General features: G+C 40.9%; 1 protein-coding gene across 1 annotated transcript; it reads right to left on the reverse strand.

Annotated features, from left to right (window-relative positions):
- Window positions 1–21,062: 21,062 nt before the first annotated feature.
- LOC308300812 (uncharacterized protein) lies at window positions 21,063–46,787 on the reverse strand (the record flags this gene model as incomplete). Its single annotated transcript, XM_080744711.1, has 5 exons — window positions 46,719–46,787; window positions 42,124–42,225; window positions 23,969–24,277; window positions 21,243–21,372; window positions 21,063–21,123 (listed from the first exon to the last, which is right to left on the reverse strand). The coding sequence occupies exons 2-5, from the start codon at window positions 42,191–42,193 to the stop codon at window positions 21,063–21,065; spliced, it is 570 nt and encodes a 189-aa protein (XP_080600837.1). The 5' UTR covers window positions 42,194–42,225; window positions 46,719–46,787.
- Between the last annotated feature and the right edge of the window lie 3,971 nt (window positions 46,788–50,758).

A 50,758-nucleotide genomic window follows, 5' to 3' on the forward strand; every position in this document is an offset into this window, starting at 1 on the left:
AACTTCGGTTCCTTTCTACTCCTACATACTTAGTGAGAAAATGAAAATAAAAACATCAATGTGTTCAGCTTACTGTGGCGCAGTGTGCTATTACTTTTTACAGCAATCGGCCAAATGGTGGCGCTGTAGGAAGCCTTCGAAAGTGCAAACTTTGAACAGGTATAGCTCATGCTGTGTTATACATACAGCCATGAAACCTGTATACACTTATGCGTCTCCTCATGCCGAACAACTTTTACCCTCTAACTTTTGACCTCTGACCTTTAGGTCTCCCACAATTTGGAATAATATGAAAAACAGTAAAAATCTATCTCCTCCTGGGTTTCTTTCGTTACGCGCACGAAACTTTTTTCACATGAACTTTGGACCAATACGGTGAGATTGATCAACCAGATTTTTTTTAAAGTGAAATATAATTTTTTAATAATTCAATCAATATTGCGGTTTTATGCAAATTATTCTTCGGCCTCTAAATCATACATGCAAAGTTACACGTTCATGGCATTTGGCAAAGATGTAGAAGGTTAGTCAAAGTATCACTGAAACCAATTTTATTCCAATCAGCCAAAGGGGGGCGCTATACGAAGCGTTTGAAAATTCAAACTTCAAACGGGCATAAGTCATGACTCGTTTCGTTTGAAGACATGCAACTTGTTACACGCGTGCTTTGACTCAAGCGGAAGACATCTGTGTCGTTGTTAAGTAAGCTCCGCCCTTCAATTTTCCGCCATTTTAAGCAGTTTGTAAAACGCGCAAACCCGCTTTTATTCTGGAATCTTCGCGTCACGTGCACAAAACTTTTTTTACTTGAACTTTGGACCAATATCTAAAGATCTGTCAGATCGGATTTCTTCAAAATTGAAACATGCTTTTTTTTATAATTCAATGAATATTGCAGTTTTATGCAAATTATTCTTCTGCCTCTAAATCATACATGCAAAGTAACATGTTCATGGCATTTGGCAAAGATGTAGAGTGTTAGTCCAAATATAACTAAAACCAATCTTACTCCAATTGGCCAAAGGGGGGCGCTATATCATTTTGAGCAGTTTGTGAAACGCTTAAACCCGTTAGGATTTTTTTTCCGCAATTTGCATGAAACATTCTACACACAATCTAAGGACCTTTATCTAATATGCCTATGAAGTGCACACACAAAAAATATACAATAATAATTATAAATATAGCTGCAAGCAGCGATAAAGTGGCCAAGGCCAAAAACACCTCAAATCATGAACACAGCCTGCAATGTGCGTGAAATCTTGCAAGCACATTCCCAATAGGCCAAGGAACAGATACCACCCTTCTCACATTGGCCTGTTATAGCGCCACCAGTGGGTCAACTTTTGCACAACACATTTTTGGAACAAAATGGACCAATCTTTGACGTCAGTAACGTCAAAGAGAGCACTGCCTGCGATCTTGACATTTTGTACTTTTATAGCCATTGTTTTCTGGCTTGAAGCGAGCCCACAATTGTTTCGAAGGAACAATATTTTCTAGTTATTTCTATACTAAGCAGGCATATCAAGTATCAAAAAACTTCGGTTCCTTTCTACTCCTACATACTTAGTGAGAAAATGAAAATAAAAACATCAATGTGTTCAGTTTACAGTGGCGAAGTGTGCTATTATTTTCTATAGCAATCGGCCAAATGGTGGCGCTGTAGGAAGCCTTCGAAAGTGCGAACTTTGAACAGGTATAGCTCATGCTGTGTTTGAGGTACAGGCATGAAACCTGTATACACGTATGCGTCTCCTCATGCCGAACAACTTTTAGCCTCTGACCTTTGACCTCTGACCTTTAGGTCTCCCACAATTCGGAATTATATGAAAAACAGTAAAAATCTATCTCCTCCTGGTTTTTTTTCGTTACGTGCACGAAACATTTTTCACATGAACTTTGGACCAATACGGTCAGATTGATCAACCAGATTTTTTTTAAAGTGAAATATAATTTTTTAATAATTTAATCAATATTGCGGTTTTATGCAAATTATTCTTCGGCCTCTAAATCATACATGCAAAGTTACACGTTCATGGCATTTGGCAAAGATGTGGAGGGTTAGTCAAAGTATCACTGAAACCAATTTTATTCCAATCGGCCAAAGGGTGGCGCTATACGAAGCGTCTGAAAATTCAAACTTCAAACGGGCATAAGTCATGACTCGTTTCGTTTGAAGACATGCAACTTGTTACACGCGTGCTTTGACTCAAGCGGAAGACATATGTGTCGTTGTTAAGTAAGCTCCGCCCTTCAATTTTCCACCATTTTGAGCAGTTTGTAAAACGCGTAAACCCGCTTTTATTCTGGAATTTTCGCGTCACGTGCACAAAACCTTTTTTACGTGAACTTTGGACCGATATCTAAAGATCTGTCAGATCGGATTTCTTTAACATTGAAACATGCTTTTTTAAATAATTCAAACAATATTGCATTTTTATGCAAATTATTCTTCTGCCTCTAAAACATACATGCAAAGTCACATTTTCATGTCAAAATAGTGTAGAGGGTTAGTTCAAATATCACTGAAACCAATCTTACCCGAAATGGCCAAAGGGGGGCGTTATATAATTTTGAGCAGTTTGTAAAACGTTTAAACCCGTTTTTATTCTAGGATTTTTTTTGCAATTTGCATGAAACATTCTACACGCAATCTAAGGACCTTTATCTAACATGCCTATGAAGTGCACACAAAAAAATTATAAAATAATAATAATAAATATAGCTGCAAGCAGCGATAAAGTGGCCAAAGCCAAAAACACCTCAAATCATGAACACAGCCTGGGATGTGCGTGAAATCTTGCAAGCACATTCCCAATAGGTCAAGGAACAGATACCAACCTTCTCACATTGGCCTGTTATAGCGCCACCAGCGGGTCAACTTTTGCACAACACATTTTTGGAACAAAATGGACCAATCTTTGACGTCAGTAACGTCAAAGAGAGCACTGCCTGCGATCTTGACATTTTGTGCTTTTATAGCCATTGTTTTCTGGCTTGAAGCGAGCCCACAATTGTTTCGAAGGAACAATATTTTTCTAGTTAGTGTGGTTGCCCTAACAGGGCAACACACTATAGTTCTAGCGTAACTTTATTATTATTCTTTCAATGTAACCTTTTTTTCGGCGCGAATCTCCTCCCACAGTTTTTGCGCCACACACTCGCGCCATATGTCAAATCGACCGGCTTGATCAGGAATAGTGTGCTATTACTTTTCTAAGAGAAAAGTTGTATAGTTTAATTGATATTAATTTATTAGTGAATTAATTTTCCCCATTGACTTATAATGGGAATTGCAAAAACTCACATTAAATTTTTTTTTTCTCGCAAACCATAGGGGCTACAGTTTCAAAACTTGGAGAGGAGATGTAAGATGATATCAAGGATTAAATAAAAAATAATTTCGTCAGTTGGCCTCATGGTGGCGCTATAACAGTCCACTTTACGTTTCGGCCTGTAACTCTTGAACCGTAGGTCGGAAAATTAAAATTCCTTTTTCCCTGGATTCCTTGGGTCATGACGCATCTCCTCATATAGGCCACGCCCATTTGCGTCAGGATAGATTTTCCGCCATTTTGAATTTTCTTCAAAACACACTTTTTGCTCCTTTTCCTACATATTTTCTCCAAATGTCACAAAAATCGGTACACATGATCTATGGACCCATGCGATAAACATATTCAAAGGATATTTCGATAGTCCATACCGTTCTTCCGTAACAGGGTTCCAAAGTTAGCGGGAGGAGCCCGTTTCGTAAGAAGTAGCCATAAATCAGAAACGAAACATCCAGTCAACACCAAATTTTAACCACAAGTCACGGGTGGGATATTCAACAAATCCCCAAAAGCATTTCCAGTTCGACCCATAGGGGGCGGCAGGGCAGGCAACCACACTCGCAATTTCCCAAATTGCACATTTTCTAGTTTATTTCTATACTATACTAGAGCAAGTTCTCCTCAAAACTTTGGTTCCTTTCTACTCCTACATACCTAGTGAGAAAATGAAAATAAAAACATCAATGTGTTCAGTTTACAGTGGCGAAGTGTGCTATTATTTTTTATAGCAATCGGCCAAATGGTGGCGCTGTAGGAAGCCTTTGAAAGTGCGATCTTTGAACAGGTATAGCTCATGCTGTGTTATACATACAGCCATGAAACCTGTATACACTTATGCGTCTCCTCATGCCGAACAACTTTTACCCTCTAACTTTTGACCTCTGACCTTTAGGTCTCCCACAATTCGGAATTATATGAAAAACAGTAAAAATCTATCTCCTCCTGGGATTTTCGCGTCAAGTGCACAAAACTTTTTTCACATGAACTTTGGACCAATACGGTCAGATTGATCAACCAGATTTTTTTTAAAGTGAAATATAATTTTTTAATAATTCAATCAATATTGCGGTTTTATGCAAATTATTCTTCGGCCTCTAAATCATACATGCAAAGTTACACGTTCATGGCATTTGGCAAAGATGTGGAGGGTTAGTCAAAGTATCACTGAAACCAATTTTATTCCAATCGGCCAAAGGGGGGCGCTATACGAAGCATCTGAAAATTCAAACTTCAAACGGGCATAAGTCATGACTCGTTTCGTTTGAAGACATGCAACTTGTTACACGCGTGCTTTGACTCAAGCGGAAGACATCTGTGTCGTTGTTAAGTAAGCTCCGCCCTTCCATTTTCCGCCATTTTGAGCAGTTTGTAAAACGCGTAAACCCGCTTTTAACTTTGGACCAATATCTAAAGATCTGTCAGATCGGATTTTTTAAAAATTGAAACATGCTTTTTTAATAAATTCAATGAATATTGCAGTTTTATGCAAATTATTCTTCTGCCTCTGAATCCTGTATGCAAAGTAACATATTCATGGCATTTGGCAAAGATGTAGAGTGTTATTCCAAATATCACTAAAACCAATCTTACCCCAATTGGCCAAAGGGGGGCGCTATATCATTTTGAGCAGTTTGTGAAACGCTTAAACCCGATTTTTTTAGCAATTTTCATGAAACATTCTACACACAATCTAAGGACCTTTAGCTAATATGCCCATGAAGTGCACACACACAAAACAAAAAAATAATAATAATAAATATAGCTGCAAGCAGCGATAAAGTGGCCAAAGCCAAAAACACCTCAAATCATGAACACAGCCTGCAATGTGCGTGAAATCTTGCAAGCACATTCCCAATAGGTCAAGGAACAGATACCACCCTTCTTACATTGGCCTGTTATAGCGCCACCAGCGGGTCGACTTTTGCACAACACATTTTTGGAACAAAATGGACCAAACTTTGACGTCAGTAACGTCAAAGAGAGCACTGCCTGCCATCTTGACATTTTGTACTTTTATAGCCATTGTTTTCTGGCTTGAAGCGAGCCCACAATTGTTTCGAAGGAACAATATTTTCTAGTTGTTGTTTAAACTCCAAAAATATTAACTTGTACTGTATGCACATTTCTGATGTTTTTTGTTTTACCATAGGACATGACTAACATTGATTGATTAGAAGTTTGCATATAGTCAGGGACCCACCCCTAGGGGATGTGAGATGACCTGTGATTTTTTTCTCGCGATTTTCCCGGCAGAGCAGGCCTCTCATTCTGTGGACCTTAATGACCAAAATAATAGATAAAACAGAAATAAAAAGTACTGCAGAAAATCACACGTCCTACCCTATTCCTTGAGCTTTTGTGCTTGTGGGTCCCCGGCTAATAGGAAGAGGTACAGCTTCATGATGGTACAAGCATTTCTAATCTTTATCTTAGTCCAAGACAACGTCGTTTTAGTTAGTCAAGTTTAGTCTACAAAAACTGTTGACGTTTTAGTATAGTTTTAGGCAGGACAATTATTTCACCCATTCACATTTTTGACAGCAAATAATCTAAAATTATTTCACGTAGAATTTTTGCTCATCCTTTTGATAAAAGAAAAAAACTAAAAAAAACAATTAGACCTTTAGATGGTCTAATTTAAGTCTGTATACAAATGGAACCAACTGAACCCTAACAGGTCCATTTGGTTCAATTTGTACTCCTGTACAGTAAATCACCATTGATTTATTGTTCACACTGTCGGTTTGTAAGCTTCAAGGCTCAAAACCTTCACAAGACACCTCCGCCGATCTACACGCCCACAAAGCGTCGAGGATGCAACGCGCTGTGGGCTTGTAGATCAATGGTGTTGCTTCCCTGTGTCCAGTGCGTTGTACACCAAAGCATTAGGCAGGAATGCACTGCAACGAAAGAGGCTGAGAGAGCCGCAAGCGATACACAGCATTTAAGATTAAAGCAACGTCAAATGTACTGTGAACAACCAGCCGCGATCGCCCATTAGTTAACCGCGGGACGTGTCGTTGTGTTGAACGTGCACGTGAAACTACAGTGCTATGCTACTAGCCTGGGTAGCAGCCTGGGGGTTCCCCGCTCTCCATTCCGACATGTTGCCACTCCGACAGTGACTTCTTATTGTCGGAGTGACAACACTTCCATAGAGGTTAAGGTTAGGGTAAGAGATAGGGTTAGTGTCGGAATGGAGACATGTCGGAATGGAGATAGGTCGGAATGGAGAGATGCAGAGATGCACTCTGTGGATTGGCCCGAGTGGAAAACACTCGAGAAGCATACTGACAAACCAATCCACGGAACGCAACGGAACGCAACGCAGCGCAGCGGAGCAGGCCTCATCTCCCCCTTTGCTTAGTAGCCGTAAAGCTATTTGTAATGTTTCGGTCTGAATCCCTGTCTCTCCTTTCATTCATCTGTCAGTGTTTGTGTGCACCTGGTCTGCCCGCTGTGAAGTGGGTGTGTCTGACAGTGTGTGTGTGTGTGTGTGTGTGTGTGTGTGTGTGTGTGTGTGTGTGTGTGTGTGTGTGAGTGTGTGTGAGACACTATTGGTGGGTTTCGGGCTTTGGGGAACAGCGGAGGAGGAGAGGAGACGGAGATTCGAGTGTCCTACAATATCTGTAATATTATATTTTGTTCGTCTTAGTCTGTGAACTAAAATGACCATAGATTTTAGCCTAGTTATTATTTAGTGAACTACATTTGTGTCTCGTGAAATGCTTACTGATTTAGTCTCTTCTAGTCTAGTTTTCGTCCATTGAAAAATGGTCGTTGACAAACATATTTCGTCATAGTTTTCGTTAACGAAATTAACACTACTCTGGTTGAACTTGATCTGTGGCGCTGCCTCTGGTGTTGTAATTGTGGACATCCTTAAAATGTTTAAAGTATTTTGACGGGTATCTTAGTGGTGTAGTGTATCTTGTACACCAAGGCCCATTGCAAGTTGCTGTAATCTGTCATCTACTCTGAGCCACCCGACTCATAACTGGTGAGTAGCGGTGAGGTGAGTCTGATAGGAAAGGTTAAGCAGGACCCTAATATAACAACAGACAGACTGAATACCGGGCAAATCCAAGATGGCTGCATGCCCCTCTGAAACGGGGTACACCTTAAACTTCTTAATGCAACATCAGAGAATTATGAGTGATAGAAACCATTAGAAGAGTCAGGAACTTGTAAAGTGTAGAGCTAAAGATCAAAGTTTCCTTGTCTACTTCTTTTGTCAGTCCAGTAGTGTGTTCAATGGGCCTCAGACCACAAGTGATGTATATTGTTTATTTTATTAGTTTGTAAATCAGTTAATGGAGTAACTTATCATGAACGTCTGTCACAATGTGTACACTGAAAAGGTTTTGTTCTCCAGTGTTTCATGTGGATATGCTGGTGTGCCTTCAGCCTACTTGACACACTGAAACATTTGTTACACTGCTGACATCAATCAGGTTTTTCTCCAGTATGGACACGCTGGTGTCTATTCAGGTTAGAGGACTTACTGAAACTCTTGTCACAATGTTTACAGTGAAAAGGTTTTTCTCCAGTGTGGACACGCTGGTGGTCCCTCAGGTTAGATGACTGACTGAAACTCTTGTCACAATGTTTACAGTGAAAAGGTTTTTCTCCAGTGTGGACACGCTGGTGGTCCCTCAGGTTAGATGACACACTGAAACTCTTGTCACAATGTTCACATTGAAAAGGTTTTTCTCCAGTGTGGACACGCTGGTGGTCCCTCAGGTTAGATGACTGACTGAAACTCTTGTCACAATGTTTACAGTGAAAAGGTTTTTCTCCAGTGTGGACACGCTGGTGGTCCCTCAGGTTAGATGACACACTGAAACTCTTGTCACAATGTTCACAGTGAAAAGGTTTTTCTCCAGTGTGGACACGCTGGTGGTCCCTCAGGATAGATGACTGACTGAAACTCTTGTCACAATGTTCACAGTGAAAAGGTTTTTCTCCACTGTGGACACGCTGGTGTTTCTTCAGGTCAGATGACTGAATGAAACTCTTGTCACAATGTTTACAGTGAAAAGGTTTTTCACCAGTGTGAACACGCTGGTGGTAATTCAGGCTAGATGAAAAACTGAAACTCTTATCACAATATTTACAGTGGTAAGGTTTTTCTCCAGTGTCTCCTGAGAGATAAGGGGAGGGGGAGGAGAGAAGGGGAGAGGCAGGTTAATACTGATGAGTATAAAATGAGGAGCAACTAGTTCACTGTTAATATTTCAGATGTAATTGTATTTTTCATCAACCTCTGTTGTTCAAAATCCCACTAATACTACTTTCTTTTCCCCACACATGTAAATCCTTTCCCTGTATTTAACACTGACTGACCTCCACTGGTCTCCTCCCAATCGTCACCGTCTTCAGTGACTTCAGAGTCAGATTCAAGCTTGACTTCAACTTCAGAACTGTGAGAAGATATGTCTTCATCAGGCTCCTCTGGTCTTTGACATAGCTCCTCCTGTTCCTCCTTAATATGTGGAGGCTCTGGTTCCTCTTGGAGCAGACTGGAGCTCCTCTCCTGTTCAGGAGAAACCTCCTCTTTACACACAACCACGTGCAGGATGTCTAGGAGCAGAACAACAAAATGATAGCACACACTGGATTGATTCCTAAAAGGACAACTTTGTCTTTTTACAACAAGGGTTCATATGTTAGATTGTAATTTCGCGATTTTAGTATTTTGATTTCAGTGGGTGGGGGCATTCGTACAAGTTGCTAAATATGTATTTTTAAACACAAAAAGCTGGCAAGTTCTTTGTTACTATTTACACGACCAGCACCCATAAGTCACATCTGCACATAAAAGATTGTGGTGCATCTTGGTAATAATGAGCTTATATTGTCTAAAAATACATATTTAGCCACTTGCATGCATGCAAATCAAAATTGTTACAATAACTAAAACGATAGAAAGAAGTAAATGAAAACATGTTAACACCCATCTTTTCTTTTCTCTAATGAAACACTCTAAAACAGGGGTCTTCAACAGGGGGTCCGGGACCACTAGGGGGTCCTCAGAGTTACTACAGGGGGTCCTCCAAATCTAACTTTTTTTCCACTTTCTTTTTTATATTAACCATTTGAACCCTAGCATCCATATTCTGAGAACGTTGGTGTAGAGGGAAAAAGAGCAGACTAAGTACAGTGAAAGGTCAAGTTTATTAAGTATTGATGGTTCACGTGGTTAAATATCTGAAAACACAAATTGACATGAATCCAAAATACACTGATGATTATGCTGTCAAATGATGAAACTATATGGAATCTATGGGTTGTGGGGGTCCCTGCTTCATCTCTCTCTGAACTAAGGGGTCCCTGGCCTGAAGACGTTGAAGACCCCAGTTGTCCTCTAAGTGTAAATAAACATTTCCATCCTCCATGTACAAAATGAGGTCGTCTGCTTAACTCATTAACTGACAATCACATTTTAAGTGTGTTTTGTTTTCGCAGTGTTTTCACTAGATGGCGCTCTTGGCTAACATGAGTCTCCATTTCATTCTCTTACACTTCAGAGAACCAGGAGAACATGCGATCACAACATTTCCTCCTTCATTTGGAGAAAAGCCTGTGACCTATATTTTCGTCCTTGCCTTACTGTCTGTCCACACCGGCGAATTAGCGAAAGCGATGTGAATAAGCGAACCAAAAAGGCGAAGAATTTTGCGATTCGCCTTTTTCCATACACACCAAAAAGCAACGCGAATATGCCTATAATATTCGCTTAATTCGCCTAAATACGAGGGGGTGATATCTGCCTGTAGCCACAGGAGAAAGGAGAGAGAGGAGAGAGAGGAGAACGGACGGGGAAATGGACCCCCGGCCGCACCAAGTGTCTGTTAGTGGCCAACTGGTCATGGCTTTCAACCATGATTTCCCCTGTATTTTAACAAATTACAGCGGTGCGGGCGAATGGATCAATCAAATAGACTATAATTATTAATCATTTTTGGATAATCGCAGATGAAAATAAATTATGACACAATCTATCAGCAAAAACCTAAATCTCTGAATGCTTGTATCTGTGTGTGAGTGTTCAAAAATTAACAAATGATACAAAATAGCCTAACTATGCTGTTTTGTAATTTTTCACACTAGTCCACGAAACAGCTGTGACCACCACTTGACTCGAGTTGGATCAGCATCACGGCATGCCTGGTCGCACTGACCCACCTTAATTACCTCTATGGTAGGCTGGTAGCGGTGCGCAAGTTCAATCTCTTTCATAGATCCTTCACGCATAGGCCTATTGCAAAGTAGCAAGTAGGTTAGCAAGACTAACAAGCTGTCTCTCTCTCTCTCTCTCTCTCTCTCTCTCTCTCTCTCTCTCTCTCTGAATCAGCGCGCCGCAGCAGAAAAAAGACGAACATAGCATTCAGTCAATCAATGCATTTCTGTGAATAGGCTACAAGAACAGGGGTTGACACTAAGGTCTCAGAGGCACAGGTCATGTTCTACTTGCCCGAAGGTAATGCCCACTTGCCCGAAAAGTAAATCGTCCTTTATAAAATGATAGGTACGATTTTAATTACCGCTCAATTTAACACTTATTTCTTTACTTTCTGGGCCTGTGCGATAAAATGTCATACCTCAATACCTCCAAATCCAAATACCAAATACTTTAGCTATGATTGAATATGTCTATGGGTTCACACTTGTTATTTTTTATTTTTAAATGTAGCAACAGTAAAAACAACACATTATAGGTAAATAGTGCTCTTATTTTACATTCCACAGACCTTCTGGTGTCTTCTGACACAGCGCACTGGCCACGTTCAGGTGTTTAGACAGATATCTCATGTTTATAGACATTTGTGTCCCCTCTCAAATGAGCACTTGCCCTGTCGGGCAACCTGAAAGCCAACTTCACCTGCCCTGACGTTTTATTTACCTGCCGGGGGCAGGTGGGCAAGCCTTAGTGTCAATGCCTGAAGAATATATAAAAAATAATAATTTGACATATGGAAGATGTGATGGTGCGGATGTATACATTGGATTATTAATATAATTAGTGCGGTTGGATAATGGATAATTAATTTGCGCAGATGGATTCGGATGACCTCAAAAAGCCTATCTGTGCAGCACTTAACAACTTCAAAGGTGAAGTCAATATTGTCGAAAAGCCGACGTGTCTTAGTGGCGACGTGTAACCGACCTGGCCGTGGTTGTTAGCCTATTAAATAATAAAAAGAAAAAGAAGAATGTCTTGGCCTGCGCACACAACCCATCACATCAAACAACACGCTTTCACCGTTCCCGGCCCCTCCACTCCGTTCCCCCACATAGGCCTACAGGCAGCTCGCAGCTGCAGTGGTGTAAAGTAATTAAAAGTACATTTACTTGAGTGGCCTGTACTTGTAGGTATTTGTACTTGAGTCTAATTCCCAGTAGGCTACTTTCCTTCTACTCCACTACATTTCGGATCCTATTGTATTTAATACCCAGCGATTTATTTTAAAACATTAGTCTTTTTGTAGATATAAATTAACAATAAAACATCCATAAACCATGCTTTTACCAGTAGACATTCGAGTACTTTCCCCAAGCAGCCACACAGACGAGAGACACGGAAAAGCAATGCAAAGGCAAGGTCCCTCGACCTTGCTCTCTCTCTCTCTTTAAGTAGGATAGAGTGAGCTTGATTTAATACAGAGAGAGAGAGGAGTTCACCAGCGAATGTTCGCTAAATTCGCCACAAGGGCGAATAAAAAACAGACGCCTTTTCGCTTTTTTTTTTATTTGCGTTTGGTATGGATGCTTCCATTGACTTTATAAGGTTTTAAACAAAAGGCGAATACTTCCAATACGCTAATTCGCTATTCGCCAATTCGCCCTCTGTGTGTACGGACCCCATTAGTCTTTACCCTTATCCACGGACACTCCCATTTTGCATGACGAGTTGGCAGAATCCTACTTCTTAAGCTGTGACAGGGATTTTGTCTGTTGCCAGATTTTGCAAAAAAAAAAAAACAAGTGGCCAGGTCTATGAAAAATAAGCCTAATAGAAGCAACTAGGCTCACTTTACTACTTTACATTTACTTATTATTATTTGAAAATATCAGATCAGCAAGCTCATATGTGTCACATTGCGACGCATTGTGAGCTTGTATATTTGCTCTGTGGCACATTTCTTCCTCTTTTTGCTCATTTTCATGAGCACCGGTGGTTTGAGGGATACCAGTAGCGCCCCTGCTATCTTCTTTCCTTGTATATTTGCTATTTAAAAAATACCGAGGGGGAAAAAAACTTAAATATTTTGAATATTTTTGAAACATTTTAACAACACAAATCTGTGTGGAGGTCCCTGGCACCACATATTTTCAAATGGAGGGTCTGTGACTGTGGACAAATATGTTAATCTGGGGTCCTTGATATGAAAGTATTTGGGAACCACTGGTTTAAAAAATATTAGAAACTAAGCCAAATAAGCAACTACACTATATTTTTAAAAGACACAAATTGCTTATTATAAGCAGACATGGCAACACAGGTACATTCAGAGCATTACTTAGGGTTGCCAACTCCGAGAGTTTCAAATACAGGACACCTCATTATATTTCTGAGGAAAGGTGCGGCGGCAAATCGGATATTTTCGGTTATAAAGTTGGCTAAAACGGGCATTTTCCTAAATTAAATCATATTTTTCCTTTCACAATATCATTTTGGGTGTCTTTGGGCCATGTCCTATTACCTTAAAATCATGTAGTGTATTTTTTATTTTATTTTTTCTTCCAAAACAGGTCTACCTGGTCCTCATGTGCCCACTCTTTGGTTACCCAACAATAGTTTAATCATATTGGCATACAGTAATAACCATTAGGTTTTAAAAACAAAATCAACGCATGCTTATGTTATTTCACATACCAGCCAGTCTGGGGTCGCTTTAGTAGTTGGCAGACAAGAAATACTGTAGTGCTCCCAGGAATACCAATATATCCATGGCTTATTTTCTGCTTGCTTTTTCACTTTGTTGTTTAGGCTATCACCTATCATGGATTCATGTCTAATCTGTTTGTACACAATCTTCTGTCACGCGTTTTCTTTTTTAAAGACATTCAACTCGGTATCGCTCGCACTTTCGCGCAGGCAACTGTGGATTGTACCTACAGCCCATGGGAACGGATTGTGTAGGCGGCGGAGCGGCGGAGCCTGTGTCTTAGCAACACTGTGTTAATAAGCCAATGGGCTGCTTACAAACAGCGCAGCGCCTCACTCAGCAATGGGATGCAGCACTTGACTCAGAGGAGAGCTCTCTGACAGGCAGAATCGCTGTCATTTCTCAATTAAATCATCCCGTCATTCATATTTATCCCCCAACCTTCAAATACGGGACAAAGAGCGTCCCGTTTCAGTTCAATACGGGACACGTCTTTTAGTTTCCAAAAAAGGGACGATCACGTATTTTACGGGACGGTTGGTAACCCTAGCATTACTGTCAAGGACAACAGGAAACCAAAAGATGTTTTTCAGCCTCTTTCAAGGTAAATAGGAGGTAGGGATATCACGTGACAACAGGGATGCGCCATGTCCGACCATGAAGCTCACCATGGGTGCCAGAACTCGCACCGGAAGTGCAATTAAATACGGGACACTGATGGAGCCGCGACCTGGCGTTTGCCAACGGGTCTGAGCTGCTTGTGTCTATTGTGCATCTAGCTTAAGGCAAGACCCACATTCAGAGTGAACATTTTTTAACTAAAATCTTTGCTTCTGGGGGTTCCTGAAAACAAGATATGCACACAAAATGTGGTAGAAACAGAGCAACGCTTTCTAACCACCTGCCCACTATACCAAGACATCAGAGACACATACTTCCAACCAGATTACACACACCCGAAGTGAGTTTGAAAACATGACCAATGATGAAAAACTCCCATACCTACTGGGAGAAATACAACAATGCGCGAACACAGCAGCTAGATTTGTGAACTGTTGTGACAAAAGAAGGCTAGAAAGACAACCAACCTAAGGACTACAAACCATGGTTTGACATCTAGACCTACTGCACATACACTATGAAACATCTAGACCTACTGCACATACAGTATGAAACATCTAGACCTACTGCACATACAGTATGAAACATCTAGACCTACTGCACATACAGTATGAAACATCTAGACCTACTGCACATACAGTATGAAACATCTAGACCTACTGCACATACAGTATGAAACATCTAGACCTACTGCACATACAGTATGAAACATCTAGACCTACTGCACATACAGTATGAAACATCTAGACCTACTGCACATACAGTATGAAACATCTAGACCTACTGCACATACAGTATGAGACATCTAGACCTACTGCACATACAGTATGAAACATCTAGACCTACTGCACATACAGTATGAAACATCTAGACCTACTGCACATACAGTATGAAACATCTAGACCTACTGCACATACAGTATGAGACATCTAGACCTACTGCACATACAGTATGAAACAGAGCTGCTACCTTTAAATGCATTTTGAGAAAAAAAAAACAATGCTGCTATTTGAACCAAAAGTGTTATACCCTGTCTGTGTGTATATATATATATATATATATATATATATATATATATATATATATATATATATATGACATAGCTCTGTTTACACAATGCTGTACCCCCTCCAACTGTATATATGTTCCCCATTTTCAACTGCTTTTATTTTATTTGTGACGCTTGCTTTGACAATGTAAATGTATGTTTTCTCATGCCAATAAAGCTCCTTTAAATTTAATTGAATTCTGACTCTGTTCTCTCTTTCGAGTCGACACTCTCACTCACTACTGCTCCCGACTGCGCGAACCGGATCCCATCGTTCTTTTCAAAACGCTGTTCAAAAGACTCGATTTGTTCGTAAACGTCCCATCTCTAACTTGATCAACGACAAACTAAACTAGATGTTGGCTGGCGGCATAAATGCTGCGGCTGTGTATGTCGTCCTCCCCAAAAAAGGGTTACAAGCAGCATATGGAAATATTATGGCTTCACAAATAATACGCAACAGAAAGAACGAGACACCGACCTGCAGACTGTGCCTTAAAAAGGTGCCAGCCGCAAAACACTTCCAACCTACTTATAGTTATTACAACTTGACGTTAGTTACAAATCATATCTGTCTCTATGACTCCACACTGTTGATTGTGAACTAGAGATCTGCACAGGACTGATTTTTAAATACCATTATCGTCCGCTCCCACTTGATGTCTGACCAATCTCGCCCGCCCCAGCAATGATTTCATTTTTGACCGCCTGCCCGCACAGCCCAGCAGACAATTCCTGTCCGCCGCTCCCGCCCGCAACAAACAAATGATGTGCATTTAGTCCCGCAGACTTCCGCCGCAGTGCGTCCAACAGCCTCCTTCCCAAGAAGGCACATTGATGTTTGTGGAGTCCCATCTTAGCCATTGAGATCCAAAACCATTACCAAACAGTAAAGAGAAAGGCTAAATGTTTGTATTGTGATGGGAGGGACATAAATAGTTACATATTAGATAGTGAGTGACAATGCCGCTGCGACAAGCAGCACACAGGGCAACGTGAGAACAAATGAGAGAGAGAGAGAGGGAGAGCGAGAGAGAGAAGGAGAGGGAGTGGGTGAGGGAGATCTAGCAAGAGAGAGAGAAAGAGAGACTTAGCCCAAAATTTGAGAGGAACTGTGATGTCATATCATACTTTTTATTTTAGTTTTTTCTATTAATTTGGTCAATAAGGTACACAGAATGAAACATTGCAAAAAAGAAAAAAGTCCCATCGACGTCACTATACAGGAAAAGTAAATTTACTTAGCATGTGAGGGGTCAAACTAGGGGTTCTTCATGATTCTGAATCCATTGCAAGCTTGTTATGCATGAAAAACATTCCTTAGGCTAGATTTCAATGGATTCAGAATCATGAGGAACCCCTAGTTTGACCCCTCACATGCTACTTGAAGCAGATTTACTTGTTTGTATTCTTCTCCTGTATAGTGAAGTCGATGGGACCGTGAATACACATGTCCATAACCTTTTTTCGCAATGTTTCCGGCAGAGCAGGCCTCTCATTCTGTGTACCTTAATGACCAAATGAATAGAAAAAACAAAAATAAAAAGTATGTCATGACGTCACAGGTATAAACCTATTCTTTGAGCTTTTGGGCCTGTGGCTCCCCGACTAACTCCACATACTGTAGGTGGGTGCGTGCGTTGTCCTCAGCAGGGGAAATTACGTTCTCTACATATTCAAAAGTATAGATATAAGCTCTATGTCTGGCTTATTGCGGGAGAGTGCGGGATTTTGCGGGGTCCGCTGGCTTTATTTTGACCGCATGCTCCCGCCCGCAGGGATTAAAATACAGCGTGCACAGCAACTATTTGCGTCAGGCCTTGCAGGTCCCGCAGGAGTTTGCTCCCGCTGCAGACCTCTATTGTGAACGTGAATGAGGTGCTGCTAACTTTAGCCTCATAAAGCTCATCCTCACGACTTCAAGTTAACGTTAGCTGCCTGTTGCACAACAAAAATAGCCAACCTACAAGATCACAAGGCAACGTGACCTGATGTGCTGTGAACTTATAGATCGTCTCTTTTCTGTGCACGACGTGCACAGAGTATACATCTGGCATTAACCATCGCTGCACGTCCCCTAACGCTTAGTTGGCACTGCTTGAATCAAGGTAACACCACATTTAGGATGATTTGTTTATACATGTTACAGCAATATTTAATTTCAACCATAAAATGATTAAAGTATGAGCTTGTAGATCAGCACATGTTCCCCCTGCATAGCGATGCTAGGGTTCAAGTGGTTGAACTTACTGAAGTGTGGCTGATCTTCAGGTTCCTCCTGTTTAATAGAAATGGCCCTGGCTGAGTCTGGAGAGTTCATCTTCACCTGCAGTCTGGACTCCACACACCGCTCTGGAATGAAGCAATTCAACAAGGACTTTAATGACTTCACACCTAGTGGTGTCAATAGTATGCAAACAATGGTCTAACGTGAATTAGAGTCTCAAATTCTGCCCAAACCACGACATTTAGGGTAGGGTAGGGCCTAAAATGTATGCTAATGAGTCGGGCCGGGTAGGGCCTCAAGCTCAATGTAAAAATAAAATATTTGTTTTTATTATTTTATTACTATATTATTACTATTACTATATGATAGACCCGACCATACCCGACGTTCTCGGGCCGGGTAGGGCCTAAAATGTATGCTAACTAGTAGGGCCGGGTAGGGCCTTGGGCCTGCCCAGTTAGGGCTGGGCCTTAATTTTCAGGCCGTTGAGAACTCTGACATGAATGAGGTGAAAGTAGTATCTGCTTTTAATGTTTCTGCGACCATGCTTTCTTCTATGCCCAACCCCAGCAACAATTATACCAAATGATTCAATGACACAGCTATAACTATTGAAACAAGATAAAATTGATTTAACACTCGCATGACTGAACCTGATTTTGAGATTTTGAAACTCTGAGAAATTTTCCCTTTCATGATTTTTCCTTATCATACAAGCAAAGTCTTGTTTTTTTCTACCATTTGAGACACTTTGTAAATATGAAATAAAATGTTTTGAGTGTTTCCTGAGCATTCTAATTCCATTTCTAAATCTCAAAAACAGGTCAAAATGACCTGTTAGTCATGCGAGTGTATACCCCCGCCCGCCTCCTAGATACATAAGCATTAATTGATTGATTGAAGACTATTAGAAGTTTGCATAGGAAAAGGTACAGTTTCATCACTGGTACAAGGTCTACTAAAAGGAGATCCTAGAAAAGACTAAGCTTATTTCCACAGGAAACCATTAAAGTATCTCATACAACATTGAATGACAGACGAATAGAACACAGTACTAGGCAGTAGATATAGTCAGTAAAAAAAAAAGCATGGGAGCCATATAGCCGCAAATTGCAACACTAGATTTTATTTTAATGGGATGAATCAAGGGTTGCAATACCTCCCATAGGCAGTAATGCATCAAAAATGCACCAGCGTAGACGTGTTATGATTTATATCTGTCAATAAATCCGAGCAGACATGGTTTATTTCCTAAGTGTTGAACTTCAGAAGCGCTCGTCTTCTATTACGCAGCGTCCCGCTGCCTCTTGCATTATGTGACATTTGACCGCTGAGTGACTTCCCACAAGCGCTTCCAAACTCCAGCACTTTGAAAAATAATCACCTGAAGCCAATTTCTTGATAGAAAGTAAACTCATAACATGTCTACGGTGGATTTTTATGAAACAAACACTTTGCAGATAGAAAGAGGATACTCCAAGCTTTCCATACAGCCCCAATATTTGTGAGTTTGACGCCGTTTAATACAATCAGATAGCAACAAAAAAAAAGAAAAAACGTTTTGATGCATTGGCTGCCTATAGATGCATCCGATTAAAATACAATCTAGTGTTGCAATTTGCGGCTAGGGGCCATAGCATAGAGCTATAAGGGCCATAGTCTATTTACACGCCACTAATAGCAGCCGGCTGAAGGTGACTTTGCATACCACTTTTGAAGGAGGCAGCCTAGGGATTTGCACTCCTTTAAGGCCTGCAGTGTTGGTGGTATAGGTGGAGAACGAATTAGAGCCTTGTTTAGTGGTAAATCTGCGTTGAACATTATTAGTGGAGCTGCCTCTGGTGAACAAAAATAGGCTAACAAAGAAAGAAAAAGAAAGAAAAACATACCTTCTCCAAGAATGTCTCCTGGTAGAAACACACTTTAACACAGCTCTAAAGTAAGGATTCTTGTCTCCACTGTTTAGAAAACACTCTCTGCTCTGTTTACGGTGTTTCAACTCGGACGAGAGAGAGGGACGGCAGCGGTCCCCGTTCTCCCCTCTAACTTGTCCGTGTGGAAGCACACAGACTACTCCAAGTTCCGGCCCCGCAGCAATACCAAAACTGCTGTTTTTATTTTATTGAGTATTTTATTAGCACATGATCACATGACAGTACAGTTCAGATACAAGATCTACTATAGGATTTAAACCCAAGAAAGCACTATGGCTTGTTTAAATTGGGGTCGTTTTTTCCTTTCTTTGTAGGCTAAATTCATATATGAAAACAATAAAATAATAATAATAAAACATATAACAGTCCAAAATCAGAAAGGAAAAGAAGACAAGATAGCAAAAATAAAATAGTGTGTCTTGTCTTTTAGTTCTACTGGATCTCCCCCCTAACATTGTAGTCTAGTTTTTATTTGTTGAAAAATCGTCAATGCATTTAATTTAATTTTAGTTTTAATAGTTTAGTTCTCGTCAGTGGAAAAACCCTGTTCCTAGTTTTACGGCAGGATCAAGCTCAGTGTATCAATGCTGCCCTCTAGTGGTGATTTAGGAAAATACATGCAGTACACCGTGTGTGTGTGCGTGTGCGTGTGCGTGTGCGTGTGTGTGTGTGTGTGTTTATCGATAACAGGACTGACAGGAAATGGGGGGAGAGACGGGGAGTGACACGCGGCAAAGGTCGTCTAGATCGGGAATCGAACCGCCGCCACCACCGCCAGGCATCAATGCCTATGTGGCAGTAGGCCAGCAGGCGCCCCTGACACTCAGCCTTAATAAATCTTGTCTAAGGAAAACAAGGGATGCCCAGATCAGCTCAGATAACATCTCGTTTTTGTATATTATCAACCCCTTGAACCCCCAACATCCATTCTCTGGGTCAGTGGTTCTCAACCAGTGGTCCAGGGACCACCAGTGGTCCAGGGGGTTCCAGGTGGTCCCCAGCTGAATGATGGAGAGTTGGTAACAAATGGACCCTCATAGATCTTTGGCTCTTAAGAGGGTAAAATGAAATCAAATGGACGCTCACGGGTCGATTTGGTTTCATTTTACCCTCGAGAGTTTGTTAAACATATGTCTTAATTTACAAGTCTACACAATTAGTGAATGGAGAAGAATTGTTATATCACTCCTATGGCACCAACATCCACCCAGCTAGTCCATAGGCAAGACCCCTCATTTTCCTATATCGGTACCATTAAAAGAGGCAGCATATCATTTTGTTTGTCTGACATCCAGGAGTGATAAAATGTGTGATAGCAGTTTCAGAAGGCCAGCTGAATACCATTTTAGGGGTATAATTTGACTATGCAAAACCACATAATGTATTGTTGTTTAAACTCCCAAAATATTAACTTGTATGCACATTTCTGATGTTTTTACCATGGATGGGCATGACTAACATTGATTGATTGAAGACTTTATTAGAAGTTTTCATGGGATAAGGTACAGCTTCATGATGGTACAGTTCACTGGTACACACATTTTTAGTCTTTATCTTAGTCCAAGACAATGTCATTTTAGTTAGTCTAGTTTAGTCGACAAAAACTGTTGACATTTTAGTATAGTTTTAGTCAGGACAATTATTTTACCCCTTCACATTTTTTGACAGCAAATAATATAGAACATATCTAGTTAATCTAAAAATATTTCTCATAGAATTTTTACTCATCCTTTTGATAAAAAAAAAAAAAAAAAAAAAAAACAATTAGACCTTTAGATGGTCTAATTTAATCTGTATACAAATGGAACCAACCTAACGGGTCTATTTGGTTCAATTTGAACACCAAAATAAATGTTAATACTGCTGTACAGTAAATCGCCATTGATGTATTGTTCACACTGTCGGTTTGTAAGCTTCAAGGCTCACAACTTTCACAAGACACCTCCGCATATCTACACGCCCACAAAGCGTAGAGGATGCAACGCGCTGTGGGCTTGTAGATCAATGGTGTTGCTTCCCTGTGTTCAGTGGGTTGTACACCGAAGCATTAGGTAGGAATGCACTGCAGCGAAAGAGACACAGCATTTAAGATTAAAGCAACGTCAAATGTAAACTGTGAACAACCAGCCGAGATCGTCTATTAGTTCACCGCGGGGACGTGTCGTTGTGTTGAACGTGCACGTGAAACGGGGCCAATCCACGGAACGTAGCGTAGCAGGCTGCTTGACCCCGTCACGTCGCCTCTCAGTCTGGTCGGGCAGGCTCGAGGCACGGGACACAGAAAACCAGTGGAAAACACTCGAGAAGCGTACTGACAAACCAATCCACGAAATTCAACGCAGCGCAGTGGAGCAGGCCTCATCTCCCCTTTGCTTAGTAGCCGTAAAGCTATGGACGGGTTTCTGGTCCACGTTACACTGATAAGAACTAAAGATGCGTGTGCAGGTCGGTACCAAAATTAGCCAATGAAACCAGCGCTCCCCAAAACAACAGATTTGGGGATTGGACGGAATTGATTACATGATACAGTCACCTGTGCATTTAGTCTCAATGCTTGTAAACAAGAAACCCGTCTATTTGTAATGTTTCGGTCTGAATCCCTGTCTCTCCTTTCATTCATCTGTCGGTGTTTGTGTGCACCTGGTCTGCCCGCTGTGAAGTGTGTGTCTGTCTGTCTGTCTGTCTGTCTGTCTGTCTGTCTGTCTGTCTGTCTGTGTGTGTGTGTGTGTGTGTTTGAGAGACGCTATTGGTGGGTTTCGGGCTTTGGGGAACAGTGGAGGAGAGGAGACGGAGATTCGAGTGTCCGACAATATCTGTAATATTATATTTCGTTCGTCTTAGTCCGTGAACTAAAATAACCATAGATTTTAGCCTAGTTTTCATTTAGTGAACTACATTTGTGTCTCGTGAAATGCTTACTGATTTAGTCTCGTCTAGTCTAGTTTTCGTCCATTAAAAATTGGTCGTTGACAAACATATTTTGTCATAGTTTCCGTTAACGAAATTAACACTACTCTGGTTGTTAATTGTGGACATCCTTAACGTTTTTAAAGTATTTTGACGGGTATCTTAGTGGTGTAGTGTATCTTGTACACCAAGGCCCATTGCAAGTTGCTGTAATCTGTCATCTACTCTGAACCACCCGACTCATAACTGGTGAGTAGCGGTGAGGTGAGTCTGATAGGAAAGGTTAAGCAGGACCCTAATATAACAACAGACAGACTGAATACCGGGCAAATCCAAGATGGCTGCATGCCCCTCTGAAACGGGGTACACCTTAAACTTCTTAATGCAACGTGATAGAAACCATTAGAAGAGTCAGGAACTTGTAAAGTGTAGAGCTAAAGATCAAAGTTTCCTTGTCTACTTCTTTTGTCAGTCCAGTAGTGTGTTCAATGGGCCTCAGACCACAAGTGATGTATATTGTTTATTTTATTTGTTTGTAAATCAGTTAATGGAGTAACTTATCATGAACGTCTGTCACAATGTGTACACTGAAAAGGTTTTGTTCTCCAGTGTTTCATGTGGATATGCTGGTGTGCCTTCAGCCTACTTGACACACTGAAACATTTGTTACACTGCTGACATCAATCAGGTTTTTCTCCAGTATGGACACGCTGGTGTCTATTCAGGTTAAAGGACCTACTGAAACTCTTGTCACAATGTTTACAGTGAAAAGGTTTTTCTCCAGTGTGGGTACGCTGGTGTGAATTCAGGCTAGATGACTGATTGAAACTCTTGTCACACTGTTTACAGTGAAACGGTTTTTCTCCATGGTGGTCACGCTGGTGGTTCCTCAGGTTAGATGACTTACTAAAACTCTTGTCACAATGTTCACAGTGAAAAGGTTTTTCTCCACTGTGGACATGCTGGTGTTTCTTCAGGTGAGATGACTGAATGAAACTCTTGTCACAATGTTTACAGTGAAAAGGTTTTTCACCAGTGTGGACACGCTGGTGTGACCTCAGGTTAGATGACTGACTGAAACTCTTGTCACAATGTTTACAGTGAAAAGGTTTTTCTCCAGTGTGGACACGCTGGTGGTACCTCAGGTTAGATGACTGACTGAAACTCTTGTCACAATGTTTACAGTGAAAAGGTTTTTCTCCAGTGTGGACATGCTGGTGGTCCCTCAGGTTACATGACTGACTGAAACTCTTGTCACAATGTTCACAGTGGAAAGGTTTTTCTCCAGTGTGGACACGCTGGTGATTCTTCAGGTGAGATGACTGAATGAAACTCTTGTCACAATGTTCACAGTGAAAATGCTTTTCTCCAGTGTGGACACGCTGGTGGTCCCTCAGGTTAGATGAAAAACTGAAACTCTTGTCACAATGTTTACAGGTAAAAGGTTTTTCTCCAGTGTGGGTACGCTGGTGGCTCTTCAGGCTAGATAACTGATTGAAACTTGTGTCACAATGTTTACAGGTAAAAGGTTTTTCTCCAGTGTGGACACGCTGGTGGGCCCTCAGGCTAGATGAAAAACTGAAACTCTTGTCACAATGTTTACAGTGAAAAGGTTTTTCTCCAGTGTGGACACGCTGGTGGGCCCTCAGGCTAGATGAAAAACTGAAACTCTTGTCACAATGTTTACAGTGAAAAGGTTTTTCTCCAGTGTGAACACGCTGGTGTATCTTCAGGCTAGATGAAAAACTGAAACTCTTATCACAATATTTACAGTGGTAAGATTTTTCTCCAGTGTCTCCTGAGAGATAAGGGGAGGGGGAGGAGAGAAGGGGAGAGGCAGGTTAAAACTGATGAGTATAAAATGAGGAGCAACTAGTTCACTGTTAATATTTCAGATGTAATTGTATTTTTCATCAACCTCTGTTGTTCAAACTCCCACTACTACTACTTTCTTTTCCCCACACATGTAAATCCTTTCCCTGTATTTAACACTGACTGACCTCCACTGGTCTCCTCCCAATCGTCACTGTCTTCAGTGACTTCAGAGTCAGATTCAAGCTTGACTTCAACTTCAGAACTGTGAGAAGATATGTCTTCATCAGGCTCCTCTGGTCTTTGACATAGCTCCTCCTGTTCCTCCTTAATGTGTGGAGGCTCTGGTTCCTCCTGTTCCTCCTTAATGTGTGGAGGCTCTGGTTCCTCCTGTTCCTCCTTAATGTGTGGAGGCTCTGGTTTCTCCTGGAGCAGACTCGAGCTCCCCTCCTGGTAAGGAGAAACCTCCTCTTTACACACAACCACGTGCAGGATGTCTAGGAGCAGAACAACAAACACTGGATTGATTCCTTAAAGGACAACTTTGTCTTTTTACAACAAGGGTTCATATTTTAGATTGTAATTTAGCGATTTTAGTATTTTGATTTCAGTGGGTGGGGGCATTCGTACAAGTAGCTAAATATGTATTTTTAAACACAAAAAGCTGGCAATTTCTTTGTTACTATTTACACGACCAGCACCCATAAGTCACATCTGCCCATAAAAGATTGCGGTGCACCTTGGTAATGAGCTTATATTGTCTAAAAATACATATTTAGCCACTTGCATGCATGCAAATTAAAATTGTTACAATAACTAAAACGATAGAAAGAAGTAAATGAAAACATGTTAACACCCATCTTTTCTTTTCTCTAATGAAACACTCTAAAACAGGGGTCTTCAACAGGGGGTCCGGGACCACTAGGGGGTCCTCAGAGTTACTACAGGGGGTCCTCCAAATCTTTGAGTGATAGAAACTTTTTTTCCACTTTCTTTTTTATATTAACGCTTCCAGTGCCAGCCCCTAGAGGGCACCAAAGAATGCCAGACTTTCTCCCATAGGGGACTGCATTAGCATCCGGGGGCTCACGTTGCAGTGACGCGCGTGCTCACGTTCGTGCACGTCATGGAAAGGTCCCGGATGATAATGCTAACAGAATAGCTATTCCCATTTTGTCATTTTAAAGATCATTTTTCGGCGATTTCGCCATAAATAAACCTCGCGCCACATCCCTAAAAACACAATCCAGAGATATGGGCCTCCAAAGATGTGGTTTTTCATTGGATTCGGCGGCGATTCGCGGCTACGTTCGCGGCTCACGGCCGGCATGGCTTCCCCAGGATTTGGACCACTGGATTTTACATTTAGGCCCAGGCTTCAGAAGGCCTCGGATCATTTTATTCATTTCATTAAAAATCCCGAACATGTTCGGGATAGGCACACTGGACTACGTTCCGGAAGCGGCGCTGAACATTCGGTGAACATTGGGGGTCTCAAAAATGTATTTTAAACCATTTTTAATGGAATATATCGTCGGACCATGTAAAATGGCTAGCTGGCTAGCGTAGGACGAGTCAGGACCACCCACGGCTCTACAAGCAGCTCAGGGTAAGTCAATTAATAAAAAAAGAAATTGTTTTGGATTGAACATATCCCGAACATGTTCGGGATAGGCACAGAATGAGTTAACCATTTGAACCCTAGCATCCATATTCTGAGAACGTTGGTGTAGAGGGAAAAAGAGCAGACTAAGTACAGTGAAAGGTCAAGTTTATTAAGTATTGATGGTTCACGTGGTTAAATATCTGAAAACTAGAGATGTTACCGATCAATCGGCAATGGATCGGATCGGGCCGATCAAAGCGTGATCGGCGATAATCGGTGGTTTAGATCAAAAGGTAAATTCACCGATCCGATCGGATCGGTGCATCCGATCAACCAGCCGTTCAGTATGCCCACTTGAGGCCACATTGATTTCCACGCTGAAGGAATAATTAGTTACTGCTATGATAATAAATACATAGTAATGCTGGTAAATAACTATAAGGCAAATATATAAATGAATTCATGAGTGAATGAATGAATTAAAGTTAACATTAACATTTAGAAAATATAAATAATAACTTGATCGGTTCGGTGATTGATCGGTATCGGGTGATCAAACTTTTGTGATCGGTGCTCGCTGATCGGTTCCAAAAAACCTGATCGGACCATCCCTACTGAAAACACAAATTGACATGAATCCAAAATACACTGATGATTATGCTGTCAAACGATGAAACTATATGGAATCTATGGGTTATGGGGGTCCCTGCTTCATCTCTCTCTGAACTAAGGGGTCCCTGGCCTGAAGACGTTGAAGACCCCTGCTCTAAAATATGAACCCTTGTTGTAAAAAAAAACAAAAAAAAAACAAAGTTGTCCTCTAAGTGTAAATAAACATTTCCATCCTCCATGTACAAAATGATGTATCGTCTGCTTAACTCATTAACTGACAATCACGTCTTTTTAAGTGTGTTTTGTTTTCGCAGTGTTTTCACTAGATGGCGCTCTTGGCTAACATGAGTCTCCATTTCATTCTCTAACACTTCAGAGAACCAGGAGAACATGCGATCACAACATTTCCTCCTTCATTTGGAGAAAAGCTCCACTAATCATCATCAACGTAGATTTAACACTAATTAAGGCTCTAACTCGTTCTCCTGCTACACCATCAACATGTGGAACGCCCTTCCACAAGCCCTAAAGGAGAGCAAATCCCTAGCCTCCTTCAAAATTGGTATGAAAAGTCACCTTCAGACAGCTGCTACCCGTGACTTGTAAATAGACTAAGCCCCCATGCTCCCCCCCCCCCCCCATTTTCTTTTTTTCTGCCTTTGTATTTGATGTTATGCTTTTGAAACTGATATTATCCTAGATAAAGCACTATGTTCTATCCGTCTGTCTTTCAATGTTATATGAGATACTTAAAGTGTGGTTCCTGTGGAAATAAGCCTCGGCTTTCTAAGATCTCCTTTTAGTTGACCTTGTACCAGTGATTTGTACTGTCATGAAACTGTACTTTTTTCTATTGCAAACTTCTAATAAATTCTTCAATCAATCAATCAATCAAAAGCCTGTGACCTATATTTTCGTCCTTGCCTTGGTCTTTACCCTTATCCACGGTCACTCCCATTTTGCATGACGAGTTGGCAGAATCCTACTTCATCCTAAGCTGTGAACAACAAAATCTGCCAAGAAATCACCTAAAAACAGGATAGAAATCAAAAAAGAAAAATGTGCAGACCGCCATTTTGACCAGATTATATTCACCTTATTCCTGGCCCTCTCTAGGGAGGCTGCCATTGCCTTTTACAGAGGGCGCTAGAGAGTTTTTTTCTCTGTGTGCTGCTTCAAAAACATCTTTTCACTTCCTCCCAAATAAGGATGTGACAGGGATTCTGTCTGTTGCCAGATTTTGCCAAAAAAAAAACAAGTGGCCAGGTCTATGAAAAATAAGCCTAATAGAAGCAACTAGGCTCAGTTTTACTACTACTTCCTCTCAGGCAATATCCATCCAATGATCTCTCCCCCCCCCCCCTTCTCTCCATATTCTCATCTCTTGGCTAGGGAAATGTGGCTATCTTTAGGCTAAGGCTACTCACCCAAATCCTTGGGCCCATGGGTTTAAGGTTAAATGGGCAGGGTGGTTTTTTGGTGGTGGGTATGTTGTTGGTTGTTAGTCTTGTCCTGTTTTGTCTTGTCCTGTTTTGTCTTGTCCTGTCTTGTCTTGTCCTGTTTTGTCTTGTCCTGTCTTGTCTTGTTCTTTGTGGTTTGTTACCTTAATATTGTTTTGGATCTATGCTGTTTATTGGATCATGGATGATATTTTGCTGAATACCAAGAACCAAGATGGGTAGTATGAAAGGACTTAAAATAATACACCTGAACGTAAGGAGTCTTATTCCTAAAATTGATAGACTGAGGGCATTGGTTGAACAGCACAAACCCAAGGTAATTACACTTTCAGAAACCTGGCTTAATGATAAAACGTCCAACAACGACATCAAGCTAACCAACTATGTAACTTACAGAACTGATAGAGGTACGAGATGTGGTGGTGTAGTCACGTATGTGTCAGCAGATCTAGCTTCTGAATTAATTGTGCCTACAGTTGAACCTGTTCATTTTGAAGGCATTTTTGTTAAGGTCATATTACATGAGAACAAATACTTAACAATTGGAAATATCTATAGACCTCCTTCAAGTCCTGTTGAATCCTTCGATAATATAGTCTCCACTATAAATTCTATTAATGATAAAAATGAACTTGTAATATTAGGAGATTTTAACCGTTGCTGGTTGGATAAAGCTTCCAAGAATGTCAAAAACATTATTGGGAACTTGAACCTTACCCAGTTAATAAGTGAGCACACTCGGGTCACACCCACATGTCAATCATTGTTGGATTGGATCCTGGTTTCTCATCCTAATCGAATTATGAATTCAGGTATTACTTCCGATTGCCTTAGTGATCATTGCATGGTGTTCTGCATCTGGAAAATTAGATTACCCAAACTTCCCCCTAAATTAATCAAAATTAGACAAGATAAAAAAATCAATATTGATGAATTCATTTATGATCCAATTTCAGTTAATTGGGATCGATTTCAAATCATATCAAATGTTCATGATGCCTGGAATTTTTTTCATTCTGAACTCACTAGAATTATTGATAAGCATGCACCATTCAAAACCATCAAGGTAGAGGTCTTCGGACCTGCCCGAGATCCGAAATTACCCGCGATCCGAACCGCCCCGAGCCGGGTAACGGGGCCGTTTTCGAGCTTTTACCGCGGGGCGGGCCGGGGCCGGGGCCGTCTGCCCCGGTTCCCCGGGTATCTCCTGTTACCCGAGTGGAGCCGAGACAGGCCGAGATTGAAGTGAAAGCGAACGCAACAACTGCACCAAATAGATAACGCCACACGATGGCACTAAAGATGCAGCATGTAATCTGTTGCATTGGTTGTGAGAACTGAGAAGTATAACTCACTCAGTCACAACGACACTGACTGTATCAGTTGGATTGTTATTATTATCAAAGATATTAACGTAACGTTTTGGTTAACGGTTTACAATGGAGTTGTCATTGCGTGTTGTCATGCTCTGCAGAGCAAAATGGACACTCAAAGCAGAAAGATATAATGAACAACACATGCGACAGAAAACGATAGCATTAGCATTGGCTAGCCAAAGAAGAAGGAATAAAAACATGGATTTATTTGTATGTGGGTGGGTGACGTGACGTAACGTTTTCGCTGTCCTCGGTGTCAAACATGTATAAATAAAAAATATATTTGTCAAAAACCTTCTGAATATTGTGCAGGACATTAAGCTTTATGTGAACTTACTCAAGATTCAAACATTTCATTCCTCATTTCTTCAGAATCTTCAACCAAACATGGCAAAACTCATATGGTGTGACTGTCCTGACCTTGTTTCTCAAAGTGGGAACTTGAATAAAACTAAGAAAAAGAATTGCTAAAAATCATTTGAAAATGAATTTAGGCTAAAAAAAATGTCTATTTTGAGCCTATATCTTTTCAAAGTCAAAGCATAATGTTTTCAGTCATTTCTGATCAAAAACATTTTGTCCCCCAACCCAAAATCATTTGGTGTGACACTAGTTTGGAAAAATTAAACAGGCAATTATTTGGACACCTATTGGCTAGAGAGGTCCTTCTTCTGTAAGGCTATTCAGCACTCCCAGCACAACTGCAAGACAGGTGTCTGAGGTGAGTTATGATTTTAACATTTTCATGAAATGCCATCTTGTTGAAACGTTGACAAACTCACCATTCTGGATGTCTTTTGGTGTGACACCTTTTCTTTAAAAAAAGCTTAAGTTATTTGAAGTTTTGGTCATATTTCCATGTAGATCTAGGCTGCTTTGTTATAGCTAGCATGCTGTTAGCATGCTAATGTGTACATAGTAGCCTCAAGGTAAACCTAAATGGAGAAAACAGTAATATGGTGTGACACTTAATCATATGGTGTGACATGTCTGCTTGTCACACCATATGACTTGACTGTCACACCATATGATTTATACTGTATTTAACTACAGATATAACAACAAATAACAAAGTTCCATGTTTCTTTTGTACATTTAAACATTTGTTTTAAACATTTTTACATAAAATGTAATTTAGCTTCATTCAGTGATACTTCAAATTCATCAGACAGAGCAGAAACCCCTTCACAGAAACCTTAACATATTGTTCCAATCTAAACAATATTTTCTCTTTGTCTTAAACTATACATTCCATTTTCTTTTGTCAGCTGGAAAATGACAAGTGCTGAGAGAACGAGAAAGTACAGGGAGAAACTAAACAATGACCCAGCAAGGAGAGAGGAGCCAAAGGGGCGAGACTGCATTTTCTACGAAGAGCAGGAGGTTGTCTGTGGCATAGCAGAACCGCAACAAGGCAGCCGGTTTGCTACCCTCACCAAATACGACTGGCTGATGTACAATACAGTCTAAATGTATAATCTAATCTGATCTAATACTTTTGTACTTTGACTCACTGGACTGGACAGTGGACAGTGTTAAGGTAGGACCCGAGACAAAACTAGCGAAAATAGCTGATCTACAAGCTCTCAACACGTTGTGCTGCGAGAGCTTGTAGATCAGCTATTTTCAGAGTTGCGCAACCCAGCACTCTTTAGCTAGTGGAGATGTGGTGTAATGTCATGATTCCTAATTACATTTGTTCAACACAAAATGCTGTGTTCAAGTTCAGGAGACTTCGGAAAAAAGCAATTTACCTGAATGCTGAGTTCTGTTTCCACTAATTGGTGTTAATAAAATGTTGCCTTCAATGCCTTGGCTCCAAGTGTGGCTATGCGCCTTATTGTCCCTTTAGGATCCTTCTGCCGTGGGCCGGCAGAAGACTTAGGTGTGCGTAGCATTCCTGTGCACATCCTCATCATCCATCTACTACTACAATTCTTTCTTATCCCATGTTAAAGCCCTACAATAATATCCTGTTCAGAAATATTAAGGCCATGTTATCCTGGGTAATTGTTTAATCAATCAGTAAAGTTCAGTACTCACTAATAGGTAGGTTAAAACACAGTTTGCTTTGACACATGAAGATATGATCATACGGTGTGACACTAAATCATTTGGTGTGACATTCCAAATAGTGAGAAATCATACCTTTATTAATGATTAAACCAAAAAAATGTTTATGGATTACATAGAGAATATTATCAGGAAGAGTCACAAATATTTGTGTAATTTTAGAGAAAGTTTTGACAGAATACATTTAAAATATGTTGTAAGATCATGAACATGGGCCTCACACAGAGTGTCGATTATGAAAAAAATATACAGATATAATTAATTTTCAAAAAACTATAGTGGATCACTGGTTAGTTATGATAAAGGACTTTGATAAAGTGAGTAACTTAAGAAAGATGTACTCCATTTTCATTTTATGAACAATTATTTTCATGTCACACCATATGATGATTTTAGGCACAAGTACAACAAACTGCTGAATAAAGTCTGATTCCAATAAAATATCTAAAAACAAAATGTATTTCCATAAGGTTGAGAGTAGTGTTGTAGTCGAGTCCACCTAAAGCGAGTCCAAGTCAAGTCCAAGTCATATGGGGTTCGAGTCCGAGTCGAGTCCGAGTCAAGAGCCCCTGGGAGGGGGCCGAGTCCGAGTCGAGTCCGAGACCAATGGGAGGCGAGTCCGAGTCGAGTCCGAGACCAATGGCAGGCGAGACCGAGCCGAGTCCAGTTTTCTTTTTTTCCCTTTTTTTTTGATAGGTAGGCTGCAGAAAACAATATATATATTTTTTTTTCGGGGACACACACACACACACACACACACACACACACACACACACACACACACACACACACACACACACAAGTTGTTTTGATTCGTTTTAACCTCTCTACAGGGACTTACAATGTTACACTTCTCTCTGTTGATCAGTGCACTTTAAAACTTTCGGACGAGGCTTGCTTAACGAGTAATAGACTACACCTGGAAATACAAAAAGACTTCTTAATCCAGCTGTGCGGGTGGATTAAACTACACAACACATGATCACAAAGGCTTGTGTTTGGAAGCTGTTAGGACTTATTTATTTGGGGACACAAGGATATCATGCAGGTAAGAGGAAAGTGGACTGTTGTGCTGTTGTCTGTTTGGCGAAAAAAATAACTTCTGGGAAGATTAGGTGCTTGCTGCTGTGCAGAGCGGGGCTCTGTGTGTGTGTGTGTGTGCCTGTGTGTGCGTGTGTGCTACTACTGTGTGCCTATCAGATGCGCGTCAGAATGCTCTGTTACTTAACAAGGCAGCTCTCTTAATGTTAACGTGAATGCGCTCCTCATATGGATATAACATTTATTCCATTGCATTGTAGTGACTTGACTCGAGTGGACTCGGTGGGGGGCGAGTCCAAGTCAAATTAGACCGAGACCGAGACGAGTCCAAGTCAAATTAAGGGCGAGACCGAGACGAGACCGAGTCAGTGAAAATTTGGACTCGAGTCCTGACTCGAGATGAGTCATTGACTTGAGTACTACAACACTAGTTGAGAGTGAGTAGAACAAAAGTAAATAACTTTTATGCCTGCAATTTAAAGTTTTTTTAAAAACACATTTTTTGGGGCGTCACGTCACTGACCCATTTACAAACTGTCCGCATTGACTTACTGGTCTGGGAAAAGATCATCTTTTGGCGAGAGGCACAGCGCCGCTGACAGCAACAGCAGCACCGTGGCGACGTTAGGTAAGAAATATGTCTGATACAACTCTTAATATAATAACGTTGGCATTCTTTCATTTCGGGGCGACAGGTTCGGGTCTCGGATCTCCCGTTCTGCTCGGGTTTCGGATCCAATTTTTCTAATAACATACGGGGCCGTTCGGATCGGATCCATCACGTCTCGGGGCTGATCGGGTAACGGTTCTCAAATTCCAAATGATAGACGGGGCCATATGGGTCCGGGTCCATTTCCCCCGGGTCCTTTTGGGTTCGGGTAGTTCAAATTGGACCCGTGAAGACCTCTACATCAAGGTCAAGGGAAGTCACCTTCCATGGATCACATCAGACCTAACTAATACTTTTAGACAGAGGGATAAGGCATGGGCCCTATATCGCAAGACAAGGGATCCTGCAAAGTGGGAAATCTACAGACAGTTGAGAAATAAAAGTAAATTAATGACTAGGAACGCAAAATCAAATTATTATAAAGAATCTCTCAATCATGATTTCAAAAATTCAAAACAATTTTGGAAACGAATTAAAACAATAACTAATTCATCTGATAAAAATGCTCAATACAATCAATTAAAAGTCAATAACACCATTTTACATAATCCTCTTTTAATTGCTCAAGCTTTTAACCAACACTTCTCCTCAGTCTGTACCCCCACAATGCCTGACCCGTATGTTATCTGCAACAATGCACCACCTTGCCACAGCTCCTTCTCTTTCAGGAAAATTACACCTCTCGAGGTTATGAAGGCCATAAAAGACCTCAAAGTGAGTAGTAGCCCTGGCTTGGACGGCATAGAGAGCAAATTTCTTAAACTGGCTCCACATGTCTTTATGTACCCCCTTTGTGATCTTTTTAATCTGTCTTTATCAACTCATGATATACCATCCATCTGGAAGTACTCACAAATCACTCCAATTCACAAAGCGGGCAATGTGTTAGAACCCAATAACTATAGACCAATATCAATTATCTGTTCCATTGCAAAAATATTTGAAAAATTAATTTATAATCAACTGTCTAATTATCTCAACACTAACAACATTTTATCACCTTTTCAATCTGGTTTTCGCTCCAATCATTCCACAACTACTGCTTTATTAACTCATTGAATGCCCTTTTCAAGATGGCCGCCAAGTACCAGGATGCCACGTTCCTAAATTTCTAGTGCACGGGTAAATTTTTAGTGCACGGATCGTGCACGCCCATGCACCATATATGCACCATATGTGTAGTACTTTTTAACAGCTTTCAAACAAAAAAATCCGCTTGGAAATCCGTTCAGGCATTCATGAGATACAAGCCTTCAAAGTCAGACAAAACAGCCATTTTTGACATTTTGAAAGATGTGTTTGTTATGGGGCTAAACATGCAATTTCGCAATTGCGATCATGCCTAATACATTTGAGGCATTTTTAGAAATTTTTTTATAAAAAAAGAAAATTGAAAAAAAAAAAAAAAAAAAAAAGGTTTTTTTCAAAATGGCTTCCAACTCGGGAAACTCGGGCTGTGGCAGCCTGGGAATACTGTAATAACTCGGGCCTTGGCAGTCAATGAGTTAAAACTCACAAATGACATATACTCTTCATCAGGTAACGGCAATCTCACAGGTGCAATTTTTATTGATTTAACTAAAGCCTTTGATCTGGTCAACCACTATCTTCTCCTTGACAAACTATATGCTATTGGTCTCTCACGCAATGCCCTACTCTGGTTTAATTCCTATCTCCACAACAGAAAACACTGTGTTGTTATCCAGGGCAGTAAATCAGACTTAGCAGTACAGGAACGAGGTGTGCCTCAAGGATCAACATTAGGTCCACTCCTGTTCTCTATTTTCATTAATGATCTTCCCTCAATTTTCTCAGGTTGCAATATTCAGCTCTATGCCGACTAGGCGTGGGGCGGTATCGACATTTTGTTACCGCGATTACCGTCTTCCCATTTACCGTCGGTATTGCGGTAATTACCGCACCCCCGTATCTATTAATAAAAGGTTCGGCGATAAGCCAAAATATTGCAATCGTCTTCCCAAAAGTCGCCTCTCCACAGCCTGACTGCCCGAGTTATACTTCCCCGTACAGCACAGCAGGTTTGGCTTTGAAAGGAGCAGATCTACAAGCTCACAACACGTCGCATCCGCGAGGCGTTCTGAGCTTTTAGATCTGCACTCGGCCAGTGTCGAGTAACGGTAGCTACTTGGGCTTTTAAGACACAGACTGCTGTGTGAACAAACCAGAAGAGAGACGGAGACGGGTAATCAGATCGTGTACAGTGATTAAACTCACGTGCACGTCTGAAATCGCAGCGATTGAGTGCTGATATATACAGGTTTTAGTGACAAGACTTGACAGAAAAGGTTATAAAATCGGCGACGGGGCACAACGGGCGAGTCGGCGCGACGCAGTGGGAAAAGTAAAAGATAGTTTCATTTTCGCTTTTAGTCCACGCGGTCCGCGCTCCGCCTGTAATCCATATGAATAAAAAACAAAATGCCACAAGGTACTACTGCCACAACACAAGGTATGTATTAACATACTTGTGTTGTGTGGATTACAGTCAGAGAAATACGCTTCTCCGTGCTCCCTACTACGAGGCTGCTACTGTGTCTGTGTAGACTCGAGTGACGTATGTGGCTTCCAAACCATAGACGTTCCAAACCTGTGGTACGCGGCCCAGAGCAGAGCGGCATGGAGCGCATGCGGTCCTCGCCTCTCCCCCGTTTTAAAACTCGCTTGTTTTCAATAAAAAATAGACTATTTTGACCGCGGTAAGGACCCTGACACCGCGGTAGGCCTCGGTATACCGCGGTACGGCGGTTACCGCCCCCAACCCTAATGCCGACGACACAGTAATATATACATCTCAAACTACTTTACCTCAAATTCAATCAACACTGCAAACAAATTTCAATCATCTAGAATCATGGCTATTGGCTAATAAATTACTCATCAACAAAACAAAAACTAATATTATGCTTTTTGGTACGAATCAAAATCTCTCATCCATAACAACTAACCAACCATATCATATTGCTTGTTTCGACGGCACACAACTGAAAAGAGTTGATCACATAAAGTATCTTGGACTTTGGCTAGACTCTGAGCTCTCATTCAAATGTCATATTGACAATATTATTAGAAAAATTAATTTTAGTAGTGGTGTTCTCTACCGCAACAGAGAATGTTTCACACTCACAGTCAGGAAAAAACTGGTTTTGCAACTCATTTTACCCATCATGGATTATGCTGACCGCACCAAACCGCACCAAAAAACAATCTTTTACCACTTAACACAATATTCAACCGTCTATGTAGATTTGCACTTGACTGCCCGTATAGGACCCATCACTGTACCATGTATGAAAACCTTAATTTGACATCTCCCACAATGAGACGACAGCAACACTGGCTTCAATTCATTTTTAAATGTATTCATTTTAATTACCCACAATATCTCAAACAGTATATGGACCCCTACACATCTTCTCATCAACTGAGACATTGTTCACAAATTTATTTCAAAGTTCCACCTAAAGTTCCCACCTCAGTTGGCAAAAAATCCTTTAGTTTTAAAGCTCCCTCGGACTGGAACAATCTCCCAGCTTATATTCGGTCAATATCATCCTTTCATTTATTCAAAACATCGCTGTCCTCTCATTTTGAGACTACTTGCTCATGTTTTCGTTAGCAGTATAATAGATCTCTGACACAATGATTCATATATGTGCTCTGTGTTTTTTGTTCGTCTTATGTTTGTTGTTTTTTATTTATTTTTTATTTTGTTGTTTATTTTCTCCTATTTTTTGTTGTAGTGTTATGTTCTGTTTGCTATGTGTGTACCTATATGTTCTGTTTGCTATGTGTGTACCTATATGTACTTCGTAAGTCTGTAAAGTGCGGAGCTCCTCGAAAACGAGATGGTTCATCTCAAGGGGTTATTCCTAATAAAGACATTTCAATATATACTACTTTACCTTTACATTTGAAAATATCAGATCAGCAAGCTCATATGTGTCACATTGCGACGCATTGTGAGCTTGTATATTTGCTCTGTGGCACATTTTTTCCTCTTTTTGTTCATTGTGTTCCCTTTCATGAGCACCGGTGGTTTGAGGGATACCAGTAGCGCCCATGCTATCTTCTTTCCTTGTATATTTGCTATTTAAAAAATACTGAGGGGAAAAAAACTTAAATATTTTGAATATGTTTGAAACATTTTAACAACACAAATCTGTGTGGAGGTCCCTGGCACCACATATTTTCAAATGGAGGGTCTGTGACTGTGGACAGATATGTTAATCTGGGGTCCTTGATATGAAAGTATTTGGGAACCACTGGTTTAAAAAAATCACACCCGTGTGAACTGAGTGGTGGTCGTGAAGGCTGTGCAACAAGCACTACTGGGTGGGTGCAGCGGGGTTAGTGTGCTTTACAATGCTGTCGTTTCTTCACACTAGGGATGTCAAAAATGGACCTTTATCAAAATCGATTATTCTATAGCAATAATCGAATATTATTCGAAAATCGATAATTAATTATTATAATTTTTTTATTAAAAAAAGAAAAAAAAAAGTTTTTTCTTCTGTTTTTCGTTTTTTTTTTTACTGGATTTCAATGCACATTTACATATGTACAACATGGCTCTTCAGGTAATTGGTAACCTAACTACTACTCTTCATCTTTCTTTTTAGTGTGTCAGTGTACTGTTCACCTAATCTCTCAAGAACAGATTCTGTGATGCTTACAATACAGAGGACGCTGTTTTCCCTTTTCTTTGATGATGGCCACCAAGTACCAAACAATCAAGCCTGAATCAATCACGCCTGTGTCTGAGACAGGGGGGGAGGGGAGTGTGTAGCAGGCAGCTGCCACTCTGCTGTGCTCCTTCACTCTACACAGTTTACAGTTGGTGCTGGTGTGAATAATAAATCAATGGCCATTTACTATTATCATTAATACTATTGTTAGCCTATATTTTGGTTGAAACTAACTAACTAAGCCAAAAAATAGTATAAAAAAAAAAAAAAAAAAAAGTAAAAAAAATAATAATAATATTTTTTCGATTTTCGATTATGAAATATTAAAATTGAATATTGATTAATCGATCGATTATTCGAAAATCGATTATTCGGTGACATCCCTACTTCACACACTCTAATTTATTTGACCCTAAAACATTCAGTTTGTTAATAATAATAATAATACTTGACCACACATGCTGACCCACCCTTACCCCCTGTGTGTGTGTGTGTGTGTGTGTGTGTGTGTGTGTGTGTGTGTGTGTGTGTGTGTGTGTGTGTGTGAGAACAACAGCACCCCTCCCTTAACATCTGTGGTCAGAAAAGGTACTGCAGGCTTGAGGCTACATACACGGACGGCCGGACGGATACCCACACACACGGCCACGTATAGGAGACGGTGTGACCACCGCTCAAAAATATTAGAAACTAAGCCAAATAAGCAACTACACTATTTTTTTTTAAAAAGACACAAATTGCCAGCTTATTATAAGCAGACATGGTAACACAGGTACATTCAGAGCCCAGAACGCCATCTACTGACATTTTAATTTAAGGACAACAGGAAACCAAAAGATGTTTTTCAGCCTCTTTCAAGGTAAATAGGAGGTAGGGATATCACGTGACAACAGGGATGCGCCATGTCCGACCATGAAGCTCACCATGGGTGCCAGAACTCGCACCGGAAGTGCAATTAAATACGGGACACTGATGGAGCCGCGACCTGGCGTTTGCCAACGGGTCTGAGCTGCTTGTGTCTATTGTGCATCTAGCTTAAGGCAAGACCCACATTCAGAGTGAACATTTTTAACTAAAATCTTTGCTTCTGGGGGTCCCTGAAAACAAGATATGCACACAAAATGTGGTAGAAACAGAGCAACGCTTTCTAACCACCTGCCCACTATACCAAGACATCAGAGACACATACTTCCAACCAGATTACACACACCCGAAGTGAGTTTGAAAACATGACCAATGATGAAAAACTCCCATACCTACTGGGAGAAATACAACAATGCGCGAACACAGCAGCTAGATTCGTGAACTGTTGTGACAAAAGAAGGCTAGAAAGACAACCAACCTAAGGACTACAAACCATGGTTTGACATCTAGACCTACTGCACATACAGTATGAAACATCTAGACCTACTGCACATACAGTATGAAACATCTAGACCTACTGCACATACAGTATGAAACATCTAGACCTACTGCACATACAGTATGAAACATCTAGACCTACTGCACATACAGTATGAAACATCTAGACCTACTGCACATACAGTATGAAACATCTAGACCTACTGCACATACAGTATGAAACATCTAGACCTACTGCAGATACAGTATGAAACATCTAGACCTACTGCAGATACAGTATGAAACATCTAGACCTACTGCACATACATTATGAAACATCTAGACCTACTGCACATACAGTATGAAACATCTAGACCTACTGCACATACAGTATGAAACATCTAGACCTCCTGCACATACAGTATGAAACATCTAGACCTACTGCACATACAGTATGAAACATCTAGACCTCCTGCACATACAGTATGAAACATCTAGACCTACTGCACATACAGTATGAAACATCTAGACCTACTGCACATACAGTATGAAACATCTAGACCTACTGCACATACAGTATGAAACATCTAGACCTACTGCACATACAGTATGAAACATCTAGACCTACTGCACATACAGTATGAAACATCTAGACCTACTGCACATACAGTATGAAACATCTAGACCTACTGCACATACAGTATGAAACATCTAGACCTACTGCACATACAGTATGAAACATCTAGACCTACTGCACATACAGTATAAAACAGAGCTGCTAAAAAAACAATGCTGCTATTTGACCCAAAAGTGTTATACCCTGTCTGTGTGTGTATATATATATATATATATATATATATATATATATATATATATATATATATATATATATATATATAAAGACAAATTTGTCGTGCTTTCTCAATAAAAAAAGAAATGAAGCATTGAATCCTGTCCATCATCCTTCATTGGAGTGTGCGGTCCCTTCCTATAAAGAGGCATTGGGAATTTGTCTTTTTATACTTAATTTTGCCTACCAGCACCTCCACCCTAGATTTGCACGAGAGCTACTTGATTATATATACTAGCCTACAGCCCCTTGGTGTGAAGCAGACAGACAGACTTGTTGACGCCCATTTGTGATGTAAATCGCATCACAGCAGACAGACAGACTTGTTGACGCCCATTTGTGATGTAAATCCTATCACAGGACAGCCGCCTACAGGCCAAAATTTGGGAAAATATTTTAAACATTTGGGGATTATGAGAAGTAGAGACACATCTGAATGTGATAAAGTTGATGTTGGGCAAGGTACATGCGTTATTGATTTTTGTATTATGTTTTTTAGACAATTGAACAACTGCTGAACGTGGAGTTACAGATGGACAAACCAACACACAAACACACTATTTTTTGGGGCGATTCTAATTAAGGTTGTGGGATATATATATATATATATATATATGACATAGCTCTGTTTACACAATGCTGTACCCCCTCCAACTGTATATATGTTCCCCATTTTCAACTGCTTTTATTTTATTTGTGACGCTTGCTTTGGCAATGTGTGTTTTTTTTTTTTTTTCTTTTTTAATCTGCTCCTCAAGGAAGGCGGTCGTTTGACCGCCCTGAATTGTTGCGCAGGTTCTCCAAGATAGCGCCGCCCATGGCTGCTGTGGTGACTACGTGTGTTGCGTTCTGTCGGTGTTTTTGTGTTTGTTTGTTTTTTTTTTGTTTATGTTATATGTGAAAAAAATGATTTGAATGCAAAAATGTAGTATGCCAAAGCAAATTCCTATGTGTATTACACAATGGTTAATAAAGAAATCTGAATCTGAATCTGAAGTAAATGTATGTTTTCTCATGCCAATAAAGCTCCTTTAAATTTAATTGAATTCTGACTCTGTTCTCTCTTTCGAGTCGACACTCTCACTCACTACTGCTCCCGACTGCGCGAACCGGATCCCATCGTTCTTTTCAAAACGCTGTTCAAAAGACTCGATTCGTTCGTAAACGTCCCATCTCTAACTTGATCATAGGGCTGTAATCTAGCCCTGTTTTAGGGATTCGAACTTCGGGGGGATTTTCCGAACGGACCATCGAACCTTAGATGGTTCGTTCAATTGAATAAAAACCGAACGTTCGAACGTTTGAACCATCGAACGTACTGTACCTTTAACCAGCTAAAACAGTGTAGGAAATGTTTTAAATGCGCTTTTATCCATTGAAAACGCGTGGATGCGTGGCCGCATTAACACCTAGGCTAACACTTGGAAAATCCAACCCAATCGGAGAAAATGTTGCGCAGTTTGTTGACGAACAGGCTCAATGTATAGTGGAGTTGCACGGATGATGATTAGACTTGGTGACTGCGTCGGAGCGTGTCTCGTTCGGGCTAAAATGGTCTCGATGTAACAACCCCTGAAATCGCATTATAGATCCTTTAGGGCCGGGGTTGCAATGAAATCCATCTTTGCTCATGCTTAGGAGAAAGGCTGTTTAATCTTTGGGTGCATGGATGGCTGGGTGTTCGCTGTTCAGAGCACACACCAACACACACACACACACACAGCTGCTCTCACTCTACTGTCAACAAGCGTGTGTCAGCGAGGCGCTGTAATGGTTCGCGGCCCCAAACAGGAGCGGAATTGGAGCGGAGGACGGTCCTTGATCGCTCCAAGCTGTTCTGGTGCATTTTATAACTACAATAACGGTCACCATTAACTGTTAGTGTTTACCGGTAGGCCTAACTTATTTCGTATTTGGCTATCTCTACTACTGTGATATTCTGAATAGGCCTATCACATTCTGATAATCATTTTTCGTATAAAAAAAAGAAGAAAAAAAAAGAAAAAAACCTGAACCCATTAATTTCGAACTTCGATTGCCAACGTAACGAACGAACGTTCGAATCCCCGAAGGTTCGCTTTGCGGGGTCTGCTGGCTTTTTTTTGACCGCATGCTCCCGCCCTCAGGGGTTAAAATACCGTCTGCACCGCAACTATTTGCGTCGGCTCTTGCAGGTCCCGCAGGAGCTGCGCTCCCGCTGCAGACCTCTATTGTGAACATGAATGAGGTGCTGCTAACTTTAGCCTCATAAAGCTCATCCTCACGACTTCAAGTTAACGTTAGCTGCCTGTTGCACAACAAAAATAGCCAACTTACAAGATCACAAGGCAACGTGACCTGATGTGCTGTGAACTTATAGATCGTCTCTTTTCTGTGCACGACGTGCACAGAGTATACATCTGGCATTAACCATCGCTGCACGTCCCCTAACGCTTAGTTGGCACTGCTTGAATCAAGGTAACACCACATTTTAGGATGATTCGTTTATACATGTTACAGCAATATTTAATTTCAACCATAAAATGGTTAAGGTGTGAGCTTGTAGATTGACTCTTCAGCACATGTTCCCCCTGCATAGCGAGGCTAGGGTTCAAGTGGTTGAACTTACTGAAGTGTGGCTGATCTTCAGGTTTCTCCTGTTTAATAGAAATGGCCCTGGCTGAGTCTGGAGAGTTCATCTTCACCTGCAGTCTGGACTCCACACACCGGTCTGGAATGAAGCAATTCAACAAGGACTTTAATAACTTCACACCTAGTGGTGTCAATAATATGTCTAACGTGAAAGTAGTATCTGCTTTTAATGTTTCTGCGACCATGCTTTCTTTTATGCCCAACCCCAGCAACAACTATACCAAATAATTCAAGGACACAACTATAACTATTGAAACGAGATAAAAATTGATTTTACTAGCCATCCCCCCGCCCGCCTCCTAGATACATAAAGGTTTCCTGTGTAAATAAGCCGAAAAGCTTACTTGGATCTCCTTTAGTTGACCTTGTACCAGTGAACTGTACTGTCATGAAACTGTATCTTTTCCTATCTTTTCCTATGCAAACTTCTAATAAAGTCTTCAATCAATCAATCAATCAATCAATCAATGTTATTCTCTCTCTAATAGACAATGTTCCCTCTTTAAAAAAGGTAAGCAGAATGAAGAAGAAAAATTATTCAGTCATGATTTGGGCAAATGAAATACTAATATTACTATTATTACTAAGATGTTCCCCCCATATCACTGTTCAGGTTCACTAATAGTAGCCTACCATAATAGTGAAATAACCTTTTCTTCCAAGTTACATTCTTATTCTATTGATTGATTGATTGATTGATTGATTGATCGAAGAGTTTATTAGCAGTTTGCAATAGAAAAAGTACAGTTGACAGCACAAATCCCTAGTACAAGGTCAACTAAAAGGATATCCTAGTAAGCTTTAAGGCTTACATTTACACAGGATCCACTTTATGTATCCCATATAACATTGAAAGACAGACGGATAGAACACAGTACTTAACACAGGATAACATCAATTACAAAAGCAGAAATGCAGAGGAAAAAGGGGGGGGCATGGGGGTGTTATAGTTTAAGTCGAGACCAGTTTAACTCTAGACGGCATCAGTCTTCGTCCTAGTAACAGGCTGAGGAGACCATGCCATCGCTGAAAAATATGGATTTACACATTCCGGAGAGCTTCCTTATGGATAGATTACACTTGGAGCACCTTATATTTTACATTTGTGCATGTTGTATTTATGTATTTATTTATTAACATAGCCCATGGCTGGTCGGTGAGCCCGTTTGATCCCCTTACTGCTCTAAACATGCACAAATGCAAAATATAAGGTGCTCCCTTCTTGCTCCAAGTGTAATCTATCAATAAGGAAGCTTTCCGGAATGTGTAAATCCATATTTTTCAGCAATGGCATGGTCTCCTCAGCCTGTTACTAGGACGACGACTGATGCCGTCTCCAGTTAACTATAGAAAGTGAGCGTAAGGCGGAGTTTCGCTCCAGATGACGTATTTCCCGTCGCCATCCTCGAGGGACGTCACTTATAATCTATCTATAAATGCGACAAATCTCTGTCTGCGTGTATGTAACCCGCGTATCTCGAGAACCGTTCGTCCCACCGGCTTCAGATTCGGCACGCGCGTTCCCTGCCGCGGCACGGAGTGCAGTGCCGGGTCTCGACCCGACCCGACGCGCGGTTTTCCCGAACCGGCGCGAAACGTTCGGAATCTCCTTATGCGGGGTTGATTGTTGACATCAGGCTGTTCCGGAGGAAATCGGCGAAAGCTCTGACTCATTGTGACATCACTTCATAAAAGGCTCTGACATCACGTACGCCACATGAGTCAACAAAAAATCTCTGTGATTGTGTATGTATGTATGTAATCCGCGTATCTCGAGAACCGTTCGTCCCATGGGCACGCGCGTTCTCCATATATGGGCATAAAATGAATGCCCCCATATATGAGTCAACAAAAAATCTCTGTGATTGTGTATGTATGTATGTAATCCGCGTATCTCGAGAACCGTTCGTCCCACGGGCATGCGCGTTCTCCATATATGGGCATAAAATGAATGCCCCCATATATGGGCATAAAATGGATTGCAGACAGACAGATACAGATATCTCCATATATGGACATAAACCGGCGCGAAACGTTCGGAATCTCCTTATGCGGGGTTGATTGTTGACATCAGGCTGTTCCGGAGGAAATCGGCGAAAGCTCTGACTCATTGTGACATCACTTCATAAAAGGCTCTGACATCACGTACGCCACATGAGTCAACAAAAAAATCTCTGTGATTGTGTATGTATGTATGTAATCCGCGTATCTCGAGAACCGTTCGTCCCACGGGCACGCGCGTTCTCCATATATGGGCATAAAATGAATGCCCCCATATATGAGTCAACAAAAAATCTCTGTGATTGTGTATGTATGTATGTAATCCGCGTATCTCGAGAACCGTTCGTCCCACGGGCACGCGCGTTCTCCATATATGGGCATAAAATGAATGCCCCCATATATGGGCATAAAATGGATTGCAGACAGACAGATACAGATATCTCCATATATGGACATAAATGGACAGAGGCAAACAGATGGTCAAAGATCTCCATATATGGGCATAAAATGGACGCAGACAGACAGATACAGATATCTCCATATATGGGCATAAATGGACACAGGCAAACAGATGTTCAAAACGGGTCCTATGACAACAGGTATAATGAGGTTTGCATTAAAGGGGGAACCGGCACTGTGTCTGCAACACAGTTGGAGGCACAGACAGATACTCCATATATGGGCATAAAATGGACGCAGATAGACAGATATCTCCATATATGGGCATAAAATGGACCCAGAACTATAACTGCAGTGATCTCCATATATGGACATAAAATGGACGCCGACAGACAGACAGACAGATACAGATATCTCCATATATGGGCATAAATGGACACAGGCAGACAGATGGTCAAAACGGGTCCTATGAAAACAGGTATAATGGGGTTTGCATTAAAGGGCGGGGCATTCATTCCCTATTTACATTGTTCCGAGTTGGCCAGGTCGCCGACTAGACTAGTAATAATAATAAGTGCACTACAACGTTTACACAACCTCCATGACGATCCTATTACTGTATGTAGCCTATTGAGATTAGATTGTTGTAGGCTACAACAGTTATCATCAAAATAAACCATATCAAAGTGTGCGGGACATTTCTCTCTCAAAATAACTTTTCTAGTGTTTCTTATCCTGGTAAACATCATGGGTCTGTCCCTTGTTCAGCCATGTCAGATATATTTTCTCGTTAAACAAAACCGTTTGCTCAATCTCATTGTAGGCTATATCCTATAATATATTCAATAGATATATTTTTATGACAGATTTACAGGCCTCAACCTCCCGTGTAATATGTATTAGCCTAGACACTTCAGTCAACTCTGCCACTTTACGCAGATCATCTGAGAGAACATTGTGGTCAAGCAAGGATCACTTTGTATTGAGAGAGAGGTGCGCTTTCTCTAATTATCCAACAGAAGAGAAAGAGAGAGAGAGAGAGAGAGAGAGAGAGAGAGAGAGAGAGAGAGAGAGACATGCTCAAGCCTATAATATATTAAATAGAAATATATGTGTTATGCCAAATTGCAAAACCAAACCCGAGTGGCCCCGTAATGGTCTTGTCCATTTCCGTCCCGTTCTGATTACTTTTTTTTTTTTTTTTTTTTTTTGAGACTTGTGACATTGTCCTGAAATCCGTTTATTTCCGAGGTTCAGAGAGACCCGAGCATTTAGCTTATTATTAGGCTATTAAAAGTCCATGCGTGCCTCTGCCTTTCATGTGGTGAGGACTACTCAATCTAACATACTGTCTGCAGCTACATGTGTGAACTGATTGACAGGCACTGTCAGAAGTCAGAGCGGTGTAAACTTTATCATAAATGTAGACTTATTAATGTCAATGCTGCTGGTTGGTTGCCTAGGAATCTATAATATTAACATTGAAACAAAAGCCAGGGAGAAAGGAATGCTTTTAGGCTATTTTCTATCTACAGAGGTAAGTCATTTTCCGTTTAGAGAGAGAGAAATGGTCGAGTGAGCTTCACTTTGTATTGTAAGACGGGACCTGTGTTGCATTGCCGATTAAAATATAATCTCTTTAGGCCTAAGCCTATTTATTAAATCACAGTCGAATGTTGTTTACTTGCATAATGGGGACACTTTTTTTTTATTGTAGGCTATTTTATATGTAGTCACTGGAAAATGTTTCAACATCTGATCTCTCAGTACTGTTGCTTCAATTTTTCTTCAACTTTTTTTTTTTACTGGTCCCCCTCGGCAATGGCGCTGGTTTTGTAGGCCGATAACTCCAAATCGGCCTACAAAACGTCATACGCACGTTCCCTATAGGCGTTATATGGTGTTATAGTTTGGTGTTGGTGTGGGGCCATAGTCTATTTACATTACAAGCCACTAGTAGCAGCCGCCTGAAGGTGGCTTTGCATACCACTTTTGAAGGAGGCAGGCTAGGGATTTGCACTCCTTTAAGGCCTGCAGTGTTGGTGGAGAACGAATTAGAGCCTTGTTTACTGTTAAATCTACGTTGAACATTATTAGTGGAGCTGCCTCTGGTGTTGTGTTGTAGGCCTATATAAACAAAAGTAACAAGAAAGAAAAGAAAGAAAAACATACCTTCTCCAAGAATGTCTCCTGGTAGAAACACACTTTAACACAGCTCTAGAAGTAAGGATTCTAGTGAGTCTCCACTGTTTTAGAAACTACTCTCTGCTCTGTTTACGGTGTGTTTCAACTCGGACGAGAGAGAGGGACGGCAACGGTCCCCGTTCTCCCCTCTAACTTGTCCGTGTGGAAGCACACACACTAGCCTACTCCAAGTTCCGGCCCCGCAGCAATAACACAATGCATTTATATATATATATATATATATATATATATATATATATATATATATATATATATATATATATATATATATATATATATATATATATATATATGTTACAGCATGTTTGGGTAACTCAGGACGTTCATTGTAAGAGCGCTTGTTTCGTTCACCACACACTAATCACCACCAGATGGCGACGACAGCCCATAGACAGCCATTCACTAGTGCAGGCGCTGACGTCACTCGTTTGCGACTCCCTTTCTTTATTTACTAGCCTAGCTGGGCGGTGTTTAGCCATTAGCTTAGCCATTAGCTTAGCCATTAGCTTACTATGAGCGTTTATCTTGGGCTTGCCCAGGCCTTACGGCCTGGGCATAAATATAACGATTGCATTCACCACGGCTTCGTAACTCGCGCGGCGCTCCGCCGGCCGCGCGGCCCTGGCCCGCTCTTCGCGGCCACTCGCGCCTGCGGCGCTCGGGGGCGAAGAGCAGGACCAAGGTCCGCTGGCCTTCGCGCCGCTTGCAATGTCGTGGACAATCGATGGGCTCCGCCTGGAGGACGTTGTTGTGGGCGACCGCTTGTTCCGCCCCGTGCGGCACCGCGAGTGCTCCGTTTCTCGGCCGTCCTGTTTCTCTAACATCCGGTGACATATATATATATATATATATATATATATATATTATTATTTTTATATTGATCGAGTATTTTATTAGCAGTTTGCATTTAAAAAAGCACACATGACAGTACAGTACAGTTCAGATACAAGATCTACTAATAGGATTTAAACCCAAGAAAGCACTAGGCTATGGCTTGTTTAAATTGGGGTCCTTTCTTCCTTTCTTTGTAGGCTCAATTCATTCACGTAACAGACATGAAAATAATAATAATAAAACATATAACAGTCCAAAATCAGAAAGGAAAGGAAAATAGCCTGTAGCAAAAATAAAATAGTATGTCTTGTCTTTTAGTTCTACTGGATCTCTTCTCTACCAGTCCCTCCCTAACATTGTAGGCTAGTCTAGTTTTTATTTGTTGAAAAATCATCAATGCATTTAATCTTAGTTTAGTTCTCGTCAGTGAAAAACCCTGTTCCTAGTTTCTAACGGCAGGCTGATCAAGCTCAGTGTGTGTGTGTGTGTGTGTGTGTGTGTGTGTGTGTGTGTGTGTGTGTGTGTGCGTGCGTGCGTGCGTGCGTGCGTCTGTCTCTCTCTCTAGGCTCTGACTGCAGAGTAGGGATGACAACTACCTGACATTCAGCCTTAAGGATACGTTTTATGGGCTTTTATGCCTTTATTGATAAGACAGTAGATTGACTGGAAATGGGGGGAGAGAAGGGGAGTGACACTCTGCAAAGGTCGTCTAGATCAGGAACCGCTGCCGCCATCACCAGGCATCCTATGTGATAGGCCAGCAGGCGCCCCTGCAACCCAGCCTTAATAAATCTTGTCTAAGGAAAACAAGGGATGCCCACATCAGCTCAGATAACATCTCACTGACTGTAGCCTATATTATGTAGTTTTTGTATATTATATCAACCCCTTGAACCCCCAACATCCATTCTCTGGGTCAGTGGTTCTCAACCAGTGGTCCAGGGACCACCAGTGGTCCAGGGGATTCCAGGTGGTCCCCAGCTGAATGATGGAGAGTTGGTAACCAAATGGACCCTCATAGATCTTTGACTATTGAGAAAGTAAAATTAAACAAAATGGACGCTCACAGGTGGATTTGGTTTCATTTTACCCTCGAGAGTTTGTTAAACATTTGTCTGCATTAGGCCTACTTAATTTTCAAGAAGTCTACACAATTTAGTGAATGGAGAAGAATTGTTATCACTCCTATGGCACCAACATCCACACAGCTAATCCATAGGCCAGACCCCTCATTTTCCTATATCGGTACCATTAAGAGGCAACATACATGTGGTATCATTTTGTTCGTCTGACATCCAGGAGTCACCAGCTTCGACTGCAGGAGTGATAAAATGTGTGATAGCAGTTTCAGAAGGCCAGCTGGATACCATTTTAGGGGTAAAATACCACATAATGTATTGTTGTTTAAACTCCCAAAATATTAACTTGTAGGCCTATGCACATTTCTGATGTTTGTACCATGGATGGACATGACTAACATTGATTGATTGAAGACTTTATTAGAAGTTTGCATAGGAATAGGTACAGTTTCATGACGGTACAGTTCACTGGTACAAGGTCAACTAAAAGGTGATCCTAGAAAAGCAATTGGCTTATTTACACAGTTAACCATGAAGTATCACATACCAGTGAATGACAGACGGATAGAAAACGGTACTATGCAGTAGATATAGTCAGAAAAAGAAAAATAAGTAGGTAAATACAAAGAAGGGTCAGGCGAGGGTAACTTTTACCAGTTACGAACGGTTGCTGCCTGTAAGTGTTTTTTCAGGGCGATTTTAAAGGATGCTAGGGATCCACACTCTTTTTCAGTAAGGCATTCCACATGTTGGTGGTATAGCAGAGGAACGAGTTTGACCCTTTGGCTGACTTGACTCTGGGTTGAAGTTGAACGTGATCTGTGGCGCTGCCTCTGGTGTTGTAATTGTGAACATCCTTAACGTTTTTAAAGTATTTTGACAGGTACTTTGTGGTGTAGTGTATCTTGTACACCAAGGCCCATTGCAAATTGCTGTACTTTCTCATCTACTCTGAGCCACCCCACTCTTAACTGATGAGTAGCGGTGAGGCAAGTCTCAGTCTGATAGGAAAGGTTAAGCAGGACCCTATTATAACAACAGACAGACTGAATAACGGGCAAATCCAAGATGGCTGCCCCTCTGAAACGGGGTACACCTTAACTTCTTAATGAAACATCATATAATTATGAGTGGTAACTCTTTTTATGAGGATGTGGAAACCATTAGAAGAGTCAGGAACTTGTAAAGTGTAGAGCTAAAGATCAAAGTTTCCCTGTCTACTTCTTTTGTCAGTCCAGTAGTGTGTTCAGTGGGCCTCAGACCACAAGTGATGTATTTTGTTTATTTTATTTGTTTGTAAATCACTTAATGGAGTAACTTATCATGAGAGTCTGTGTGCCAAGATGTAGGGCCACAAGAAATATAAAAACACACCCACCACAATCCTATTTCATCAGTCCTGTCTGCAGTTATGGCTACGTTGATATATATTCTCTCTCTCTCTCTCTCTCCTCTGTTGGCCTCTGTTGACAGGATCAGTATTAATATCCATAGTATGTGTTTTTCGATCCACCTCCCTACCAACATACAGGTGTTTCATGTTACCCTCGCAGTGAGCTATTTTATAGTAGAATATGTGTTTACCTTGGTTTGAATAAACTGGTGTCTTTTTAAATGACTGAAAGTCTGTCACAATGTGTACACTGGAAAGGGTTTGTTCTCCAGTGTGGCATGTGGATACGCTGGTGTGCCTTCAGACTTGACACACTGAAACACTTGTTACACTGCTGACATCAATCAGGTTTTTCTCTTCAGGCTAGAGGACCTACTGAAACTCTTGTTTTGTTTTCCAGTATGAACATGCTGGTGGCTCCTCAGGCTAGATGAAACACTGAAACTCTTGTCACAATGTTTACAGGTAAAAGGTTTTTCTCCAGTATGGACACGTTGGTGTGACTTCAGGCTAGATGACTGAATGAAACTCTTGTCACAATGTTTACAGTGAAAAGGTTTTTCTCCAGTGTGGACACGCTGGTGGCTCTTCAGGTTAGATGACTTACTGAAACTCTTGTCACAATGTTTACAGGTAAAAGGTTTTTCTCCAGTGTGGACACGCTGGTGGTCCCTCAGGATAGATGACTGACTGAAACTCTT

This window comes from Nannobrachium achirus, assembly GCF_963921795.1.
Source record: "Nannobrachium achirus genome assembly, chromosome: 16".
NCBI lineage: Eukaryota > Metazoa > Chordata > Actinopteri > Myctophiformes > Myctophidae > Nannobrachium > Nannobrachium achirus.